At 35.2% G+C, this 72,089-nt stretch overlaps 1 pseudogene; it reads right to left on the reverse strand.

The window, feature by feature from the left end:
• Positions 1-51,461: 51,461 nt before the first annotated feature.
• LOC148947739 (uncharacterized) lies at positions 51,462-53,329 on the reverse strand (annotated as a pseudogene).
• Positions 53,330-72,089: the final 18,760 nt, after the last annotated feature.

Here is a 72,089-nt window from a genome sequence, read left to right on the forward strand (position 1 = left end):
GGAATGCAATTTCAAAAGCAAAGTAACTTAATGTATTCATTTAAAAAAAAAAAAGAAAATAGTGGATAAAAAGAAAACAAAAGCAGGAGAGCTGGCACATAAATTTTTCAACCATTTTTCCAGATATTAAAAACAATATAAATTAATATATAGATAATAAATATCTTATCTATTAAAATTTCCTATAAATATTAGAAGAATTACCTATAATGTTTGCAGGATACACAGCAATTAGTTTGAAGGCAGGAAATGAGGAGGACCTTCAATGGTCCCTTGAAACTATTGCTTTGATGTAAATTCTTGGTTTCATGCTAATCGACTAATACTTAAACTACAGCAGTTGAAATCAAGAATTCTGGAGTCCAAGAGTCCCCTCCTAGATTTTGAAAAATACAGTTTTGAGGGGTATTTTCATTGAAAAAAGAAACATAACTCCCACCCCGCTAAAAAAATTTGTACTGTAACAGAGTACAGAGGAAAAGAAAACAAGAAAGGAAGAAGAAAGAGTAGAAAAAAGATAAGACAAGAGAAATCCTTGACTTGTGGAGATACGGATGGGATTCGCAAAACAAAATATAAAATAAATTAATAATACATTCAACCCCCACTACTTTAGGCAAAAAGGACTATCTCTGTCAATCTCTTTTTATGTGTATAGTGATGATCATTCACTTTCTAAATAAAATAGCTTATATTTGCTGGCAATCTGGGGAAGTTGATATCTTAATCTGTGTCTTGATCTCTTATTTTTAACAAAAAGAAAATAAAAAAAATATTCCTAGCTCTTGATAAATGGCTATGCTTAGTTTCAACCAGAAGTGTCATTCTATGAAAAAAATAATCTATATCTTTGATTTTTTAAAACCATATGCCCAAATTAAGGTGAAAAATGTGTTCCAAATTAAGAATATATACAAATAAAAAAGATGTTTTAGTTTCAGAAAAATTTTCTGTCTTACTAGGGTGTGTTAAAAATGGTCCGGTATTTTATTGATTTATTTTAAACAATTTGGAGCCCTCGTAAATGTGAAGGGAAAATAAATATCCCAAACACTCGGTAAATATTGAAAAAAGCATTCAACTAGGCTAATGGAAAATATAAAGTACTCAAGATTTGGTTTGGAAACAGAAAAATTCCATCTATGCAAATACCCCAGATTCCTATACACTGTTGTCACGTGTTTATTAATATGGGCTTTAAATAACAAAGCTGAATCTATATAAGTACCTAAATATCTAAATACATCAACTCTTTCTGTGGCGAAAACTCCAATAATTAAAGTTCGAAAGAGCACACGCCTCACTGACCTCGAAGCTCTCCCCAAAGCTATAAATTCCACATTAGTTCCTCCTCATTGCCTGCCTTCATACTAATTGCTGTGTATCCTGCCAACAATATAGGTAATTCTTCTAATATATAAAAGAAATTTATATGAGAGATTATATGCCTTGGGGCATATAAGGTTTTTATAGAAAGCGTTGTCGTAGAAACTTCAAAAAGGGTTTATTCCATTGGAAATTGAAATGGCCTTTTTAACAGCCGAAAGAAATTACTACTACTACTACTACTACTACAAACAACTCACCGCAGCACCTAGCTGCCAGAGGCCAACACAGCTACGCACGCTCCTCCTCCATCCCAATCTGTTCAAAGCCTCCCTTTTTACACCCGCCAATGAAGTTCCCATTTCCTTCAAATCTTTCTTTATGACGTCCTTCCACCCCAGATGAGGACGACCTGCTTTCCGTTTAGCCCTAGACGGTTGACCAAAAAGAACAATCTTCGGCAATCTGTCATCCTTCATCCGCACAACGTCCCCAAGCCACCTCAACCTTTCTTTTATTATAGCCCTAAAGAGCTGTATTGAACCACATTTTTGTACAGTCTATTGTTTGAAATAAGGTCAGTCAGCCGGGAACCCAGAACGATCCTTAAGCAATTTCTCTGGAAGACATCTAGTAAATCTTCATCCACTTTTCGGAGCGCCCATGCTTCCGAGCTATATTTGGCCACTGTCATCACTGCGGCTTCTAATATTCTAATCTTGGTTTGCATACTTATCTTCCTATTCTTCCAAACTTTTTTTAACTGTGAAAAAACACCCTGAGCCTTGGCTATTCTACTTTTGACATCTTCAGTGCTCCAACCGTCTTTACTAATAATACAACCAAGATAAGTGAAGCTGTCTAACTGATCAATCTTTTCATTACCCAACTTCACCTTTTCATCTTCACTTATTCCTAGCCTTAGTGACTTAGTAGTAGAAAGCTATCAGGAGGTCCGAACCCAAACCACTGCTGCCATTTACAATTTAGTCTAACGCCGAAGAGACATAATTTATTCAAGGATTATCGATCGAGTCTAATGGGGAAAAGGTCAATTGATTTGTTATTGTTCGTCTAGGTGTATTGTCTCCGGGACAAAGTTTGCACATGCGCATTGACGGGGGGAAGAGATGTATTGATCTAGGACACGAAGGGGAAGTGAATTTCCGAGAACTTGATTTGCATAATCTAGGGGAATGTATTGATCGACTCGAGGGGAATTTATTTGTTGTTTCTAAGGGGAATTATTGATTCTAACGGATGGGGGAATTAGAAATGACATCACTTGTTTACTAAGAATTATGCGGGAATCTAAAGAGATAGAAACATCCTTTTTTAAATACGGCTTCTCTGATCTTTAAGTCAGAGAGAAAAATTGATATTCTATCGAAACCTTAATAGTGTAGCTAGGAACACCTATGATATGAAGAGATTAACGTGGGAAATGGTTTCCTGGGAATTTCAAATGCGCAGGGATGCCAAAACAAAAGGAACACGTAGAAATTACTTTTAGGGGATTATTTGGGCAAAACCGTTTTGAGACATTTTAGAAGATTATTTGAGCGAAACCGTTTGCGACATTTTAGGGGATTATTTGAGCGAAACCGTTTGAGTCATTTTAGAATATGATTTAGGGTGAAACTCTGTGGTCGTTATAATACACAAGTGCCATTTGAACAGTGTTATGAGGTACTCTACCCCAACCCCAAAGGGCCCCTGGGCCCCGAAGGCTCCACGGGCCTCCAAAGGACCCCCTACCCCGGGGCCCCCCGAGTCACCAAAGGGCCCCCAGACCCGCAGGCCCCCCCAGTGCCCCCGCATTTTTTTAATACTTTTGATTTAATTTGTTTGCATGTCTGGGTTGATGTTTGCAAGTCAAATAATTTGTCTTTTTTTGTTTGGATGTCCATAATAACCCTGTTTATCTGTTTGGGTGTATGATTCTATTAGTTTTCAAGTCTAGGATGGTGTTTGCAATTCAAAGAGTCTGTCTTTGTTGGTTTGAATGTCAAAAGTGTCTGTCTTTCTCTGTTTGTGTGTCTGATTCTATTTGTTTGCATGTCTGTTTTGATGTTTGCAAGTCCAAGAATTTGTCTTTGTTGGTTTGAATGTCTAAAGTGTCTGTCTTTCTCTGATTGTGTATTTGATTCTATTTGTTTTCATGTCTTGGTTAGTATTTACAAGTCCAATTATTTGTTATTATTGGTTTGAATTTCTTAAGTGTCTGTTTTTCTCTGTTTGTGTGCCTGATTCTATTTGATTGCATGTCTGGGTTGATGTTTGCAAGTCCAAAAATTTGTCTTTGTTGGTTTGAATGTCTAGTGTTTGTCTTTCTCTGTTTGTGTGTCTGATTCTATTTGTTTGCATGTCTGATTGATGTTTGCAAGTTCAAAAATTTGTCTTTGTTGGTTTGAATGTCTAAAGTGTCTGTCTTTCTCTGCTTGTGTGTTTGATTCTATTTGTTTGCATGTCTGGGTTGATGTTTGCAAGTCCAAGAATTTGTCTTTGTTGGTTTGAATGTCTAAAGTGTCTGTCTTTCTCTGTTTGTGTGTCTGATTCTATTTGTTTTCATGTCTGGGTTGGTGTTTCACTGTCCAAGAATTTGTCTTTGTCGGTTTGAATGTCTAAAGTGTCTGTATTTCTCTGTTTGTGTGTCTGATTCTATTTGTTCGCATGGCTGGGTTGGTGTTTGCAAGTCCAAGTATTTGTCTCTTGATTTGAATGTCTAAAGTGTCTGTCATTCCCTGTTTATGTGTCTAAATCTATTTGTTTGCATGTCTGGGTTGGTGTTTGCAAGTCCAAGTATTTGTCTTTGTTGGTTTGAATGTCTAAAGTGACTGTCTTTCTCTGTTTGCATGTCTTATTCTATTTTTTTGCATGTTTGGGTTGGTCTTTGCAAGTCCAAGTAATTGTGTTTGTTGGTTTGAATGTCTAAAGTTTCTGTCTTTCTCTGTTTGCATGTCTGATTCTATTTGTTTGCATGTCTGGGTTGGTGTTTGCGAGTCCAAAAATTTGTCTTTGTTGGTTTGAATGTCTAAAGTGTCTGTCTTTCTCTGTTTGTGTGTCTGATTGTATTTCTTGGCATGTCTTGGTTGGTGTTTGCAAGCCAAAGAATTTGTATTTGTTTTTTTGAATATCTAAGGGGTCTGTCTTTATCTGTTTGCATGTCTGATTATACTTGTTTGCATGTCTGGGTTGGTGTTTGCAAGTCCAAGTATTTGTCTTTGTTGGTTTGAATATCTAAAGTGTCTGTCTTTCTCTGTTTGTGTCTGATTCTACTTGTTTGCATGTCTGGGTTGGTGTTTGCAAGCCCAAGAATCGGTCTTTGTTGGTTTGAATGTCTAAAGTGTCTGTCTTTCTCTGTATATGTGTTTGATTCTATTTGTTCGCATGTCTGGGTTGGTGTTTGCAAGTCCAAGAATTTGTCTTTGTTTGTGTGAATACCTAAAGTGTCTATCTGTCTCTGTTTGGGTGTCTTATTTTATTTGTTTGCATGTCTGGGTTGCTGTTTGCAAGTCCAACTATTTATCTTTGCTGGTTTGAATGCCTCAAGAGTCTGTCTTTCTCAGTTTATATGGCTGAATCTATTTGTTTGTTTGTCTGGGTTGGTGTTTGCGAGACCAAGTATTTTTATTTGATGACTTGAATTCCTTCATTGTCCGCCTGTGAATGTATTTTTGTCTTATTATATTTGCTTGCATGTCTTAGTTGGTGTTTGCAAGTCCAAGTATTTGTATTTGTTGGTTTGAATGTCTAAAGTGTCTGTCTTTCTCTGTTTGTGTGTCTAATTCTATTTGTTTGCATATCCGGGTTGATGTTTACAAGTCCAAGTATTTGTCTTTTTTGGTTTTAATGTCTAAAGTGCCTGTTTGTTTCTGTTTGTGTGTATGATTCTATTTGTTTGAATGTCTGTGTTGGTGTTTGCAAGTCCAAGTATTTGTCTTTGTTGGTTTGAATGTCTAAAGTGTCTGTCTTTCTCTGTTTGTGTGTCTGATTCTATTTGTTTGCATGTCTGAGTTTGCGTTTGCAAGTCCAAGCATTTGTCTGTGTTGGTTTGAATGTCTAAAGTGTCTGTCTTGCTCTGTGTGTGTCTGATTCTATTTGTTTGCATGTCTGAGTTTGTGTTTGCAAGTCCAAGAATTTGTCTTTGTTGGTTTGAATGTCTAAAGTGTCTTTCTTTCTCTGTCTGTGTGTCTGATTCTATTTGTTCGCATGTCTGAGTTGGTGTTTGCAAGTCCAAGAGTTTGTCTTTGTTAGTTTGAATGTCTAAAGTGTCTGTCTTTCTCTGTTTGCATGTCTGATTCTATCTGTTTCCATGTCTGGGTGGATGTTTGCAATCCCAAGAATTTGTCTTTGTTGGTTTGAATGCCTAAAATGACTGCCTTTCTTTGTTTGTGTGTCTGATTCTATTTGTTGGCACGTCTGGGTTGGTGTTTGCAAGCCTAAGAATCTGTATTTATTTGTTTGAATGTCTAAAGTGTCTGTCTTTCTATGTTTGGGTATTTGATTTTATTTGTTTGCATGTCTGGGTTGGTATTTGCAAGTCAATGAATTTGTCTTTGTTGGGTTGAATGACTAAAGTGTCTGTCTTTCTCTGTTTACGTGTCTGAATTTTTTTGTAGACATATCTGAGTTGGTTTTTGTTTGCTCATTATTCTGTCAGTGTTGGTTGTTTTGCCATTAGTTCGTGTCCTTCTCTGTGTCTATGTCTGATTTTTATTTTTTAATTTACTGGACTAGTTTTGACATATCCATGAATTTTTCTGTTTTGTTTGGAAGATATTTATTGTATATCCTTCTCGGTTTTTATGTCTGAATCTATTTGTATGAATGTCTGGTTTAGTGTTTGCTAGTCCAAGAATGTCTAAAGTTTCTGTCTTTCTCTGTTTGTATGTCTCATTCTATTTGTTTGCATGTCTGGGCTGGTGTTTTACACTTTCAGAGTCAACATTTCTGAGAACACACTTTCAGGCTCAGTATGTCTGAGAACCCTAAAAGGTCAACCCTAAAAGGGTGATTTAACTCTAAAAGGTTAAAGAATCTCCTTGAAAATTACAATTTCAGATTCAGCACGTAGGAGAACCCCATGGTTTTGATGTTCCCGTGTGAGCGTGAACGTAAGACACTTTAGACATTCAAACTGACAAAGACAAATAATTGGACTTGCAAACACCAATCCAGGCATGCAAACAAATAGAATCAGACACACAAACAGAGATAGACAGACACTTTAGACATTCAAATCAACAAAGAAAAATACTTGGACTTGCAAGCACCAACCCAGACATGCAAACAAATAGAATCCGACACATAAACAGAGAAAGACGGACACTTAAGACATTCAAAACAAGAAAGACAAATACTTGGACTTGCAAACACCAACCCAGATATGCAAATAAAAAGAATCAGACACACAATCATAGAAAGATCTACACCTTAGACATTAAAATCAAGGAAGACAAATTCTTGGACTTGCAAACATCCACCCAGACATGCAAACAAATAGAATCAGACACACAAACAGAGACAGACAGACACTGTAAACATTCAAACCAACAAAGACAAATTCTTGGACTTGCAAACACCAACCCAGACACGCAAACAAATAGAATCACACACATAAACAGAGAAAGACATACACGTTAGACATTCAAACCAACAAAGAAAAATTCTTGGACTTTCAAACACCAGCCCAGACATGCAAACAAATAGAATCAGACACACAAACTGAGAAAAACAGACACTTTAGACATTCAAACCAATAAAAACAAATTATTGGACTTGCAAACACCAACTCAGACATGCAAACAAATACAATCAGACACAAAAACAGAGAAAGACAGACACTTTAGATATTCAAACCAACAAAGACAAATTTTTGGACTTGCAAACACCAACCCAGACATGCAAACAAATAGAATCAGACATACAAACAGAGACAGACAGACACTTTAGACATTCAAACCATCAAAGAAAAATTCTTGGACTTGCAAACACCAACCCAGACATGCCAACAAATAGATTCAGACACACAAACAGAGAAAGATAGACACTTTAGACATTCAAACCAACAAAGACAAATTCTTGGACTTGTAAACACCATCGCAGACATGCAAACAAATAGAATCAGACACACAAACAGAGAAAGAAAGAAACTTTAGAAATTCAAACCATCAAAGACAAATTCTTGGACTTGTAAACACCATCGCAGACATGCAAACAAATAGAATCAGACACAAAAACAGAGAAAGAAAGAAACTTTAGACATTCAAACCAACAATGACAAATTCTTGGACTTGCAATCACCAGCCCAGACATGCAAACAAATAGAATCAGACACACAAACAGAGAAAGACAGACACTTTAGACATTCAAACCAACAATGAAAAATTCTTGGACATGGAAACATCAACCCAGACATGCAAACAAATAGAATCAGACACACAAACAGAGAAAGACAGACACTTTAGACAATCCAACCAATAAAGACAAATTCTGGGACTTGCAAACACCAACCCAGCCATGCAAACAAATAGAATCAGACACAAAAAAGAGAAAGACAGAAACTTTAGGCATTCCATCCAATAAAGACAAATAGTTGGACTTGCAAACACCAACCCAGACATGCAAACAAATAGAATCAGACACACAAACAGGGAAACATAGACACTTTAGACATCTAAGCCAACAAAGACAAATTCTTGGACTTGCAAACAACAACCCAGACACGCAAACAAATAGAATCAGACACACAAAAAGAGAAAGACAGACACTTTAGGCATTCAAACTAACAATGACAAATTTTAGGACTTGCAAACACCATCCCAGACGTGTAAACAAATAGAATCAGACACACAGAGAAAGACTGACACTTAGACATTCAAACCAATAAAGACGAATTCTTGGGCTTACAAGCACCAACAAAAACATACAAACAAGTAGAATCAGACACATAAACAGAGACGGACAGACACTTTAGACATTCAAACCAACAAAGACAAATTCTTGGACTTGCAAACACCAACCCAGACATGCAAACAAATAGAATCAGACGCACAAAATGATAAAAACAGACTCTTGAAGCCGCAAAACCACCAATCACATAGACTTTGACGTGTAAACATCAGTCCAAAAGCTCAAAAAATAGTAAAAAAAGTTCGAACAGAGCATTGCCTAATCTAGAGACAACAGTACAGACGCTGACAGTTACATCGTCATGCGAGCGTCCACCCAGGTATATAAAAAAATATAATCAAACAAAATAATAGCGAAGGGCATACTCTTTAGACATACAAAACAACAAACACAAATTCTTGGACCTGCAAACATCAACCCAGACATGCAAACAAATAGAATCAGACATACAAACATAGAAAGACAGAAACTTTAGACATTCAAACCATCAAAGACAAATTCTTGGACTTGCAAACACCATCCCAGACATGCAAACAAATAGATTCAGACACACAAACAGATAAAGACAGACACTTTAGACATTCAAACCAACAAAGACAAATTCTTGGACTTGCGAACACCAACCCAGACATGCAAACAAATAGAATCAGACACAAAAACAGAGAAAGGTATACACTTTAGACATTCAAACCAATAATGACAAATTTTTGGACATGGAAACGCCAACCCAGACATGCAAACAAATAGAATCAGACACACAAACAGATAAAGACAGACACTTTAGACATTCAAACCAACGATGACAAATACTTGGATTTGCAAACACCAACCCAGATATGCAAACAAATAGAATCAGACATACAAACTGAGAAACACAGACACTTAAGACATTCAAATCAACAAAGACAAATACTTGGACTTGAAAACAACAAAACAGACATAAAAGAAAATATAATCAGACACACAAACAGAGAAAGACAGACACTTAAGACATTCAAACCAACAAAGACAAATTCTTGGGATTTTAAACACAAAATAGGACATTCCAACAAGTTTTTTAAGACCCAAAACCCGATACGGGTATTTACGAAATTAAATAGAACCAAAAAAGACAAAATCACTTAAATTCATGAACCCACAAGTAATAGCCTGCAAATACACTCAGACGCACAAACTTTGTCAGTCCGATCCTTTAGACATTCAAAACATCACTGACTCACATAGGGACTTACTAGCATCAACCTAGACTCTCAACCAAATTGAATACAATGAACAAATCGAGACACCTGTTCAATTTGGGCAGTCAAGACAACAAAGAATCTTTCACGAGCTTGTGTACTTCAACACAGACCGAACAAAAAAAAGAATCAGACACACAAACAGAGACAGACAGGTACTTCAGACATTCAAACAAACAAAGACAAATTCTTGGACTGGCAAACATCAACCCAGACATGCAAACAAATAGAATCAAAAGTATTAAAAAAATGTGCCCAGGGGAACTTGGGGGGCCCATTGGTGGCTCGGGGGGCCTTTGGGGGCTCGGGGGCCCCAGGGGGGGAGGGAGCCCTTTGGTGGCCCGTGGAGCCTTTGGGACCTGGGGAGGGTCCTTTGGGGTTGGGGTAGAGGACCTCACAACACTGTTCAAATGGAACTTGTGTATTATAACGACCATAGAGTTTCACCCTAAATCATCTTCTAAAATGACTCAAACGGTTTCGCTCAAATAATCCCCTAAAATGTCTAAAAACGGTTTCGCTCAAATAATCTTCTAAAATGTCTCAAAACGGTTTCACCCAAATAAACCCCTAAAAGTAATTTCTGCGTGTTCCTTTTATTTTTGCATCCCTGCGCTGTCATATTTGAAATTCCTAGGAAACCATTTCCCGCGTTAATCTCTTCATCTCATAGATGTTCCAAGCTACACTATTAAGGTTTCGATAGAATATCAATTTATCTCTCTGACTTAAAGATCAGAGAACCGTATTTAAAAAAGGATGTTTCTATCTCTTTAGACTCCCGCATAATTCTTATTAAACAAGTGATGCCATTTCTAATTCCCCTTCCATTAGAATCAATAATTCCCCTTAGAAACAACAAATAAATTCCCCTCGAGTCGATCAATACATTCCCCTCGATTATGCAAATCAAGTTCTCTGAAATTCACTTCCCCTTCGTGTCCTAGATCAATACATCTCTCCCCGTCAATGCGCATGTGCAAACTTGGTCCCGGAGACAATACACTTGGAAACAACAAATCAATTGACCTTGACCCCATTAGACTCGATCGATAATCCTTGAATAAATTATGTCCTGTTGGTGTTAGACTAAATTGTAGATGGCAGCAGTGGTGTGGGTTCGGACCTCCTGATAGCTTTCTACTCTTAGTCATTAGCCATAGTGACTTAGTCTTGCCCTCCAATTACTCGAAAGTAATTGGAGGGCAAATAATCCCCCTATCTCACGCCCACATACAATCACATACAATCACACATTTCCCCAAACACATACAATCAAACTTTTGAGATAGCCATTTAGTTCAAAGTAGTTGAAAGTTCTGAAAATTACGTCTTTGAGGATAAAAACCCCCCACAGCCCTGATGGCAAGGGTTCTAAGTTATGCCCTTGGGGCATATAAGGTTTTTATAGAAAGCGTTGTCGTAGAAACTTAAAAAAGGGCTTATTCCATCGAAAATTGAAATGGTTAGTGGCATTTTGAATAGTCAAAAATAATTGGAGGGCAACTAACACCCCTCTCACGCCCATCATTTACCCAAACAAATACAATCAAAATTTTGAGATAGGCATTTTTTTCAATGTAGTTGAAAGTTCCAAAAACTATGTCTTTTAGGATGACCACCCCCCAAAGCCCTCAGGCCAAGGGTTGTAAGTTATACCCTGGGGGTATATGAGGTTTCTATAGAATGCGATGTCGTATAACTTCAAAAAGGGCTCATTCGATTGAAAATTGAAAGGGCTAGTGCCCTTTGTAATAGTTGAAAGTAATTGAAGGGCAACTAACTCCCTCTCACGCTCATCATTTCCCCAAACACATCCAATCAAAATTTTGAGATAGTCATATTATTCAACGTAGTTAAAAGTTCTGGAAATTATGTCTTTGAGGATGACAACCCCCCAGAGGCCTCAGGGCAAGGGTTTTAAGTTATACCCAGGGGACATATAAGGTTTTTATAGAATGTTGTCGTAGAAACTTCAAAAAGGGCTCATTTGATTGGAAATTGAAGGGGCTAGTGCCCTTTATAATAGTCGAGAGTGAATGGAGAGCTACTAACCCCCTCTCACTCCTATCATTTCCCCAAACACATACCATAAAAAATTTTTAGATACCCATTTTGTTCAACGTAGTTGAAAGTTCTGGAAATTATGATTTTGAGGATTACTAGCCCCCCAAACCCCTCAGGGCAAGGGTTTTAAGTTGTACCCTGGGGCATATAAGGTTTTTATAGAAAGTGTTGTCGTAGAAACTTAGAAAGGGTTCATTTGACTGAACATTGAAAGGGTTAGTGCCCTTTTTAATAGTCGAAAAAGAATGGAGAGAAACTAACCCCCCTCTCACGCCCACCATCCCCCCAAACACATCCAATCAAAATTTTGAGACATATATTTTGTTCAATGTAGTTGAAAATTCTGGAAAATAGGTCTTTGAGGATGATGACCACCCCCCCCTCATAGCCCTCAGGGTAAGGGTTATAAGTTATACCCTGGGAGCATATAAGGTTTTTATGGAAATAGTTGTCATAGAAACTTTAAAAAGAGCTCATTCGATTGGAAATTGAAAGGGCTAGTGCCCAATTTAATAATCAAAAGTGATTGGAAGGCAACTAACACCCCTTCCAAGCCCTCCATTTCCCAGAACACATAAAATCAAAATTTTCAGATATCCATTTTGTTCAGCATAGTTGATTTCCAGATATAAGTTGTGTTTTTGAGGAGGACATTCCCCCAGAGCCCTCACGGCAAGGGTTGTAAGTTATACCCTGGGGGCATGGAAGATTTTTATAGAAAGCGTTGTTGTTGAAACTTCAAAAAGGGCATATTCGATTGGAAATTGAAAAGGCTAGAGCCCTTTTTAATAGTCGAAAGTGATTTGAGGGCAACTAAGACCCCTTCCATACCCACCATTTCCTCAAACACATCCAGTCAAAATTTTTAGAAAGCCATTTTGTTCAACGCAATTGAAAGGTATGGAAATTATATCCCCCCACAGTCTTCAGGGCAAGAGTTATAAGTTATGCCCAGAGGGCATATAGGATTTTTATTGAAAACTTTGTCGTAGAAACTTGAAAAAGGGCTCATTCAATTGGAAATTCAAAGGGCTGGTGTCCTTTTTAATAGTTGAAAGTAATTGGAGGGCAACTAACCCCCATCTTACGCCAACCATTTCACCACACACATACAATCAAAATTTTGAGATAGCCATTTTGTTCAACGTAGTTGAAACTTCTGGAAATAAGGTCTTTGAGAGTGAAAACTACCCCAAACCCTCAGGGCAAGTGTTGTGAGTTATGCCCTGGGGGCATATAAGGTTTTTTATAGGCAGTGTTTTCATAGAAACTTCAAAAAGGACTAGTGGCCTTTTTAATAGTCGGAATGATTGGAGGGGAACTAACCCGACTCTCACTTGCCATTTCCCAAACACATCCAATCAAAATTTTAAGATAGACATTTTTTTCAACGTAGTTGAAAGGTCAAGAAATTATATTTTTGAGGATGAAACTCCCCCTACTTCCCTTAGGGCAAGGTTTGTAAGTTATGCCCTGGGGGCATAAAAGGTTTTTATAAAAAGCATTGTTGTAAAGCTTCAACAAGGGCTTACCCAACTGGGAATCGAAAGGGCTTGTGCCCTTTTAAATAGTTGAAAGTAATTGGAGGGCAACTGACCTCCCTCTCATGTCCACCATTTCCCCAAACACAAGCAATCAAAATTTTGAGATATTCATTTTGTTCAACGTAGCTAAAAGTTTTGGAAATTATGTATTTTAATATAATAAACCCCTTGGAGCCCTCAGGGAAAGGGTTGTAAGTTACACCCTGGGGGCATATAAGGTTTTTATAGAAAGTGTTGTTTTAGAAACTTCAAGAAAAGCTTATTTGATTGAAAATTAAAAGGGCTAGTGTCCTTTTTACTAGTCGAAAGTGATTGGAGATCAACTGACCCCCCTCTCACGTCCACCATTTTCACAAACACATGCAATCAAAGTTTTGAGATATTCATTTTCTTCAACGTCGTTGAAAGTTCTGGAATTTCTGATTTTGAGGATGACAAACACCCCAAACCCCTAAGGGCAAGGGTTGTAAGTTATGCCCTGGGGGCATAAAAGGGATTTTATAGAAAGTGTTTTTGTAGAAAATTTCCAAAAGGGAAATTGGAAATTGAAAGGGCTACTAACCTTTTTAATAGTCAAAAGTGATTAGAGGGTGATAAGCCCCCCCACTACCCTCGGGGCAAGGATTGTAATTTATGCCCTGGAGGAATATAAAGTTTTTATAGAGAGCATTGTCATAGAAACTTCGAAAACTTCGAAGTGCTAGTGCCCTTTTTAACAGTCAAAAGTGATTAGTGCCCTTTTTAATAGTCAAAAGTGATTGGAAGAAAACTGACACCCCTCACACGCCCACCATTTCCCCAAAATATCCAATACAAATTTTGAGATAGCCAATTTGTTTAATGTAGTTGGAAAGTCCAGAAGTTATGTCTTTAAGGATGACACAGCCCTCAGCACAAGGGTTGTGAGTTATGCCCTAGGGGCATATAAGGTTTTATAGAAGGCGTTGTCGTACACACTTCAAATAGGGCTCTTTTGATTGAAAATTGAAAGCGCTAGTGACCTATTTAATAGTCAAAAGTAATTGGAGGGCAACTAACGCCCCTCTCACGCCCGCCATTTCTCCAAACACATCCAACCAAAATTTTGAGATAGACATTTGGTTCAACGTATTTGAAAGTTCTGGAAATTAGGTCTTCGCCAGCGTTGTTGTACAAACTTCAAAAATGACTCATTCAATTGTAAACTAAGAGGGCTAGTGCCCTTATTAATAGACAAAAGCGATGTGAGGGCAAATGCCCACCCATACCCATCATTTCCCCAAACACTTCCAATCAACATTTTGATACATCAATTTTGTTGAATGGAGTTAAAGGATCTGTAAATTATGTTTTTGAGTATGACAACCCCCCACAGCCCTCAGGGCTAAGGTTGCAAGTTGTGCCCTGGAAGCACATAATGTCATATAGAAAGTTTTCGTTGTAAAAACTTCAAAAAGGTATTTAAGTTATTTCCAAAACCTATAAGCCCCCAGGGCATAAATTATATCCTTTGTCCTGAAGACTGTTGGGGGAGTATCCTGCTCAAAGGTATAATTTCCTTAACTTTAACTGCATGGAACAAAATGGCTATCTCAAAATTTTGATTGGATGTGTTTTGGGAAATGGTGGGCGTAGAACCTCGAAGGGGTGTTAGTTGCCTTTAAAATTACTTTAGACTATTAAAAAGGGCAAAAGCCATTTCAATTTCTAATTTAATTAGCCCTTTTTGAAATTTCTACAACAACACATTCTATAAAAACTTAATATGCCCCTAGGGCATAACTGACAACCCTTGTCCTGAGGGCTGTGAGGGGATTGTTATCCTCAAAGACCTAATTTACAGAACTTAAAACTACGTTGAATAAAATAGCTTTCTCAAAATATTTATTGGATCTGTTTTGGGAAGAGGTGGGCGTGAGAGGGGGGTTAGTTGCCCTCCAATCACTTTCAACTATTAAAAAGGGCACTAGCCCTTTGAATTTCCAATTGAATGAGCCTTTTTTGAAATTTCTACAACAGTGCCTTCTATAAAAACCTTATATGCACCCAGGGCATAACTTACAACCCTTGCCCTGAAGGCTGTGGGGGAGTGTCCTCCTCATAAAAATAACTTCTATCTGGAAATCAACTACGCTGAACAAAATGGCTATCTAAAAATTTTGATTGGATGTGTTTGGGGGAATGATGGGCATGTTGGGGGCTAGTTGCCCACCAGTCACTTTTGACTATTAAAAAGGGCACTAGGCCTTTCAGTTTCCAATTGAATGAGCCTTTTTTGAAGTTTCTAAAACAACGCCTTCTATAAAAATCTTATATGCCCCCAGGGCATAACTTACAACCCTTGCCCTGAAGGCAGTGGGGGAGTGTCCTCCTCAAAAACATAATTTCTATCTGGAAATCAACTATGCTGAACAAAATGGCTACATCAAAATTTTTATTGTATGTTTTTTTGGGAAATGGTGGGTGTGGACAGGGTGTTAATTGCATTACAATCACTTTCAAGTATTAAAAAGGAAACAAGCCACTCTAGTTTCCAATTGAATGGGCCCTTTCCGAAGTTTCTACAACAACTTATTCGATACAAAGTGCTCTGCTCTAACGGAAAAAATAATAAATGATACATTTTGCCAACATTGTTCTTGTATGTCCCCAGGGCATAACTTACAACCCTTGCCCTGAGGGTTGTGGGGGAGTGAACTCCTCAAAAACATATTTTCTATGTGGAAATCAACTATGCTGAACAAAATGGCAATCTCAAAATTTTGATTGGATGTGTTTGGGGGAATGATGGGCGTGGGTGGGGAACTTAAAACCCTTGCCCCAAGGGTTGTAGGGGAGTGTCCTCCTCAAAAACATATTTTCTATCTGGAAATCGACTACACTGAACAATATGACTATCTCAAAATTTTGATTGGATGTGTTTGGGGGAATGATGGGCAGGGGGGGGCTAGTTGCCCTCCAATCACTTTCGACTATTAAAAAAGGGCACTAGTCCTTTGAGTTACCAATTGAATGAGCTTTTTTTGAAGTTTCTACGACAATGCCTTCTATAAGAAACCTTATATGCCCCCAGGGCATAACTTAAAACCCTTGCCCTAAGGGCTGTGGGGAGTGTCCTCCTCAAAAACATATTTTCTATCTCGACATCAACTACGCTGAACAACATGGCTATCTCAATATTTTGATTGGATGTGTTTGGGGGAATGATGGGCGTGGGGGGGTCTAGTGGCCCTCCAATCACTTTCAACTAGTAAAAAGGGCACTAAGTCACTCCAATTTCCAATCAAATGAGCCCTTTTTGAAGTTTCCATGACAACTCCTTCAATACAAAGCGCCCGGGTATGGAGAATAAAAAATAAATAATACATTGTGCCCAAATTGTTCTTTACTTAGGCAGCCCTATTGCGCTGCCTATGATTGATACTATTTCAACCTTAAAAAAGACCCTAAAATACTTATATAAAGCCCATCATTACAAAGTGCTTCATCTTACATAACCCCCTAACTCTTGCTAATGTGCAAATTATAGCCAAACCAAATTATATATTTCTTACAAATCTTGCACTACAGAACTCCTTAATTTCAACCCAATACCCACAAACTTAATCAACATTGACAAATTCAACAAACAGATAATGTATGGGATATAAATATAGTTTGTGCTATATGTTATTGCTTTAAGATTTGGATAAGATTTAAAACTAATTTGAATATTTTCCAGTTTTCAATGTTTTTTTCAGATTTTTATGGTGATTTGATTAATTATGCAAAACACAAAAATAAAAATGGTCTTTCTTTTGCTTCAGCATTTCAACTTCTGAAGCAAAGCTATTCTAGACCTTTACCTATTTTGAAAAATTAGACAGGGAAGGAGCAAAAATGTGAAGTTGAGAGAAGATCATGCTTGGAGTTTGAAATAGGATTTTTGATACATTTCAATCACTGTTTTGTAGTTAGTGTTTTCTTCTAAGTAGACCTATCCTGTACTTACAGGATCCTGTAATTACAGATACAGACCAAGGTCTGCAATTAATTAAAGGGAGTTGCTATAAAATGGAAATAGGATTGTGGATTACACTTTAATAAACAAGGTTAAAAGCTAAAATTTTGTAATTTAAACACTGATTTATGATTATAGCAGTAATATATGATGAAATAAGAGCAAAAATAAGCAGTAATGTGCAATAATCTGCATTTTAAGGAGGGGAAGAAGTTGAGGCATGTTCTTCAAAATACCTTCCTGGGCTATACTTTAGTCTGTAAATATATCCCTGAATATTTTCATTTTGATAAACTAACGCCTTTCCAAGATAGCAAAAAGTAGCAAAGCCAGAATTTTACCCAGGTTTTTTATGTTCTTTTCAGATTGTTATGGTTATTCCTTCTCAAGAGCCCTGATTCTGCTTTGAAATTCTTTATAATTTACTGGATGAAACTTTTTCCTCTAAACTTAAGCAGCATTCACAAGCAAGTCTACCTAAGCCCTAAAGGGCTCAGCACACATAGCTGATTTTGGGAACCAATTTCAGCATCAGTGGATAAACAAAAGTGGTAAGAAAAATTTCTTGTGCAAGATTTTCAAAACATAAAATCATGGACACAAATAGTCAATTGGAGTTTATTAATAGTTGCATGACGGATCTCAGCTCAGTAGTGGGGTCTTTCACCACAGACATTTCTGGCTGACTATTTTTATCCCAATTTTTTTTTGTGATGATCATGATGAAAATGATGATCATGATGGCATTATTTTGTAAATTGGCGCCAAAAACTAAAAAAAAATTTCAAGCTCAAATTGACATCAATTTCTTTTAAAATTGGCGCTGATTTGGAAATCAGTTCCCAAAATCAGCTTCATGTGCCCAGCCCTTAAGGTGCTTTTTTGCATGCACCAGATAGACTGTTTCAGCTCAACCAGATTGAGCTCTACTAAAGTTTTTGCAAGAAACATTGACAAACCCAGTTGTCATGAAAACTATTTTTGCATGAAACAAGCAACTGGTTAAACCTCTGGTTTTCCCAAAACTGACACTGTTTATAAATGTATTGTTGTAACCAGCTTTATAAACTTTTGGCAAAAACTTTCAAGTTGTATAGTGTTTTATGGCTACAATTCAGATTTCTAGGCTCCATAAATTGATAATCTAAACATCCAGTAGGCCTAACAAATTCACTAAAAGTCGAAAAGAATTTACCTCGGCTTTTTTTTGGATATCCTGTATTTAAAATTATCAGAGAACTACTGAGGTTACATCTTTAACCTATAGTTTATACAGAACTCTATATCTTATACTAATCAATCAGATCTTGAAGCTGATAAGAAGAGTTAACTTATAATCACTTTACATAATTTGCTATTCCTTTTAATCGTTCAATTGTCTAGGTTGTAAACCCTTGGAGGTGTCTAGGGTTAATATTTTTTGGTAAATTTGCAGTTTGCAACATAATTAAGCTAGAATCAAAGTGAATAAATTATTTGATACATTCTATATAAAATTCTAGTTTAGCTACTTTTTCCTATCTTGGAAAAGGTTTAGGTTAGGAAAATGAAACTTTCAGGGATGAGTCTACACACTAAGTATGTCACAGGAAGGTATTTCAATGTACCTACCTTGGTATTTGCCTAGAAAACTAACTGGAGAAAAGGAAACATAATAAGAAAATAATTCTTACTTCAAAATAGTCAGCCTTGCTATACTCCCCTCCCTCTTTATGGGCAAATATATAGCTTAATTTATATTCTCAATGGATTCTGCCACCTGTAACTTGTTTTTCTAGTTATTGCTTTGTCACAGTTGATTCAATTTACAGGGACATGGGTTGAAACAACTGACATACATGGCAAAAATTGATAAGAAAATTATAATTTGGGCTATATACTTGCACATCAGGTAAATTAATGTAAAATGTTGTTTTGTTAAAATTTCAATAGATAATAGACCTGAAAAGTAGGCAAATTTCTAAGACTTAGGAATCTGATGAGGGTTAACATGGAAGCTTGGAAATACCTTCCCAGAGTATGTTTTTGGCCCTGTATTCATTACTGAAAGCTTTATTTTCATAACCTAATGCCTTTCAATGATAGCAAAAAGTAATTAAACTAGAATTTATTGCCTTTTGTTATGCTCTTTCAGAATCCAATAATCACTTCTGGGGCAAATTCCTTTTTGAGCACTTAAAGGACTAAAAATGTCCCATAGCCACCATAAGCTTATAAGCTTGTCTTATAAAATGAAACTGGCTAATGAGAAAAAATTGTTGGTACTGGTGTATTATATGGTCACATCCAAACAGTCAAGTTTGGTTAATTCTAATCAATAAAAATAAAATAGGATGAATATATAATAGTTTCAAAACAAATTTGGGCTATATATTTGCCCATTGGGGGGGGGGGGTAAAGCATAGCGTATATTAAATATATAACCTAACCTGGGTACCTCCCCCCCTAAACCTAAAAAACAACACTTTAAATATTGTAAAGGCAATGAAAACTACTCTCTGAATTCCATTTCTTAATAGCAGTCTCTTGAAAATAACCAGTTTGGCAGGTTTTGTCTCTCATTTGTCTTTTTGTCTCTCAAAAATTTAATTTTTTTTATGATTTATGTCATATTCTTCATATTCATATTCTTTCTTCTTCTATTTAACAGCAGGCGGGCTTTTCAGTAAAACTATTTAGCCCTTTTCCTTTTGCTTCACTCTGTGGGCTACAGAGCTACTGGCTTGATTGCCTCATATTTAATAGATATATTCAGATATCTTTCAGCAGATCTTTCGACTCTAGGAGTTCAAATATAAGATGATAGATGTCGATTTCTATGCTCTGTGTGCAGGTATAGTTGGCTAGGCTCTTGGCTGATAGTGGGATTTTGTGGTGTTTGAAGTATTTTAACAGTTTAGAAAGCAAGGTATGTTGTGCAGACGTCATCATATTACATTCAAATAGACAATGGTCAATTGTTTCATTATTCATATTACCATGCCTGCAAAGAGGGGACAGGGGAATTGAGCCACTTGAATTAGAAAGCTTATAAGAGAATGCAAGGAAATTTAGTCCATTTGTTCCAGAGCGAATTCTATGATAAATTTTAGAAAGATGCTTATTGGGAAAGGGGGAAAGGATAGGATTAATCTTATTAAAATTAATATCTGATAGCCTCCATCGGTAAATATCTCTAATTGGGATTGGTCTCCCACTTGGCTGGTCAATATTTATAGCATTTTTTGCTATTTCATCAACCTGATGATTACCACTTATGCCAGAGTGGCTAGGAATGTACTGAAAGTAAGTTTTTATGCCACTTTAAGCAAGATTATCAATAGTACTGAGACAATGATAAGTGTCAATGTCCAACTTATATTGAGGAGCTGAGGTCAGCAACTCAAGGCTTGATAAAGAGTCGGAATAGATGATAATATTATTCGAATTTTCAATCAAAGGTTGGTTTTGCTTAAGGTTTTCTAATGCCATGATTATGGCATTTAGCTCAGCAGACATTATAGATAAATTATTAAATAATCTCTCGCCCATTGCAATTTTCAGGTGAGGAAGGAAAACACCACTTGCAACCTTCTCATCCATTTTTGACCCATCAACAAATATTTGGAAGTGATTTTTATATGTAATTGTGTTAAGTTCTGCAAAATTTTTCTGGACAAAAGCAATGGGGGTTAAATCTTTATTCCATTTTGAAAATTCAGTATTTATTATGGGAAATGACCAATTCCATGGAGGGGATTGGGGGAAAGTAGGTGCAATAGACTTTGCTGGTATGGGGAACTTCTTTTGAATATTGGCATACTCATCTGCAATACCTCTATACATGGCTGGATTTCTTAACCAATTATGTAATGTGTGTGAGCTATTTGATTCAATTTTTGTATGATGTTTTATCAAGAGATAGCTACGTATCTCCCTTATTGTTGTTAATTCACTCTCCATAAGCTGAAACCTGGTGCTTGTGGGTTTCATAAGACAAACTATGAGACGTATTATATCATTTTGGGTTCTTTAATTTTTTTGCATCTGGGCCTTTGCACATGCACCATAGACAAAGAGCCCATAGCCAATTTGTGGTCTTATATATGATTTATAAAACTGGAGTAAGGTTTTCTCCTTACAACCCCAGGGTGTGGAAAGAAGTCTTTTTAGTATATTTACTTTTCTATAACATTTTTTTATTGTGTTTGAAATGTGGAGGTGAAAATTAAGTTTTTGGTCAAGCATGAGACCTAGGTAATTAATATTATTATCTTCTGGAGTAGTTGTTTTATTTAGAGTTAGTTCTGCATTAACATGGTTTCGCTTCCGGTCAAATTGGATTATTTTTGACTTGGTGGGTGCAATGGGTAAATCTGAACGTTGAGAGAATTTTTCAAACTGGAAAAGTGACTTTTGCAGATTTGACTGTGCTATCTGAAAGGTGTTGCCAGATGACCATAGCACCAGATCATCAGCATATTGTAGATTCGTGTGGGGTAGGTTCATGTCCAACAGATATAGGGAAAAAAGGAGGCAACTGAGGACTGCTCCCTGAGGTAGGCCTTTGGATATTGTCTTTTGGGGTGAAGAGGCTTAACCAACACAAACAATGAAACTTCGCACTTCTATGAAGGATTTAATAAAGGATACTAGCTTAGGAGGTACTCCAAGGTTTGCAAGTTTATTTAAAAGGATTTGGTGGTTCACATTGTCATAAGCTCCTTCAAAATCTAGGAAAGCTGCCACTAGGATATTATTTTTTGAGAAAGATTCATTTATTGCATTTGTTAGCAAAATGAAAGCATCTGTTGAGGAGTGGTATTTCCTGAATCCAGTTTGAGTGTGTGGGATCATGTTATTTTTCTCAACAAACCAGAGGAGTCTGTGATAAATCATTTTCTCCTTTATTTTCCCCATCACAGGTGTAATCATTATGGGCCTATAAGACTCATGGTTATCTTTTGGTTTATTTTTCTTTAGGATTGGTAGGAGCGACGAACATTTCCATATATTGGGGAACCTAGAAGATGCCCAAGCGTGATTATAACAATTTAGCAGTTCTTGTTTGTATGAAGGTGTGAGATTCTTTATCCATTTAGGGTGTATATTGTCATAGCTACTGCTAGTTTTGGACCTAATATGATGTATTGCATTATTCAATTCCTGAATTGAAAATGGATTAGTTATGTACTCGGATCCTGGGCGTGGTTGGTAACTAGGGTTCATAGGACTTGTGGACAGCTTGCTTTGATTATTTGATGTTAGCTTATTAACAAAAAGAGTTGCAAATAGGTTAGCCTTTTCATTATCACTGTCATAATGGGTATTATTATGTATAAGCTCATACAGGAGTGGGTTGGGAGAAGTCTTTTTCCCACATATGTGGCTTATGACTTTATGTATAATTGGCTCATTTGTTTCTCTGGAGAGATTATTTGCAAAATTATTCCAGTATTTATATTTAGCATCTATTATTGTCCTTTTTAGATTAGATTCTGCTTGTAATTTTTTTAAATATGTAGTAGGTGATTTTTTTTTTGTGAATTCTGTCCTAGCTGCCTTTTTTATCCTCCAATTCTTTAGGCACTCCTTTGTCCACCATGTTTTAGGAATTTGTTTAGGGAATTTTTTCTTAGGTGTTTTCTTGGGGATAGCATGATTAGCTGCATTTATTAGTAAAAAAGTCAATGCTTCAGCATATGTGTCAACTGTTGTCTTAGAAATGCATGAACTTTGGCTGAAACTTGTAATTTCATCATTTAGCTTATTTTGGAAAATAGACCAATTTGCTTTAGTGTTGATATATTTGGATGTATGAGATAAAGTTTCAGCAGGTTCATTTAGGGAGCAAACTATAGCAAAGTGGTCTGTACATAGACTATCAATTTTATTTATGTAAATTTTGTTCAAAAAATTTAAAGACACAATTTGTAGGTCAATTGTGGAGAAATTGCCACTTTTGGGGTTGAAATAAGTATTCAGGTTTGGAGGGGTAGCAACAACTAATTCATTATTATTTGAAGTCATATGCTCAATAAATTTACCAGCTTTATTTGCTGGTTTATTCCCCCACAAAAGGCTGTGGGCATTGAAATCTCCACAAATAATGATATTTTTTAACATATTAGAATTATTTATATAATTAAAGAAATCCTTGGCATCTGTAGTTTGGCCATTAGGGTTATAAAAGCTTATTATGTAGGTTTTTAAATTATTCAGCCAAACACTTATACCAATTACATCAACATCATTTTCAAAATCTGGAAAATTGATGCCACAAAATTTTATATTATTATTAGCTAATAAAGCTACACCACCTCCTTTTCTCTCTGAAGATCTATCCTTTCTCATGATAGTATATCCCAGAGACTTAATTTGTTGATTTTGGGTTAAATGAGTTTCTTGGAGGCAAGCAATATTAATTGAATTATTATTCATAAATGATATTAGTTCATTTAGCTTATTTTCTGTGAGTGATCTTACATTCCATTGGAGTATTGATAAATGTTGTGTTGTTTATTTATTCTTCATATGAATGTGTATCAATGTTCAGCTTTGTTAAGAGTAAAGCAAGATCTTTTTTTGCTTGAATGAGCATATCATCTGGGATGGAAATTTTTGCCAATTCTGCAATAATTTTGGTTTTCTGTAGTTGATGTATGTTCATGACCTGAACTGCATTACAGTTTAGAATGAATAAGCATATATTTGGGGATTGCATTTTTGGTAGTGCATCCTGTTTGTTGGTTAATGGATTGATTCCTGGTAGTGTTTCTGGTTTGTTTCTTCTTGAGAGGGAGGGCCAGGCTGGCCTCATTTCACCGGGCATGGAGGCTTGTTGGTTGGGTGCTTGCTTCTGATAGGTATTTGCGCTAGGGGGATTAGAAGATTGTGTTTTTTATGGGGTGCTTGATGCTTTGGGGGCATTTGACTTTGGGGTTTCGGTTGGTTTCATTACAGGCTTTATTTGGTATTGTTGGGCAGCATTTGCTTCCATTGCTGCAAAGGGGTATGGGATGGCATTCTCTGCTGATATTTGGAGTGTCAGAGCTCTTTTCTTGTATGCAGAGCATAATGATTTATTTGTAGATTCATGTGGGCCTTTGCAATTGATGCATGTAGGCTGAGTGTTGTTGCAAGTTGTCAGCTCTTTAGGATGGAAAAATTTACAATTACTACACTCTTGTAGAATTTCATTGCATTTGTTTGTTGTGTGTCACAGTTTGAAACACTTCTGACACTGAATAGGCTTAGGTTTGTATTCATTGTGTGGTTTGATTTGACCAAAAAGGAATAATTTTTCTGGGATATCAATTTTATCCTTCAGTGTGAATAAAAAGGATCTACTAGTTTTTAGGCCATTAGAGTTGGGTTTTCCAAGTTGGGTAACATCCTCAACTGGGATTGTGTTTCCAGCCCTATCTGAAAGGCCTTCTTTTAACTCCTGAGTAGATATCTCTGGGGGACCATTATAAACTACTATTTTTGTTGGTGATTGTTTTGGGTTCCAATTAGATGCAATAATTGGGGTATTCAGAAGGGATTTAAGGTTAATTATTGTATCTGCTGATTTCTGATCTTCTACAGCTATTAGCAGAGATCCATCACGGTTAATGTTAAGAGAGAACATTGATTTTAGCAATTTAAAAATTGCAACTCTTATTGCAGTGATCATTTTTATTTCAAAGGGGATAGTGGGAGTAATTTTAAGGTAGATTCCTAAGATTTTGGAGGGAGTATCTTGGGCAGGGAGAGGAGAAATGCTTTTAATTGGGGAGATTTTTTTCCTTTTTTTAGAACTTCTAGAGAGGACCTCTTGAAACCCATTATCATCATTTATGGTTACATTAGCCCCTACACTTATCATTGTCCTATTCTCTGAATTAGAGCTATCATTTGAACTTTGAGAAAGTGTGCTTGACCAGCCATGATGGGTATCTTTCACTATGGCACATTCACTGGAATTTGATTTGGGATCTGGGGGGACATTTTTTTTTGGATGACTTCTAAACATTGCCTATTGGAAAATGCTTTAAACAGAGAAAAACAAAACTAAGGCAAGAAGGGAAAAAGGAATGATATCAAACCGTCTGCACTATACTATGGGGGGGAGAACACCACAGTATAGCCCTGAGGATTAGTTGAGCAGGATTGGTTTGGTATAACTGCTGATTAGAAGCGATAATAATTCACAAGAAAATTTGTTTTAATTTTCTTATAGAGTTGCTGTTGTTGAATATTCTAATTTCATATTCATATTCATATTCTTCTTCTTCTTCTTCAATTATAGGCTTCGGATGAATCCATTTAACCTTTTTCGTATTGTCTGATTATGTCAGGGGTGTCCTGGGAAATCAAATATAGAGATTGGACTATTATTATTCAATAATAGGCTTTATACATCATTGATGAAACCACCTATATTTAGGCAGTTAAAGACAGCTTTGAACAATTCAGCATCATCAGTTGAAGAGTGTCTCCTTTGTGTTAGTTGGTCAATATGAGGGGTTAGCTTGAGGCGCTTGAATATAGCAGATAAAGTTAGCCATTCATTTTTATGGTTGAGACTTGCCACGGGCAACCAAAAAGAACATGGTTGTTGGTCTCATCATAGGTTTGACATAGGCGGCAGAGAGGGCTCATTACTGTTGGAATGGTTGTGTTTTAATAGTGATAAGTTTGGCTTTGAAGACCAGTAGCATTTGATCGTATTCTGTGGTATATCTTTGAGTCTTTCCAGGATGTAAATGAAGAAAGGTATGGTGGGCATTGGTTTGCTAGATAAATTTTTAGGCACCAATGGTTTACATCTCTTACTGGGATAGGTCTTCCAGAAATTATTTCAAACTGAAGGGCAGATTTAGCTATTTCATCTGCCTTGTGGTTCCCTTTTATACCCATGTGACTTGGGATGTACTGGAATTTTGTGGATATACCTTGTTTAAGTAGTTGGTTTAATAGTACAAGAGTGGTGGAGTTATCATTGTCTGGGAAATCTGAATGTTCTGGTGATATTGAGGCAAGGGCTAATTTTGAGTCTGAATAAATTATAAGAGGGGTGTTTCTTGGGGGGTTTGGCGTCTTTATAATGGTTTCCAATGCAATTTTGATGGCAGCTATTTCAGCTGTCATGATACTCACATCATTTTGGAGCCTTTCAGCAGCTGCTATACCTAAAGATGGGAAGTGAACTCCACAAGCAGTCCTGGAATCTGTTTTTGAGCCATCCACAAAGATTGGGAGGTGGTGGATATATCTCTGAGACTCAAATCCATGAAATAATGATTTTACATAGGCAAGGGAAAGGTCTGTTTTAATAGCTGGCGCAAACAAAAGGTTCACTTCTGGGTAGTGGTTAGCCCAGGAAGGTATCCGGGGGTAAATTTGAAATAAAGAAGATGAAGGTATGGGGTAGGTCATTTGGGTGGTTGCAAATTCCCGTGCAAGGCCCCTAAAAGCTCCAGGGTTTCTTAGCCAGTCATGTAATCTATGGGAACTGTTACCTTCAATTTTTGTGAAGTAGCGGGCAAGTAGGATGTCTCTACGCATGTCAATAGAGGTGAGACCACTTTCACTGAGGAGGAAGTTGGTTTTGGTGTGATTCCTGAGGCCAAGTATAGCACGGATCATAGTATTCTGGACAGTCTCCAGACTGCATAGTAGGGTATTTGAGCGTGAGCCTTATACAATTAGTCCATAATCAATCTGAGATCTAATATAAGTCTTACAGACATTTGTTAGAATTTTTTCATGGCAACCCCAAGGCGTATTGAGTAGCCTTTGTAAGATACGCATTTTTCTGAGGCATTTTATTCTCACATTTTCAATGTGGAGCCTGAAGGTTAGTTTTTGGTCTAGAATGAGGCCAAGATATTTGATGTGTTGTTGCTCTTGGATGACAACACCATTTAGGGTTAGTAGGGCAGATTGGGGATTTCTCTTGTGATGAAACTGTACTATAGCTAATTTTGATGGAGCGGTGGGTAGGCATGAATTGTTGGAGAAACATTCAAAGGCATAAAGCAACTTTTGTAACTTGGATTGGGCTAGTTCAAAATCATTTGAGGTAGACCATAGGACTATATCATCTGCAAACTGAATATTTGTTTGGGGTGGGTTGAGATCCCATAAATATAGTGAAAACAGGAGACAGCTGAGGACAGCCCCTTGGGGAAGGCCTTTGGAGACAGACTTTTTAGAAGAGATGAAGGAATTTATTTTGGGGAACAAAAGAGCATTCAGATAGGTAACTTTTAAAGAAATTCACTACAGGTATTGGAAAACCCATTTTTGATAATTTTAGCAGTAGCAGTGGATGTTGGATATTATCACATGCATTTTGAAAGTCCAAGAAGGCTGCAAATAGGATTTGGTTATCTTACAGACACTCAGATATGGCGTTGGTTAGGCAAACAAATGCATCAATGGAAGAATAATATTTCCTAAATGCTGTTTGGGTATGTGGGATGAGGTGGTTGGACTCAGCAAACCAATACAATCGGGAGTGAATTATCTTCTCATATAATTTTCCCAGAGCTGGGGTAATCATAATGAGTTTGAAGGAGTTGGGGTCCTCAGTGGGTTTGTTTTGTTTTAAAACAGGGATGATGAGTGATGTTTTCCAAGCAGATGGGAAGAAGTAATTGCTCCTGGCGTTGTTGAAGAGAGATAAGAGTACTTTTTTAAACTCTATTGGAAGGTGTTGGAGCAAAGATGGATGGATCTGGTCGTGGCTGCAAGATGTTTTGGGTTTGATTGAATTCATTGTTTTATTCAACTCCATCATTGTAAAATTTTAGAGTAGATACTGGGACCCAGAAAAGTCAAAATGGGGTGTTAGGCTAATCTGAGGTGGAGTATGAGGGGTAATCTTGAATTTTTTCTAAAAACAATAAGCTAAAAATTTAGCTTTTTTTTGTTGGTTTACAGCTGCTGACCATTTAGAGTTAGCTGGTAATGGAAGCGGTTCTGTGTGGAGAATTTGCCACACATCTTGTCTAGGAATTTATGAATCTTTGACTCTGGCGTTTTGTGGGACACTGATAAGAGAAAGTTTTTGCAAGCCTCTTCTTTTGCAAGTTTGATTGTTCTCTTAAATTTTGCCTCTGCTTGTAGCTTTGCAATATATTTTCCAGTGGATGGATTTCTCTTGAAGGATCTGATGGCATTCCTTTTATTGTGCCAAGCCTCTTGGCAAGAGGATGTCAACCATGGCTTAGGGGGCTTGCTAATCTTTAGTGTTTTAGGGCGTTGGGACTGGAGTATGGTAAGTTTTGAAGCATCGAGAAGTAATGATGTGAGATTTTTGGAGAGTTGGTTTGGATCAGTGGAGAGTGAAGAGTAGTCATGGTTTGAGAGAATGTGGGAGAAGTTTGGCCAGTCTGCTTTTTGCCGCACATAGTGGGAAATGAAATTGTCAATGATGGCTGGGTCACCAATTTTTGTGCATATGGCAAAATGGTCACTTAGGAGGTTGTCTATTCTGTTGACAGTAGTTTTATTTATTAGACTTGATGAAACTAATTGAAGATCAATAGTTGAATAACTCCCACTTCTTTTGCTGAAGTAGGTATTTAGGTGTCTAGGTCTCACTAGTACTATATCGGTAAAATTGATGAGGAATTCCTCTATTTATTTTAAAGCATTATTTTTATGTGAAAAAACCCAGATAAAACTATGGGCATTGAAGTACCCAACAACCACTAGATTTCAATTTGAGAAATTATTAGAAATAAAATTGAAAAAATCATGTCCATTGTTATTGCCATTTGGATTATATAAATTAATAACAGTGACCTCTATGTATGCCAGCCACAGCTTTACACCAATTGCATCAACTTCATGACTGAAATCAGGGAGGCTTATACCGCAGAATTTGAGTTGAGATTGAACAAGGATGGCAACTCCACCACCAGTTCTATTGGAAGATCTGTCTTTTCTTAGGATGTCATAACCAGGAATTTTTAGATTAACTGATGAGTTTAAATGGGTTTCTTGGAGGCATAGTATGGCTATATTATGTGAAGAAGTATACTTAAGAAGGTCAGTAATTTTATAGTCATTTAATGATCTCACGTTCCATTGCAAAATTGAGGAGGATAGAGGTAACTGAGGGTTAGCTATTGATAGATAGATTTAGTTTATTGAGTATAGTGCTGAAATTTGTGTTGGCTGTGTCCTTAAGATTTTTTGGGAAGTAGGTATTAGCCATCTCTTCTAGAATTGATGATTTTTTGTATTCTGTGATGGATGTTCTGGAGAGTGAGTTGAAGTTGAATATGTAGAGGCATTATTTTGTAAGTAGATTAGGATTTTCTTCTGATGTTTCCTTTGGCGATTTTGATGAGGTTGGTTTTGCAGGTTTACTTATAGAAGATTCAGGGTCTTGGTCTCTGGCTGGAAGGGGGGAAAGTCTAAGGTCTTGATTCCAGGGAATGTTTTTTGTGGTTGGGTCCTTGTAGCTTTTTGCTGTAGAGTTTTTTGATTAGGTTGTGTGTTTGGTTCAGAGAATTCAGGTGTATCTGCATTGTGCACCATGAGTTTAATTTTTGCAAACTGAAATGGGATGTTTTCTTTTTCAGACAACCTGAGAGCCATTGATCTTGCCTTGTATTTTGGGCATACAGATCTGTTGTCAGAAGAATGGGGACCTTTGCAATTAATGCATGATAATTTCTTGTTTGCACAGTTTGCTGTGTTTGGAGGATGGATGTTTTGGCATAGGTTGCACCTCTTCAGGTTTGTTTTGCAGTGTTGTTTTGTGTGACCCATTATCAGACATATTTCACACTGTATTGGCTTAGCCTTGTACTCTTTGTAGGGCTTTATCTGGCCAAATAGGGATATAGGTTCACTGAAGTTCTCTAGGGTGGAGTCCAGGGTGAAAAGGTAGGATTTAGATGTGTATATGCCATTATTGTTGGGTTTTCCAAGTCTGGTGACTTTTGATACTGATATTTTTTGGCCTTTGCAGTTCATGAGGCCATCCTTTAAGTCAGTTTCAGGAATACCGTTATGGGTATTGTATATAACAATTTTTGTTTGGGTGAGGGGAGGGCAAGTCCATTTCTTTGAATGGACCTTGATGCCTCCAAGGGAGTTGAGCGACAACAGATTTGTTTTTGCATCTTCATAGCCTGCTTGAATAGATATTGAGATTGAACCATCTCTGTTGATGTTGAGGTTGAAATTTATTTTCAGGATTTTGAAGAGCTCAAGTCTAATTGTTTGGATGTTTTTTATTTGGAACATGGTTTCAGGATAGGTAGGCAGAATGTGGATGAAGTGCTCTTCTTCCAAAAAAGATGGGGATGGAGTAGAAACCGTTTTTAATGGGGAGAAAACTGGTGTACCGTTTTCTCTTGGGTGTTTTAGGAGTGACAGTTTTGAAGCCATCATCATGGTAATTTGAGTCCTCAGAGTGGACAGTGACCATGGTTTCATTGGAGTCTGAGTCCTCAGAAAGTTCACTTGGTAATTAGGAGATGGGGCCTAGCATTTGGTTATTGGTATTTCCCTTCTCAGGGGGTAATTTCATTGGGATCATGGTTGAGATAAATTCCCCACTTTATATAAATAAAAATAATGAAGAAAACTTCACTTGATAGTCCTGTTTTCACAAAATTTTCGAATTCTCTAACACAATTATTTTTAATATTTTTCTTCTTTTCTTCGTCGAAGAAAACTGAAAATTGAATTCAGTTGAGATCATTGATCAGTCATATTCATATTCATATTCTGTCATATTCTAAATTCTTCTTCTGAATTTGCAGCCATCAATAGTATGCAGTTGCCAAACGTTAAATATTAAAAACGCCACAGGTTATGTTGATATATCCGTTTTTGCGTATTTTTGGTGACAGTTTGTGCAGAAGGGAGCAATATCAAATAAACAAGAGGCCGATTTGGTACCAGCTGGATTTTAACCATTAAACTGCTGGGAACAGTTGATTTGAGTATTTCATCTCCTACATTTTTTGTTTACCTCGGGAATTTTCAAGGCAATAATAGAAAAGATATTGGCTTAAAAAAACATACTTAGAGAAAATATTGGCATATTGGCTTTCACACAAATTGTATACATTGGGGACTTTCCAGGAGGATTTTTAAGTAATAAACTGGTATATAATACCCTGTTTTGTGTATATATTTTTACCAATTGTATTTAACTATACCTTTGTATAGCTTGAGTCCCCCTCAGATAAATAACAAATCATGAATGACAGACAAAAAGGAACAGAAGCCCACTTAACTACTACATTCCATTCATTGGTTACCTCGTCAGGGTGCAAAACAACCAACTCCTTCCAGTGGGGGATCTCGGCAATGTGCAAAAATCCCGACGAGACTATCAAACCTTCCCGTCCCAACTCTGTCTTCAGAAATTCAAGTACTGTACGACTTGATAGCAAAGGTTAACAGTCTTGTGAAGCAAGTATCTTCTGAAATAGTTAATTCAAGTACTGTATGACTTGATAGCAGGGGTTGACAGTTTTGTGAAGAAATATCCTCTGAAATAGCACTCCTAAGATCAGAGCTTGCCCAGATATTAAGTTTTGACTAAATGCACCAATATTTAGACAGTGCATTCTTAGATTTCAATTCAAAGCTTGAAAAAATTCAACAGAATTACTCACCGACAGTTGTTAACACAGACGAAGTGAGAAAAATTGTGAGAGAAGAAGCTTTCTGCTTAAAGAAGACAGAGCGACGGAAAACAAAAATGTCAAAACTGCCAGAGAACAAAATTGTTGATGAGCTGTCCGAGGTTATGGAAATAATAGAAAATTAGCTTGAATTACCGGTTCCCGCTATTGTAAAAGTCACCAGGCTCGGTAACAAGAACAGAAATGAAGTAAACGCTAGGTCTAGAAGACGACCATTATTGATTCAGCTGCCTGAATCAGAAGTACAACTGAAAATGGATATAGTCCATCTATTTCAAAAGAATTTTTTCTTCTATAAAGAAATTTTTCTATTTCAGAGAAAAATTGTGAGAGAAGAAGCTTTTTGCCTCTAGAAGACAGAGCGACGGAAAACAAAAATGTCAAAACTGCCAGAGAACAAAAATGCTGATGACCTTTCCAAGGTTAAGCAAATAATAGAAAATGAGCATGAATTACCGGTGCCCACTATTGTAAAAGCCACCAGGCTCGGGAACAAGAACAGAAATGAAGCAAACGCTAGGTCTAGAGGACGACCATTACTGACGCAGCTGCCTGAAGCAGAAGTAAAATGGATGTAGTCCATCTATTTCAGAAGATTTTTTTCTTCTAGAAAGAAATTTTTCTATTTCAGAGAAAAATTGTGAGAGAAGAAGCTTTCTGCATACAGAAGACAGAGCGACGGAAAACAAAAATGTCAAAACTGCCAGAGAACAAAAATGTTGATGACCTGTCCAAGGTTATGCAAATAATAGAAAATGAGCTTGAATTATCAGTTCCCACTATTGTAAAAGCCACCAGGCTCGGTAACAAGAACAGAAATGAAGCAAACGCTAGGTCTAGAGGACGACCATTACTGATTCAGCTGCCTGAATCAGAAGTACAACTGAAGATGGATATAGTCCAAAATGCTATGAGAAAAGGCAAACTCTTCAGACCTTCTTCCGAAATGACGTACCTCGACGACTGAGAACCTCGGAGAACAGTAATCAGACATCAACTGAAAACCCAAGGAATCCTAAAACTCTCAAAACAGCAGAACAACCAAAAAATGACAGACCTATCACAATGTAACTGACTACATTTTCAATGACAAAGGGTCCAAAGACCCTGCTACCAAAATGCTGACCAATAAGAAATGTGACAACTCTTCTAGAAAGAAGATCTGGAAATGTGACGAAAAGCTCAAGGAGTTATGTATCCTGCATACCAATACTGACCAACTGTTAAACGAAATGGGTAAACCGAAGCTCCTCGTTCACAATTTGAAACCAGACGTGATCTGCATAACCGAAGTCTCTCCAAAGCGAAACATAGTTATCCAGGATTCAGAAATACAGATCCCCTACTATGAAGCTGCAGCATCAAAGCTACAGGAGTGCGACAGAGGGTGCATCACTTATGTAAAAATTGTATGTTAATACCAGCAAATCTCTCCAGGAGCAGATAGCGCCAAGATTGGACTAGAAACACTCTTCATGAAGGTGTCCGATTTAGTTTCTGGCTGTGTCTATAGGTCACCGTCAAAAACAGTTGGAGAAAAAAAAGAATCCCTACACCTCCTTAACACAGTTCTCACTAAGCTCTTAGACATGAAACACCCAATGTACATACTAGGCGACTTCAATTTCCCAGAAATCAAAAGGGGTGAAAACCAAGCACCTAATCATCCCTTTGTCAGTATGCTAAAAGATCGTCAAACTCAGTTGGTAAATGGATTAACCAGATTCTGCAAAAACACAAAAGAAAACACCCTGGACTTAGTGCTCACCTGCAGTCTTGAGACAGTATATCAACTAAGCTCACTCCCACCCCTAAGAAAAAGCGACCACATGACTCTACTTGTCCAGCTGAACCTGAATCAAACAAAACCACAGTACTACAACAGAAAGGAATTCAGAAATCTTAATAAATCAAAGCTTAAAGAAACAGTTAGCCAAGTGGATTGGACATACTTGCAGACGAGAGAGACATGTGACCAGAAATTTGAACTATTCCAAGACATCATGATTCGCAGGGCCGAAAGCTCAACCAAAACAAAGAAAAGCTGTCAACTGTGAACACTACCACATATTAACTCTCAGCTGAAGCGGCTGATGAACATTGAGAGCCAAAAATTTACGAAAATCAGAAAATTGGAATCTCTAAACTTGGATACACAAAGAGCTAAGATGCAGTACAACAGAGGCAGAAGCAAACTCCATGATGCAACAAGATACACTGAAAGAAACCATGAGAAAAGGACAGCAAGAGCAGCAAAAACAGCCCCTAAAAAGTTCTGGAAACATATCAACTCCAGACTCACATCGAGGAGACAAATACCAACCCTGGTCAACAGAGAAGGATTGATGGCCACAACACTGTCAGAAAAGGAAAATGCCTTCAACTCCTTCTTCAGCTCAGTTTTTAAACCAAAACAAGACGATCCAGATGTCACAAAAGAGCGACAAACCCCTGAAATGACACTCACAAAAGAGGAAGTAATAAACCAACTTAAGAAACTTCAAAATGACAAGTCAAAAGGCCCAGATGGAATTGAGGCAGTATGGCTAAAGGATTGCGCTGAGTACATTGTTGAGCCACTGCTAGAGACTTTCCCGACTTCTATAGACGAAGGGGAGCTGCCAAAAATTAAATAGGCTGTGAAGTAACAATTTTTGTCCGTTTTACGTTTCAACTTCGCTCTTTACTTCCCTCGGAAAAATTTTGTTTTTCTAAATCAAACTTTGTTCATTTTCGATTAAAATTTAATGCAGAAACAACGCTTCCATGATCTTTTTATTCATAAGGAATAATGTATGTTCGTTTTAATGTCACTGCTTAGTTTCAGTCGAAAGCTTATTTTTAATATAATTTCCAATTATCACCGATCTAGCGGAGATAAGACAGCTCTAAAAATACTGCATAAAACCTCGACAGCTAAGAAAAACTTTCAGTCTATAACATAAAGTTCATTATCCATTCTTCGCAGAGCAATACATGTTTTACAGGAACGTTTTTTTTTCGATGAGGAAAAAGCTGTTTTTACTCGGCCGACTTCGCCTGCAAAAACAAGAAGGCTACTGTAACAAAAGAAAGCTGTTTAAGGGCTCATTTAAAAGCTTATATTTATTTAAACTTAATCGTTTTTTATAAATTTGACTTGATAGCACATTCCCACAAAGTACACTTTCGGTTGTTTCCCCAGCTTTTTTAAATGAAACAAGTGCCTTTTTCCAATGAAATGACCAAAAAAGATGATATCAAAACCCAGGCAAGAGCAAAAACTAAGGGGACAGGGACGTACCTTCCCCTCAATTACCGCCGTTAGAACTAGCGCAAAGGGCTCATCACAGAGTGAAGTTTGAAGGTTCAATTCAAAACTGTTGATCAATCGAGCTTAATGTTTGGTAGATGTTTAGTTGAAAAGTTTATAGTTTTAGTTAATTTGTTTCCGCAATAATCTTTTACTTTTAATATGACTAGTCGATTTATGAAACTTACTAAGAGGGTCTGGAGGGCGAGTACATGTGAGGGGATCTTATAAGCCTCCAGTTAAGGGCTTTGGACATTAATTATTGCAATGGTACCATTTTATGCTTCCAAACTCTTCCATTTAAGAAGTGTTACCAAAAGTGCAGTTTTTAGTGCTATATGGCACTTTTGGATGGTAAGATTTAATATGCCTTAAAAAATGAGTGCATCACGCTTACAGAATTAGTGGATTATCTGAAAACTAAGCATTAGGACTTTAATTGTGTAGCTTATTAAGGGGGACTGGAGGAGGAAGTTGCAGGAGGTGTTCTTGCAAACTTCCAGTTAACGGTTTTGGACCATAATTATTACAATGATACCGTTTTATGCTTCCAAAATTTTCCACTTAAGAAGTGGCACCAAAAATGTTGTTTTCAGTGTTAAATGTCACTTACGAATAGTAGAGTTGATAAAAAGCACGTAGATATGAGGAGAGATTTTCAAATCAGCCATTAAACATCACTCTAAAAAGTTCTAGTAGCCCACTCGCCCTAGCTTTTCCACTTGAGACATGGCACCGAAAGTAACATTTTAGTGCTATTTGAAACTTGCAGATGGTGGAATTTATGGGAAGAGCGTAAATATTAGCAATATTTTTTATATGAGCTATCAAAAATCTATTTAAGATAGTCTGGTAGCCCGCTAGCCCCACCCCTTGAGAAACGGCATAAAAAGTGTATTTTTCGTGCCATATGGCACTTGCACATGGCAAAATTTATAAACCAAGTACATAGGAAAAATTGCCTTTGAATAAACGCTTAAGTATCTCTCTATGATGTTCTTGTAACCCGCTAGGTCTGGAATAAAGAAGGAAAAATTACCGTTTTAACATTTTTAACTTTTAGTTAATATGAACTGTGGTTCGCTCTTTACTCTGTTGTCGCTAATGTTTCAACCATGACCAACAGTTCATTGTATATTCTCCTCAGAAACTAGTTAAAATTAAAATTTGTGAAATCTAATAGATGGTAGAATTTTTAGAAACCTAGTAAACAGAAGCAATCGCTTATAATTGAGCCATTAAACATTTATCTACGACGGTGTGGTAGCCTGTGTGGTAGCCTGACAATTTATGAAACTTACTAAGGGGGCTTGGAGGGCAGTGTATGGAAGGAGTTCTTGTGAACCTCCAGTTAAGGGTTCTGGAACATAAATATTACAATGATACCTGTTTTGTGCTTCAGAGCTTAACAACTTAAGAAGTGGCAGCATAAGTTTTGTTTTCAGTGCTATTTCGCACTTACGAATGTAAAATTGAAAAAAACACGTATATATGAGCAATAGCTTTCAAATGAGTCATTAAACATCACTTTTATAAGTTCTGCTAGCCCAATAGCCCACACTGTATAGAAATTGTTTGAGATTCAGCAACAATTGTTTGCAATTTTTATAAACAACAAAATTGGAATTTCAGAAACTGAAATTGAATATTGGAGACCATTTTAGAATTCCATGGTCATTATTGAAAAAAAAAATTAGGGAAAAAATACCTAGGTTTGTTTAGGCATTTAATATATGCTATGCTCTATCCCCCCTCTTAATGTGTAAATATATAGCGGAAATTTGTTTGTAAACTACTATATTTTCATCGGATTCTGTTCTACTTCATTAGAATTAACCAAACTTCACTTTTCGCGTGTGTTTCATATAGTACATAAATACCCATACTTTAGCCTGTAGACCCATCCCTGAAAGTTTCATTTTCCTAACCGAACCCCTTTCCAAGATAGTCAAAAATAGCTAAAGTAGAATTGGTGCTGCTTTATTAGCTGTAAGCCATGCAAGATAGATAATAAAAAAACTAGTCAAACAGGTTCTGTCAACGGAGAATTGGATTGCAAACAGTAGTTTCTAACTGAGTTTACAATATTTAAACTTTAGTTTTTTGGGGTTTAGGGGAAAAAAGGTACCTAGGTTAGGTTAAGTATTTAACATATGCTACGCTTTACCCCCCCCCCCCTAATGTGCAAATATATAACCAAATTTTGTTTCTAAACTATTATATTTTTATTCTATTTTCTTTTATTTTATTCGCTTTAAACAAACTTTACTTTTTGCATGGCTTACAGCTAATAGAACAGTACCGTAGAATTTTACGGAACTTTTTTTATTTATAAAAATATTCTATCTTAAACATTTTGGGAAACATAAGACACAAATTATCAATATTAATAAACTAAACTGAATACTTACCATCACAATCAGACTATCTTCTCTCTCTGATCTCTCAGAATAAGAATGTCTTCTCTCTCTGATCTGAATGCCCCCTAGGCAAGATCGTCGCTTCGTCGTTTAAAGGTCTTAACATTAAATCTACTTCTGTATTATACGTTTGTACGTAGTTGAAGGCGAGGATTTTTTTTGTCAAATTGATCTTAAATTAGGTCTTGGGAGGAGATTTAGTTGCCTTCCAATCTTTACGGTTTCTTAAAAAAGGTACTAGAACAAAAAAACAACAAACAGAAACGCATCCGTGATCAGTCTTCTGAAAAAAACATACAATTCCACAATTGTGCAGATAGGAGATCATAACCACCACAGTAACATTATTTGATACGCTGATTCTGATGGTCTGATTTACATTAAGATTTATTGACTTTTTTGGGGGTGTTTCTTCCTTTTCGAAAATCAGGCCCCCTGTTTTCAAAATCCCTTAAACCATCAAAATCACTTTATCTTCTGAGGCTTGGAGCCTTTGGTGGTTATATATTAAATGTACTGAAATTTATATATTTGCAATTTGCACAAAAGCCCAATTCTGATCAATTTTTTTTTTAATTCCATTTTTGAGTTTTGGTTAAAATTGAGTTGAATCACTCCTTAATTACAGTTTAACAATACGAACTGTTTGATAAAATCTATTCGGCAAACGTCCAATTTTTTAATTAATCCTGTAACAAACCGGAGTTTTTGAAGCGCGATTCATGCTATTAAAGTGTAGTATTTCTGAGTCCAGTTGAAATGTGCACTAATTTACGAAATTCTCTTTTTTGGGAACGCTTCTGGTTCCTTTATGTGCACGTAAAGGACTGAGATACCCTTACAGGCTTCTTTTCTTTGATATATTTGCTTACTTGGTCATTCAGTGTAAGCAGCAAATTTATGGCAAATCCAGGGAAGAATTTTTTTTTAACAGTTTTTGGGTCTCATTAAAAAATGACGTTCATCGCAAAACATAAGTTGTTCCCACACAAGGATTTTCGTTATTAATTAGAAAAAATTGAATTCAGAAAGCAATATATTTTCACCGTTAGTACTGTTAAGATTAGGGTAGTATCTTAAGAACTTTTCTACCTACAGAAACTCACAAGAAATGTATTTAAAAAAAGCGATTGTAAAAGTTCAAAGATAACTTTTGTACATGAATTTCTGCGTGTTCATTTTGCAGACAAGAAAGCTCCACGTATTTCAAAGTACAGAATATATTTCCTTATTTTTATAATTATCTTTTTATACTCAAAATTCAATTTGCATTCCCCTTTTACTGCTATAATTCAAATATTTGAATTGAACTTATACTGAATATAATACTTTCAATGGTCCTATAGTCAAATTTAAAATGATATTCAAGAAACTTCAAACTACTGTTGAAGTTCAAACAGTGCAGCTTTTCCACTCGAGATTCGACACCAAAGGGCCGTTTTAAATGCCATTTGAATTTGATGATGGTGGAATTTATATGAAAGACGAAGGTATATGCAATTTCTTTTATATGAGATATAAAAGTTCTGCCAAAGATGTTCTGGTTGACTTCTAGTGCCACCCTTTGAGAAATGGCACAAAAAGTGCCATTTTAGTGCCATATGGCCCGCAGATAGCAGACTTTATAAAAAACACGTAGATAAGAGAAATAGAGTTTGAATGGACAATTAAGAGTCTCTCTTTGATGTAGTGGTAGCCCGCTAGACCTTTTTAAAAAAAAAAAAAAAACGGGGACAGATCCGTGCTACCGATGCAAAAAACTGATTTTCCTTGTTGTTCAGGAAGGGGGACTGTAATTTCCCTGTAAAAGGATTTCGACCATGCTGATTCCAATGATACACTTTTCATTTTGATCTGATGCCATTTCCGAGTGGTTTGAGGCTTTTTTTCGAAATCAACATAAATTTCTTTTTCGCAATAAACTTTTACTTTTAAGACGAACCGAAATAATAGTTAACGTTCCTGAGTCAGTGACAAATGGAAATTTTTTTCACTCGGCAGTTTTTTCTAAAATCGTTTTTTAACTTTTTATTACTATGGTCTTTGGTTTGCTCTCTACTAGATTGCAGCTACCGCTGTAACCATGATACCTTGCCGAGACATGATTTAAAAAATGAGCCTAGAAAATGACTGAAAAAAAACAACGAACATCAATACCGACATTTCCAAAACGATATATAGGATACCAATACACTCGATACCAATACACACGATATCGATACGTTAGATCGACATACAGCCCTTCCCCAGGGACTATGGAGGGCCATATCATCATCAAAACCATATATATTGGACCTTTCAACTATGTTAAGCAAAATGGCTATCTCAAAATTTTTATGGGACTAGTTTGGCGGGTAGGGGCCTGTAGGGAGGGGGGACGATTTGCCCTCCAATCTTTTTGGTCACTTGAAAAGGGCACTTACAAATTTAATTCCCTTTCGAATGAGCTATTACACACCTCTCTATGATGCTCTGGGCACCCCCTAGCCCTGCTAGAAAAAAAAAACGAAAAAAAGGGAGACAGATCAGTGCAACCCTTGCAAAAAAGTCAATATCCTTGGTGTTCAAGGTGTGAGATTGTAATTATCCTACAAAAGGTTTTGGACCATTCTGATTCAAATAGTGCACTTTTTCTTTCCATTTGACATCATTTTCAAGAAACTTCAGGCTCTTTTTTGAAATCACAATAAATTTATTTTCGTACTAAACTTTTACTTCTTAGAATATCCGAAACAATAGTTACCATTCCTGATTCAGTGTTAGATGGCAATTTTTTCTCACTAGACAGTTTTTTTGAAAACATGTTTTTGAACTTATGATTACTATGGGCTGTGGTTGGCTCTTTACTAGGTTGCAGCTGCCGCTGCAACCATGACTACAAATTTAGTTTCAAATTATCATTTCTAGCCAATCAAGAAAGCTTATGTGGGCAAAAATTTCATTATGTAGTCCCTATTTTTACTGTCACAAGTTAATGGATGAGATGAGCAAAACAATTGCCTTAGTGTACTTCACTATTATGTCAGGGGCTGCGTATATGCCTAAAATGAAAAGAAAAACAATTAATGAGAAAACAGAAATTAAATTTCAGTTTACAAATGTAAACATAAATCATGAAAATATTGGAACTTGACACCTTCTGATTGGCTGTAATTAAAAATCCTAGACATTGAGCTTTAGAGTCTAGAACTCAATTTCTAGCCAAGCGCCTTGTCTAGCTCGTATACCTAAGCGCCACATTTAACTTGTGAACATTCATTGCCTAGACATTGAATTCAGACTAGACATATATCTAGAGATGAGATTCTAGCTTGACACTCTTGTGAACACCGCTTTACAACAATTATTTGCTAAGTATATTTCCTTTCTTTCTCCTATTTGATCTTGAATATTATTTAGTCAATTATTGTATAGTTTAATTGAATATCCGGTAAAATTCTATTTTAGCTCCTTTTGGCTATCTTGGAAAGGGGTTTGGTTAGGAAAATGAAACTTTCAGGGATGGGTTTAAAGGCTGAAGTATGTCCAGGGAAGTTATTTTTAAGTACATACCTCCGCTCCTTCTCCCTTTAAAGGGTCCTGAAATTTGCCTACATGACAGGTCCATACCTAGCGTATTGAAATTATGATAAAACAACACTTACCTTAATTTTCAGTTATCATTTTCTGTTTCTCTGTCTTTAGTTCTGAAAATGTAATTCCTGTTGTTTGAGTAGAACTTTAAGCCATAACAATGTTTTTTTTTTCAAAATTTAGGCTAGGAAACATTTTTTTATATCTTTAAAACCTTATAAATTGGACCAACAGTACTTGAAAGCCCAGTGTCAAAATTCATTAATACTTTAGCGCCCAGCGCCCACAACCCAGAGCTCCCAACCTTAAACATAAATACAAGCATACGCAAGTATCAATTCATAAGACTCATTATTAATTTATTAGTTTTTTTTAAAGAATTATTAGTTTACCTTTAGTACAGTATATTTAATATACGTTTCTTCTTTAAATAGTGATTTAGAAAACATTACCTGAGTTTGTAAAACACAGATGGTGCGGCCACAAAAGAATTTTACTAGTAACAATGATATATTCAATTTATGTCAGCAATCCCAATGTATCGGCAAAGGGAATTTGACAAAAGTAGATCATATCAAGTTACTGGAGGGGAGATTTGGGTTTTTTCAGCAAACACATTTCACCAAGAAACGATCAAGTTACAAGGGAGACTAACTTTGGGCTTTCTCTGGGTGTTAACAAATATTCCAAATATGTCATTCAGTTTTGTGTTCTGAATAATTCAAAATACTTGTATTATATACATGCGGCCGTTGACCTTGCTTAGGTTTATTATGCCCTAGAAAATTTTTTTATTAAGTGAAAAACAATAGCCCTTTGATTTATCATAAAATGCAATATATGTCCCATTGTTTGAGGTTTTGGGACTTTTTATTTAACAAAACACTTTTTAGTGCCCTGGTCATAAAATTCTATCATTAAGGTAAAAATTAAGAAAAAGGTTCCTAATCATCTCAAAAAGAGGAGTGCTATCTTCAGATAGATGAAAAATTTCAAATGAGCTGTCACTCGCCACAATTCAGATTACAAGGTCAATCAGCTCAGAGCAGAGGTGATTTTCAGAGGTCACACACTATTTTTGGGGATTAAACCAAATCTACTTGACTAGTAAATCATTTTATGTGCCTTTGTTCTCTGATTCATAATATATACGTCTTACCGAGTTTAAAAGTCTTGAATGAGCCCAGAGCAGAGGACATTTTCAGGGGGTCTCACACTATTTTTGGGGATTTAACCATATCTGCTTGACTAGTAGCTCATTTGAAAGCCTTTTATTCTCTTATTCATAATATATGCGTCTTACCGTGTTTAAAGGTTTTGAAATAGCTCAGAGTAGAGGTAATTTTCAGGGGTCACATACTTTTTTTTAGGGACTAAACCAGAACTGCTTGAATAGTAACTCATTTGAAAGCCCTTTTTTCTCTGATTCATGATATATACGTCTTACGGTTTTTGAAAGTCTAGAAGTCACGTTTAAAAGTTATTAAAAATATATTTTTTAATGAAAGATGGACTTAGGCCTTGCTTTGGCCTATTGGGCCATATACAGTGTTTTTATGAAGTGAAAACAATATCCTTAGGATTTAACATACAATGCAATATGTGCCCTATTGTTACATGACTTTGTGACTTTTTTATTTAACAAAATCAGTTTTTTTTAGTGCCCTGGTCATAAAATTCCATCTTTAAGGCCAAAGAATTTCAACAAGGCTCCTATTCATCTCAAAACGTGAAGTGCTATCATCAGACAAAGGAAGCATAAAGCATGTCATCAGACAAAGGATGGCATCACTCGCCAAAATTCGGAGCACAAACTCAATTAGCTCAGAGCAGAGGCGATTTTCAGGGGTCATATACCTTTTTAGGGACTAAACCGTATCTGCTTGACTAGTAGCTCACTTGAAAGCCCTTTTTTCTCTGATTCATAATATATACATCTTACAATGTTTGAAAGTCTAGAATTCACGTTTAAAAGTAAAAAAATATTTATTTTAATGAAAGGTGGCCTCTGGTCTTTTTTTGGCTTATTGGGCCATATACAGTGCTTTTATTAAGCGAAAAACAATATCCCTAGAGTTTTATCATACCATACAATATGTGCCCCAGTGTTGCAGGACTTTGTGACTTTCTTATTTAGCAAAAACAGTTTTTTAGTGCCCTGGTCATAAAATTCCATCTTTAAGGCGTTTGAAAATCCTGAAAGGCTAAAAGTCAAGTATGAAAATCTTGAAAGTCTAGAAGTAAAAGTAATTAAAAGTATACATTTTTAATGATTGGTGGGCATTGGCCTTGCTATGGCTTATTGGATCATATACAATGTTTTTATTAAGTGAAAAACAATATCCCTAGGATTTATCATAAAATGCAATATTTGCCATATTGTAACAGAACTTTTTGACTTTCTTATTTAACAAAAACAGTTTTTTTAGTGCCCTTGTTATAAAATTGCATCTTCAAGACCAAAAAATCAACCAGATTCCTATTCATCTCAAAATGGGGAATGCTATCATCAGACAGATGAAACCTTTCAAATGAGCTGTAAGCTACCAAAATTTGGAGCACAAACTCAATTAGCTCAGAGCAGAGCTGATTTTCAGGGGTCAAATATTTTTTTTAGGGACTAAATCATATCTTTTTGACTAGTAGCTCATTTGAAAGCCCTTTTTTCTCTGATTCATAATCTATACGTCTTACAGCGTTTGAAAGTCTTAAAAGTCTAGAAGTCACGTTTAAAAGTAATTAAAATATACAATTTTAATGACAGGTGGGTTTTGGCCTTGCTTTGGCTTATTGGGCCATATGCAGAGTCTTTATTAAGTGATCTTGTCCCCTTTAATATATATATATATATATATATATATATATATATATATATATATATATATATATATATATATATTTATGTATTTATATATATATATATATATAAATATATACATATACATATATGTATACATATATATATATATATATATATATATATATATATATATATATACATATATGGTGTAAAAATATTATGTGTATAATTGATATTTCCAGTCTTTTTAAAACATTCTCCACCATGGAGCCTAGCAAAACGCGTAATCCATTCTGTTCTTTTTTTCTAAGGTCAAATATGTGGCTTAGAGACACATGCTGGCCGGGCTCAATTTTACTACTAAAAATACCAACAATACATTGCAGCACCAAGGCGTTTGAGGCCACCACAGTTATTCATGCTCCTTCTTGATCCCAACCCTTTTTCAAGTTCTTCTAGTCAAAGCTATCACCGTTGCTCTAAAATCGTGCATTGATGTATACTATTATTATTATTATTAATCGAGAAAATTAGTCATTTGAAAGACAGCTAAGCAAAATTGTTTAAAATAAACAATTTTCTAAGCAACAGGATCCAGCATGTATATATATATATATATAATTTTATTTATTTAAGACGAGACACAGGCTATTAAGTCCAACTCGGCATCAAGAAGCTGCTGGACCAAATGCTTCCATTGGGTTCTCTCTTCTGTTAGTGGTTGAAGAAACTCCAGTCACACCTAGTCCCACTTGTGACCATGCTTTAAAAATCCCCCAAGCGGTTTGAAATCCTTTCTGACGACGTTATGCCAAGATTTCATCTGACCTTGATCGCCACGTATATATATATATATATATATATATATATATATATATATATATATATATATATATATATATATATATATATATGTATATATACGTATATATATATATATATATATATATATATATATATATATATATATATATATATATATATATATATATATATATATATATATATATATATATATATATATATATATATATATATATATATATATAATTAAACCGATAACCGAAATAATAGTTACCATTAATAACCCAGCTTCAAATGGCTTTTTTTAAACTTTCATTTGCTATTGGATGTTCTCTCATTACTAAGTTAAAGCTAGCCCATTTCTGCAACTCTCCCCAAGACCTTTAACAGACTTTTTATACCTTTTTCATGATGATTCATGTAAATTACCCATTAAAAGTCATTATCAGTTATAATTTGATGCTATTAATTTCTAAAAGCTATTAAGTTCAAAATTTAGTTCACAGTAATTTTTAATTTCAATGTTGTCATAAGTACAAAAGAAAATATTTGCAATGTAATTCATTTGCAGTAAAGACCCAATAATGCAGCGGGCCTCTCAAATTCACAATTAGGTAAGGGGCAGTAGCCAACCTCTTGTTTGTAGGGATTTTTGTTCGATTTAAGTTTTTTTGGCATATTCAATTTAGTATTTACTTGTTTTAAGTTTTATTTATTTATTTTTACTAGTACTTGTTGAATTTTTTTGTTATTATTGTTTATTAAATTTCTGTTCGTTTTGGGTTTAATGTATTCCTTAATTATAATTTCTGGTCGTTTTGAGTTGATTCGGGGTTCAATTTAACGTCCGTAAATACATAAATACATATATATATATATATATATATATATATATATATATATATATATATATATATATATATATATATATATATATATATATATATATATTATATATATATATATATATATATATATATATATATATAAATATATAATTAACCGATTACCGAAATAATAGTTACCATTACTAACCCAGCTTCAAATTGCTTTTTTTAAACTTTCATTTGCTAAGGGGTGTTCTCTCATTACTAAGTTAAAGCTAGCCCATTTCTGTAACCCTCCCCAAGACCTTTAACAGACTTCTTATACCTTTTTCATGTTGATTCATTAAAATTACCCATTAAAAGTCATTATCAGTTATAATTTGTGTGATTATTTTTTTAGAGCTAATAAGTTCAGGATTTTAGTTCACAGTAATTTTTAATTTCATTTTCAATGTTGTCATAAGTACAAAAGAAAAAAACTCGGCTTTTCACATTTTTCAAGGAAAATATCCCCGTGAAAAATGTTTCATGGGGAGGGGGGGATTTTCTGCCAGGGCATAATCCGTGGGGGGTTCAGGGGCGTTTTTTGGCACGGGTTAGTTCCAGAGGGGTTTGATTTAACATCTTTAATACAGAGGAACAGTGCAAGGCATTTCTCTCAAAATCTTTCGGAATATTACCGCCCACTCCCCCACATACCCCTGGATATCATCAAATGTTTATTATAATTAAAAACAAAAGGTTCTATTCACCTTTTTTAGTCTTGAGCCAGCGTTCTCTCCCCGAAAAAATAACTGCGTGGAGAGAATACCTTCGCAAAAAAATTGTCCAAGGGGAAATCTTATGTGGAGTATTTTTCTGGAAGGTTATTTTCTGCAGGGGGCGGGGAATTGCCACGCTGGGGTAACCTCCTTTGTCTCTTGTCCCTCTCCTACTCTAAATTGTCATGATTTTCATTTTCCCCTTATTCTTTGTTTTATTTTATTTGCGTCTATTGGTGGACGCAAAATTTACTTTCATTTTAATTTAACCTTGGATTTAAGCTCAGCTTTCTGTTGTCTGTATTTGAGAATTTTATATTTGTCTTTATTTTGTTTTAATCAAAAATCGTGAATTTAGACAAAAACTTCTTTAAGGCATACGTATTTAAAAATGAGAAAAATGATCAAAATTCAATTAGTAGAAGTTGCTTCTAGCGAATGCACATATAATTGTTTGCATACATAAAATTGTTTGTTGCTTATTAAATATACGGTTTTATTGCAAAGACTACAACAATACTTATGACAGCAACTATCAATTTATATAAATTCATTATTGCTTCCAAACTAATGACGAATTAGATCGAAAAAAGAAATTTTCGCTCCACTAGTAGGGATGCATATTTACATACCAAACTAACAAGATTCAGCCATTCAGAGAGCTGCAATCCCTGTACGAACAAGACCACACCTCTTTCTAGGCCAATCAGAGATGTTTCTGAGCCTAATGGATACAGACGGGAGTTTACAACATTGCCAGATAAGAGCGAGTCTAACGGGAAAGGATCCTTGACACCTATTTCTAGGTCAATCAGGGGACTTAGAAAAACTGAGGGAAAAATGCACATGCGCACTGAATACTAACGGGACAATGTTATTGATCCACTAACGGAACAAGATCGCTGTGAATATAAGGAAGACTTTTTGCTATAGTTGCTATTTCGAGAAAGATGAAAATCTGACACGGAATTCTAATGTATCATGAGGAGAATTAAGAAACAATATGGCTTCTCTACTTTAGTGTCACGGATACATTCTGGAATTAAAGTTCTTTCGAAGCCTTAATAGTGTAACTAGGAACACCTTAGATAATTTTTCAGAAATTCAAACGAGATCAAGACAGATTGAATATATTTAACGCGGGAATGGTTTCCTGAGAATTTTAAATGTGACAGCGCAGGGATGCCAAAACAAAGGAACATTCAGAAATTACGTTTAGGGGATTATTTGGGCGAAACAAATTAATCGGCATTTTAGGGATCATTTGTGTGAAACAAATTAATCGACATTTTGGAGGATGATTTTGGAGGATGACATAAAAAGAAAATTAGTACAGGAAGCAAGAAACAGCAGACTTTCACACAAATAGAATCTTTAACCATCATAAATAAAAATACCAAATCATAAGTTTCCAACAACACACACACGACATGAGAAGAAACTTAGCAAAGGAAGCAAGAGACAACAGAGTCTCAATCAAGTAAAATCATTAACCAGTAAAATTCAAAATACAACATCATAAGTTTCCAACTACACACACACGACAAGAGAAGAAATATAGCACAGTAAGTAAGAAACAAAGACTTTCACGCAAGTAAAATCATGAACCGGCATATTTAAAAATATCAAATCATAAGTTTCCAACAACACACATGCGACTTGAGAAGAAATCTAGCAAAGGAAACAAGAAACAAGAGACTTTTATTCAAGTAAAATCATTAACCAGCATAAGTAAAAATACCAAGTCATAAGTTTCCAACAACACACACACGACATGAGAAGAAATATAACACAGGAAGCAAGAAACAGCAGACTTTCACACAAATAAAATCTTGAACCATCATAAATAAAAATACAAAATCATAAGTTTCCAAAAACACACACACGACATGAGAAGAAACCTAGCACAGGAAGCAAGAAACAAAAGACTTTCACACAAGTAAAATCATGAACATGCATAAGTAAAACTACCAAATCATAAGTTTCCAACAACACACACACACAACATGAGATGAAACCTAGCAAAGGAAGCAAGAAACAACAGACTTTCATACAAGTAAAATCATGAACCAGGACAAGAAAAAATAACAAATCATAAGTTTCCAACAACACACACACGACATGAGAAGAAACCTAGCAAAGGAAGCAAGAAACAACAAACATTCACACAAGTAAAATCATGAACCAGCACAAGTAAAAATACCAAATCATAAGTTTCCAACAACACATACACGACATTAGAAGAAACATCGCACAGGAAGCAATAAACGAAGGCTTTCACACAAGTAAAATCTTGAACCATCATAAGTAAAAATACCAAATCATAAGTTTCTAACAACACACAGACGACATGAGAAGAAACCTACCAGAGGAAGCAAAAAACAGCAAAGTTTCACTCAAGTAGAATCAAGAACCAGTACAAGTCTAAAGACCAAATCATAAAGTTACAACTACACACTCACATAAATAGAAGATATATAGCACAAGAAGTAAGAAAAAAATACTGTCACGTAAATAAAATCATGAACCAGCATATTTAAAAATATCAAATCATAAGTTTCCAACAACACACAGACGACGTGAGAAGAAACATCGCACAGAAAGCAAGAAACGAAGACTTTCACACAAGAAAAATAACAAATCATAAGTTTCCAACAAAACACACAAGACATGAGAAGAAACCTAGCAAAGGAAGCAAGAAACAACAGACATTCACACAAGTAAAATCATGAAACAACAAAAGTAAAAATACCAAATCATAAGTTTCCAACAACACATACACGACATGAGAAGACACATCGCACAGGAAGCAAGAAACGAAGACTTTCACACAAGTAAAATCTTGAACCATCATAAATAAAAATACCAAATCATAAGTTTCTAACAACACACAGACGACATAAAAAGAAACCTAGCAGAGGAAGCAAGAAACAGCAGACTTTCACACAAATAAAATCTTGAACCATCATAAATAAAAATACCAAATCATAAGTTTCCAACAACACACACACGACATGAGAAGAAATCTAGCAAAGGAAGCAAAAAACAACAGACTTTCACACAAGTAAAATCATGAACCAGCACAAGTAAAAAGACCACATCATAAGTTTCAAACAACACACACACGACATGAGAAGAAACATAGCACAAGAAGCAAGAAACGAATACTGTCACACAAGTAAAATCATGAACCGGCATATTTAAAAATATCAAATCATAAGTTTCCAACAACACAAAGACGAAATGAGAAGAAACATCGCACAGGAAGCAAGAAACGAAGACTTTCACACAAGTAAACTCACGAACCTGAATAAGTTAAAATATCAACTCATAAGTTTCTAACAACAGACACACGACATGAGAAAAAACCTAGCAAAGGAAGCAAGAAACAACAGACATTCACACAAGTAAAATCATGAACCAACACAAGTAAAAACACCAAATCATAAGTTTCCAACAACACACACACACGAAATGAGAAGAAACCTAGCAAAGGAAGCAAGAAACAACAGACATTCACACAAGTAAAATCATGAACCAGCATAATTAAAAATACCAAATCATAAGTTTCCAAGAACACACACACACGACATGAAAAGAAACCTAGCAAAGGAAGCAAGAAACAACAAACTTTCACACAAGTAAAATTATGAACCAACATGTAGGTTGAAACCTCTCTAACTTTAAAGCAGTAAGAACACAAACAAAAATCTTTTTTTTTCCTAATTAGAAACTAAAAATTGCACAAGCATACATTACTTGGTAATTTTGAAAAAAGAAAGAACTAATCTTCAATAAAAATACCTCCATTTGCTTTTGTGCAGTTTTGGTAGTCGTGGCTTAATTTGGATGTTTTGTAGTCTTTGGGAATTAACAGATTTTTCATGATAACTAAAAAAGCCAAGCTAGAGAATGTGTATTTGAAAATTGTGAGCCGTATATAGTCTCCAGGGAGACGTCTAAAGGCTCCAACTAGGCCACCTCCAATAAAATTCCTCTGATCTTGGTCTATTGTGGTAACAAAAAAGCGTCATTTCAGAATTTATTGTGATGATCCAAGAAGTCGAAATTAAAATTGGAATCAATAAAGGTAGTAAGTCGTGGGTAACTCGCTAATTTCGTATATAAGGATTCATAAATAAACATTTGACGAAAGGCAGGCTTGCTAAGCATTCTTGAACTGAGGATCTCACTACTATTCTCGTCAAGAGTATTTTATTTCTGTCAAGACATTCCAAGGAAAATTTCCCAAATTATGAAAATGACTAATACCAAAACAATAACTTCGTTGCAAGGAAAAAAAACATAATAACAAATAGTTGTCAGTGGTGTATACTTTATTAGAACTTGGAACGTATGTCTAGATAATTTGTATAAGAAATGCCAAAATATTTTATACGAAGCATTAAATTGCATAAATAATTATTAAGACTATTTAGGATTGATTCATACTCTTGGGAAAAGGTAAGCTAGTAAAACATATTCAATTGGAAACTGAGTACATAGTTTTAAGTTGCAAATTGATAATTTTTTACAAATTTAACTTGCCAAAAATTCAAAATAGATAAATAAAATTAACTAGCCTTATTTTTGATCCAAATCTGTACAAATTTTTTTTAACGACCCAAGTAATCTTAGCAAAACAATTTGAGAACATCCGGCTTTTTGCTTGACCTAAGAAAAATTGCCAATTTTCGGCACTATATCTGAGAGCTACAGGTTTCCAAGGTTGTTTTCAGATTACAGGTTTACTGGGTGCAACAAAGAGTTTCCAAATAAATAAAATAAGATTTTTAAGGAGTTATTGGAGCTTTGGTAATTTTAAGCCTTTCGCCTAATAGAATCATAGTAAATCAAAACAACACTTAATAACAAATTGGAACCTTACTCATAATTAGTAACAGCAGAACCTCCATCCCCCCAGGTGTTTTTTTTTGCGATTGCGTCTCTTGGTCCAAAGACACAGCCTAATTCTGCACAATACAATAAACAAAGTGTTGCACCATTGGTTGAAATTTATCTTACAGTTTTTTTTTCTTTTTATCGAAACCGGAGTGATTCAGTGAGTATCAGAAGAAATAGATAATGAGAAGAAAAATATATAGAAGAAAAGGAAACATAAGCCAAAAATTTATTTTTGTCAATTGCTCCCTGGTTTCTGTTTCATTAGCCTTTTGATTCTTTTCATTTTTTTCTTTTTATGGAACTAGTTGAAAAAAAATTACAAATAATTCTATCTACTCTTCTGGTGTAAAGTTTTTGGGTGTTAAAAAATTCTAACTATTATGAATTCAGTTTTGGACAATGTATACTTCTCTTTCTATTGAGATTATCAATTTCAGAGGAAATTTTTCCAGAAGATAGGGATTTGCCTTCTTCGGTTCGTGTGGTTCCACATTGGATGGATGAAAAAAACCAATCACTTTCAAAAAACAGAATTACCAGAAAATTATATAAATATCCAAAGTGCTAATTTAAATATAAGAAATAACCAGCGTGGAACAGCATTAATTTTTATCAAAAACTTTGTTGTAGACAAGCATTTTTTATATTCATCACATTTGTTACAATCAGGCCAATATTGATCACTACTTTTCACAGGATGATGATGAAATTGCTAAAAAACACTAAACACATAAAAAAAAAATTGAACAAAAAACTAATTCAATGTATTACTAATTGGTTGTGAGAATAATAGCCACAAACAAATGAGGCCACAGCTTGTGTTACAACAATCTTCCTTTACTCCCCTATGTACTTTTTGTGAAAATTGTACTGCCAAACTTTTGAAAATGTACTGCTTGTGAGATTTGAAAAAATCAGAAGCTTTCCTGCACATATGAAAGGTATCTCACCCGATTGCAATCTTTGATAAGTATTGAAACAACTTGCAAAGAACACTTCTCAAATACATCACATACGTACATACATGTAATTGGCTACTCATCCGTATGCAATCTTTTGTGTTTGTTCAAATTTCCTGCTTGAGGAAAGATTTGGTCACATATGCATTCTTTGATGGGTGTTCAAATTTGATGACTGAGAAAAGGTCTTGTCACACACATCACACTTAAACGGTTTTTCACCCGTATGTACTCTTTGGTGCTTGTTAAAATCCTGAAATCAAGAAAACGTCTTGCGACATACATCACACTTAAACGGTTTGTCACCTGTATGAATTCTTATATGGTAGGTCAAATTTTCTACCCGAGAAAAGGTCTTGTCACATACATCACACTTAAACGGTTTCTCACCCGTATGAATTCTTAGATGTTTGTTCAAATACGATGAGTCAGAAAAGGTTTTGTTACAAACAATACACTAAAACGGTTTCTCACCCGTATGTACTCTTTGGTGCTGGTTTAAAGTGTCCACTCATGAAAACGTCTTGTCACATACATCACACTTAAACGGTTTCTCACCTGTATGTACTCTTTGGTGTTTATTCAAATTTGATGACTGAGAAAAGGTCTTGTCACAAACATCACACTTAAACGGTTTCTCACTCGTATGAATTCTTTGATGTATGTTCAAATATGATGCATCAGAAAAGGTTTTGTCACAAACATTACACTTAAACAGTTTCTCACCCGTATGTACTCTTTGGTGCTGGTTTAAAATATCCACTCGTGAAAACGTCTTATCACATACATCACACTTAAACGGTTTCTCACCTGTATGTACTCTTTGGTGTATATTCAAATTTGATGAGTCAGAAAAGGTCTTGTTACATTGATCACACTTAAACGGTTTCTCACCTGTATGCCCTACTTGGTGCCTGTTCAAATGTCCTGCTTGAGAAAAAGTCTTGTCACATACCTCACATTTATATGTCTTTTTCTTTTTATGAGTTTTTTTTATATCTTTTCAAGTTTTCATACTTTTTACTTTGCAGGCAACTTATCAAACCTCTTTTCTGATTTTCTAAGCCTTTTCCTTCTGATTCAGATGCACATCCATTTGAAAAACCGCTTGAAGAGAGATTCTTTGAAACAACTAGTGAGGTATTTCCCTGTAAGTGTAGCCCAGATTCGTGTGGTGAAATGTGACCTAAAATTAAAAAGTCTACATAATTAAAAAAAAACGAATGAAACAATAAATCAGAACTCAAAATACAGAAAAAAAAACAACACATCTTTCAATACGTTTAAAAGTCTACACAGTAAAAAAAAACGAATAAAACCAAATATCTAAACTTAAAAAAACTCAAAACAAAACATAAAACCAAATATCTAAACTCAAAAAAACTCAAAACAAAACATAAATCTTTCAATATTTTTTAAGAACTAAAAGCCTACAGACTTAAAAAAAAAAACAGCATATCTTTCAATAGGTTTAAACAACTAATTTTATTTTCGATCCCTCTTCTCTCCTTCGAGGTGATACTATAACTAGCTTTTAAAATTAGTTTTTCTAATTTAACAAAATAAGTAAAATGAAACCTTAAACGATCAAAAGTATACCCAGGGGTAAACCAAATCATAAGTGAAGGACACGAAATAATACAACGAATATTAGGACTTATTTCAATTAGATGAGGAAGCCATAATAGAACACACAGCATCTGCTAAAGCTAATTTTTTGGGGGGTAGCCGCAAAGCTTTGAATTAAAAAAACAATGAAAGTGACTCTTTCCTCAGGTCTTAAAAATACCAGTTTAAATAGGGATAAATCCTTTTAATAAAAAGTGAAAAGCAATGACAAAAATTCTGGATATTACATATTCCGTGATACCGTCGTCAGAAAATATCCGGTATTTTTTTTCATTGTTTTTCACAGTATATTAAAAGGATTTATCCCTATTTGAACTATTTTTTGTGACCTGTGGAAAACTGAATTTTCGCCAATTTTTTTTTAAATCCAATCAGACTCGCTATTTTCTTCTAGCTAGATAGGCACTTCAATCTAGCTTCTAGACATTTCAGATCAACAAAGCCAATTTTCTGCTTCTTTAAAATTCAACTTGAAATCAAAATAATAGACAGAATTATCTATTAATTTATAAAGAAATATACTATAAATATGAATTGTATAATCTATAGTCATGTAGTTTTAAGGCTTAATGTCAAGCTTATTGAAAAATAATAAAACCTACCAAACCATTTCGAGTGAAAATTTAAGAATGTTCTTGAAAGAATACGAAACCAGTTTGGCAAACATCTTAATATTAGGCCCCATTGTCATATTTTTGTCAAATAAAATATTGTCCAATACATTTCAATCAACAAAAACACAATATTTCAGATGTACCTTCATTGTTAGAATATTTGGATTCCTGGGTGTCGTATTCAAATTTACATGGTCCTGAAATGCTATGTAAATTAAGCAAAGAAACATCTTCCCGTTTTGGTGACAAATGATGGTTTGGAAAATGAAAGGGCTTCTCGCTGTCACCTGGTGAAGCAACTTCAACTTCTAAAATGAAATCTAAATTTAACAGACATGGAAAAATTTAATAGTAAAGCTTAGTATACAAATCTAATAGCTTTTTCTTTTTAGTTACATGAAAAATTTAAATATAACGAAATTACATGCGTACCTTAAATCAGATGTATATTCAGGTTTTTTCATAAATCTTTTTTTAAATCTTCTTTTTATAAATCCCAAGAAAACCAGAAACATTCGACAAAATTCATTAACATGAACGAATTAAAACCTGATATTCTTATCAAAACAAATTCATACCATAGAACGAGTTGCTGGATAACGATAACGTATTGAATAAAAAAAAAAACATTTTAAAGCCAGACAATCAAAAAAAGAAACAATTAAAAGTAAAAGAATACCAATTGATTGAGGTTTTATGTATTAGTTCCGCAAACATAAAATACAAAATATAGCCTCCCAAAGCTTAGCAACTGAATTCAACTAACTATTCCCCTCTTACATGTATTATGATTAGATATTCCCATTTCAACCCCCATAACTACCCCTGCTTTGGTAAAAATATTTTGCTCATCATACCAGCACAGACAAAATATTGACAGAAAGTTTCTCCGCCAAATGATTACTTATCTCACCAAACTTTGAAGTTAAAGCCAATAAATTTAATTAAATGTGTTTTGTATCACAAAGAAGTCGCTTTTATCATCCCTAAGCCCTGAATCGTTAGATCTATGTGCACATACTCGTGCTGCTACTTAAACTCCCCGCAGAACCAAGCTGTAAGAGACCGACAAAGCTTCACAAGCACCTCCTCGATCTCAATCTATTCAATGTTTCTCCCTCAACACCCTCCCCGGAAGTTCCCATTTCCATTAAATATTTTTTATGACTCACTCCCACCCCAACCGCGGACGACCACCTTTCTGTTTATTGCTAGACGATTGGCGAAAAGAACAATCTTCGGTAATCTGTCACCCTTCATCCGCAAAACATCCCCTAGCCATCTCAACCTTTCTCGAATTATAGCCCTAGAAAGCGGAATCACTTTTCGTACAGCCTAGGGTTTGAAATACAGTGAGTCAGCCTGGTACTCAGAACAATCCGTAGGTAATTTCTCTGGACAACATCTAACAAATCTTCATCCACTTTTCGCAGCACCTATGCTTCAGAGCCATATCTGAGCACTGTTGTTACTGTAGCTTTCAAAATTCTAATCTTATTTACAAACTTATCCTCCTCTTCTTCGAAACTTTTTTTTAACTGTGAAAAAAACACCCTTAGCCTTAGCTATTCTATTTTTAACATCTTGACTGCTCTCACCGTCTTTACTAATAATACTACCAAGGTAAGTGAAGCTGTCCAGGAGATCAATCTTTTCGTTACCCAACGTCACTTTTTCATCTCCACTTATTTCAAGCGTTAGTGACATTTTTAACATTAATTTTTGAACCTATTTTTGCTTCCTGAGCTCGCAAAACCTCTAAAAGTTTATTTATTTTGCTCACACATTCATCTAGGATGCTTAAATCGTCAGCATGATCTAAGTCCATGGCTTTTTCCCCTCCCCATTTGAGTCCGTGCTATCCTGTTCTCTTTCTTATGCTTCTTAAGACAAAGTCCATCAGAATGATCCATATGAAGGAGGATAGAACACAACTCTGCTTAACTCGTGATTGAACACAAACCAGCTGCAAACCTCATTTCCTATCTTAACCGCAAACAGTGTTATTTTCGTTCATAGCACTAATCACTTCAGTGTAACCCTTGCTTTAACCCTTTCCTTATCACTAATTGGGGCCAAATTCCTATCTTTAACCGGGACAAGTCCGGATTGACTACTCCCTCTAAATTTATCAACATACCAGTACAATATTTTACTATTACGCCAGCTAGCTGCATCTTATAGATCCTCGGCAATTTTATCCATATCCTTCACTTCACACCACCTTAGTTCATATTCTAACGCTTTCTCCGCTTTCTTTACATTATTTTTTTATATGATCTTTCACTTGGATAATTCATTTACATGCCCCATCTCTGGTCTATTAGACATAAATCTGTAGGTTTTCATTTATTCTGTAACAGAAAATTTAACTGTACAACTTACCGATTTTAATTAAAGAATTCTCAGAAACTGTGATGGGATCGGCCATTTTCGGAATTTGTGGCAAGTCCATGAAAGATCTTGGAACAGAGTTAATGCAAATTATGAGAAATATAATGTTATGATCTAAACTAGGATACAACACAGATTTTACAACACAGAGAGCCCTAAAATAAAAAAGAAATAAGGATTGATGACTAATAATGACTTTTAACCACGGCAGAGTATATTTTATCTTAATACAGTTGAACCGGTTACCCGGTTTGAACCCCCCCCCCCCCAAAAAAAAAAAAAAATTTGACCGAGTCGAAAATAAGTCGAAAATTAGTAAAACCTAGGTAAAAATCAGTAAAATTAGTCGAAAACTGAGTAAAAAATTAGTAAACCCCCCCAAAAAAGTCAAAAATTAGTAAACCCCCCCCCGAAAAAAAAATCCCGGATCCAACCTTGCCTTGGGGCATATAAGGTTTTTATAGAAAGCGTTGTCGTAGAAACTTCAAAAATGGCTCATTCGATTGGAAATTGAAATGTCTAATGCCCTTTTTAATAGTCGAAAGTAATTACTACTACTACTACTACTACTAAGAACTCACCGCGGCACCAAGCCGCCTGAGGCCAACACAGCTACGAACGCTCCTCCTCCATCCCAATCTATTCAAAGCCTCTCTTTTTACGCCCGCCCAGGAAGTTTCCATTTCCTTTAAATCTTTCTTTATGACGTTTTCCCACCCCAGACGAGGATGACCTGCTTTCCGTTTAGCCCTAGACGGTTGGCCGAAAAGGACAATCTTCGACAATCTGTCATACTTCATCCGCACAACGTGCCCAAGTCACCTCAACCTTTCTTTCATTATAGCCCTAAAGAGCGGTATTGAACCAGCCTATTGTTTGAAATACGGCCAGTCAGCCGGGAACCCACAACAATCCTTAAGCAATTTCTCTGGAAAACATCTAGCAAATCGTCATCCACTTTTCGGAGCGCCCATGCTTCCGGGCCATATTTGACCACTGTCATCACAGTAACTTCTAATATTCTAATCTTGGTTTGCAGACTTATCTTCCTATTCTTCCAAACATTTTTTTAACTGTGAAAAAACACCCTGAGCCTAGGCTATTCTACTTTTGACATCTTCACTACTCCAACCATCTTTACTAATAATACAACCAAGATAAGTGAAGCTGTCCACCTGATAAATCTTTTCATGACCCAACTTCACCTTTTCATCTTCACTTATTCCTAGCCTTAGTAACTTAGTCTTTAGCCTTAGTGACTTAGTCTTGCCCTCCAATTGCTCGAAAGTAATTGGAAGGCAAACAATCCCCCTATCTCACGCCCACCATTTCCCCAAACACCTAAAATCAAACTGTTTAGATAGCCATTTAGTACAAAGTAGTTGAAAGTTCTGAGCATTAGGTCTTTGAGGATGACAGCCCCCCACAGCCCTGGTGGCAAGGGTTATAAGTTATGCCCTGGGGGCAAGGGTTTTAAGTTATGGCCGTGGGGCATATAAGGTTTTTATAGAAAACGTTGTCGTAGAAACTTAAAAAAGGGCTTATTCCATCGAAAATTGAAATGGCTAGTGGCCTTTTTAATAGTCGAAAATAATTGGAGGGCAACTAACCCAACTCTCACGCCCACCATTTTCCCAAACACATACAATCAAAATTTTGAGATAGCCTTTATTTTCAACGTAGTTGAAAGTTCCAAAAACTATGTCTTTTAGGATGACAACCCCCCAAAGCCCTCAGGCCAAGGGTTGTAAGATATACCCTGGGGGTATATGAGGTTTCTGTAGAAAGCGTTGTGGTATAACTTCAAAAATTGCTCATTCAATTGAAAATTGAAAGGGCTAGTGCCCTTTGTATAAGTTGAAAGTAATTGAAGGGCAACTAACTCCCTCTTACGCCCTACATTTCCCCAAACAAATCCAATCAAAATTTTGAGATACTCGTTTTATTCAATGTTGTTAAAAGTTCTGGAAATTATGTCTTTGAGGATGATAACCCCCCACAGTCCTCAGGGCAAGGGTTTTAAGTTATACCCTGGGGACATTTAAGGTTTTTATAGAAAGTGTTGTCGTAGAAACTTCAAAAAGGGCTCATTTGATTGAAAATTGAAGGGGCTAGTGCCCATTTTAATAGTCGAAAGTGAATGGAGAGGTACTAACCCCCCTTTCACGCCCACCATTTCCCCAAACACATTCAATTAAAAATTTTGAGATAGCCATTTTGTTCAACGTAGTTGAAAGTTCTGGAAATTATGATTTTGAGGATGACAAACCCCCAAAACCCCTCAGGGCAAGGGTTTTAAGTTGTACCCTGGGGTATATAAGGTTTTTATAGAAAGTGTTGTCGTAGAAACTTAAAAAAGGGTTCATTTGATTGGAAATTGAAAGGGTTTGTGCCCTTTTTAATAGTCAAAAGTGAATGGAGAGCAACTAACCCCCCTCTCACGCCCACCATTTCCCCAAACACATCTAATCAAAATTTTGAGATATCTATTTTGTTCAATGTAGTTGAAAATTCTGGAAAATAGGTCTTTGAGGATGATGACCACCCCCCTCACAGCTCTCAGGGTAAGGGGTGTAAGCTATATCCTGGGAGCATATAAAGTTTTTATGGAAAGAGTTGTCATAGAAACTTCAAAAAGAGCTCATTCAATTGGAAATTGAAAGGGCTAGTGCCCTTTTTAATAGTCGAAAGTGATTTGAGGGCAACTAACCTCCCTCTCACGCCCACCATTTCCCCAGACACATCCAATCAAAACTTTGAGATTGCCATTTTGTTCAACGTAGTTGAAAGTTCTGGAAATTATGTCTTTGAGAATGACCAACCCCCCATAACCCTCAGGGCAAGGGTTGTAAGTTATTCCCTGGGGTCATATAAGGTTTTCATAGATAGCGTTATCGAAGAAACTTCAAAAAGGGCTGAATCAATTGGAAATTGAAAGGGCTAGTGCCCTCTTTAATATTAGAAAGTGATTGGAGGGTTAACTAACCCCCTTTCACACCCACCATTTCCCAAAACACATCCACTCAAAACTTAAAGATAACCATTTTTTTCAACGTAGTTGAAAGTTGGAAATTAGGCTTTTGAGGATGACACCCCCCCTCACCAAAGCCCACAAGGTAAGGGTTGTAAGTTATGCCTTAGGGGCATATAAGGTTTTTTATAAAAAGCTTTGTTGTAGAAACTTCAAAAAGGGCTCCTTCGATTGGAAACTGAAAGGGTTAGTACCCTTTTTAAAAGTCAAAAATGATTGAAGGGCAACTATTCCCCCTCTCATACCCACCATTTTCCCAAACACATTCAATCAAAATTTTGAGATGGCCGTTTTGTTTAACGTAGTATAAAGTTCTGGAAATTAGGCCTTTGAGGATGACAACCGCCCCCCCCCCACCACCCTCAGGGCAAGGGTTGCAAGTTATGCCCTGGGGGCATATAAGGTTTTTATTATAAGGTATAATATCTGTATCTTACCACTACTATTACAATTACCACTAGTCCCCGGCGTCACACCTATTAGATAATACTAATGCAATCAATGTTGACCAGAAACACTTACTTTTTTTTTTATCAATCTTCCTCAAATCCCATTTTTATTTACAAGATATTCTACCTAGTCATGAGGTAGAAACTTTACGAGTCACTGGCTGGACGCTGGTCTTCTTCGTTATTCATCAAGAGAAGCAGAGATCTGGTAAAAACGAAATGGCTGTAGCATTTAAGAACCCTTGCAGAATAGTTGAAATATCTAAGAGTATTCCTAACAGAATTAATTATCAAAATTAGTAGTATTTTTATTCGTTGAAAATTACTGTATACAAAACTTCGAATACCGGATCACAAAATTCATCATTTATCTTGGATTATTAGTGCAAGTCGAAAAAAAAACTCCTTCAGACAAACTTCAGAAGTATATTAGAACTGCAGGATGTGGCTATAGTTATCGTGAATAAGAATCAACTTATCCACTCTGTGTGGACTGAGGCCATTTCTCTTCTCAGTCGATATCATAGTCACTATCAGACCTACCACCAAAAATAGTCTTTCTGCAGTAATACTAATCGCAAGAATAAACAATAACTTTCTGGCAAGTCCGGTGACATACAAAATTTAATCACGATTGTGTCTCCAGAACTGAAGAACGTTGCCGTTACCGTCATCTTCGGTTTCTTCCTATGTCTTTAAAAGGGAAAATATAGTGCAAATTGATTCCTGATTGTTTCCAGCTCTTCCAGACTCTCTTCTCTTTATTAGACAACCTCTTTGTCCTCTCTTTTAGCCTTTTTTTTGGCAAAGTTCTTCAACCTTGAAAAATGTCAAAGAAAATAATTTTTCACACGACCTCTTTTCCACGCCACTGAAGAGGTAGAGGTCAAGGCGCGTTTTTTAAATAGAGGTATTGCCAGCAGCTACTAATTTGCTTAATTTTCAATTATTGTTTTTAATGATTTTCATTAAAAACAATTATTCAAAAATTAAGTATTTAATTTTTACTATTTTTAAGTAAAACAAGCTCTTACTAAGCCAAATTTAATGAATGTAAATTTTTTTAATATATTAGGTATGGTCCACAAAGCCTCCTTTAGAGCCTCTGGTTTATATTTATAAAATTCACATATATTATATAATATTTTAAAAAAAAACCTCTTTTCCATACCATCAAAGAGGTAGAGATCTAGATACCTTTTTTTTAGAGGTTTTGGCAGTTTCTTTTACTTGTTAAGATTAGTCAAATATTAATTGTAAATAGTGCAAGCAAGTGAGAAACTAGTAGCCAACTTACTAGTTGTCTACTATAGCCACTAATCCTTGCTTTGATTTTTATCAATTACATTTACTCAAGTTTAATATATATATATATATATATATATATATATATATATATATATATATATATATATATATATATATATATATATATATATATATATATATATATATATATATATATATATATATATATATATATATATATATATATATATATATATATATATATATATATATATATATATATATATATATATATATATATATATATATATATATATGTATATATATATGGCGCCGATAAGCTGAATTTTAGGGGGGGGCTTAGCTGGTCTAATCGGTCCTTCCAATGCTGTATAATAGAAATCTCAAAACAAAAATATAAGGCAGCATCATTCAGCCAGGGGGGGAGGGGGGCTGGAGCCCCCCTTGCCCCCACCCCTATATGGGCACCCATGCATTGGGTATCATCCACTAAGCATACATCAAAAATTCAAAACCCCATGAGGCAGTAATGAAAATTATCATTGTTAGCAGCAATTCTTATTAATATTTGTATCTTAAATGTTGTAGTTAATTTACCTTGAACAGTATACAGAGAATTTTGTCATACCTATAATACTGATTACTTGATCTTCATTGTTGATTGATGGGAATGCATGGTTGTGCTCTTACAAAATACAACATAATTCTTGAAAAACAAGAGAGGCTTTTAAAAAATACAAAATACTTCTTAAAAAACACAAATATGTTTTTACAAAAGTGTTGAAACAAACTATAAAATAAGTCTTATAAAAATACATCCACTAAGGCAACATCTTCTTTTCTAAGAAAATGAAAATGGAATCTTAAACAGGGTTCTTTTAGCTACCAAATACACTTTTCACATTCAGAATATATTTTATAAAATACACATTTCAACATTCACATACAAATCAAGATATAATGCATAATTGGATTAGCTTGTGGAAAGTTCATGCACTTGAAATGCCTGTTCCCTACTCTTTAAGGTCTAAGAGCCGGTTGGTACCGTTACGGCTGTTCCTGCTGGCTCAAGCTCTCTTCTACACAAATTTAAAATAAACGTAATAAACACAAAGTAAATCTCTCAAAGCCCGATTTTTCCTATTTGAAGTAGCTTCAATTTTGTTACACATAGTGCCAACCACCTGATTTCTTATATGACTGGTGGGAATACATGGTTTTGTTCTTACAAGATCCAAAATAGTTCTCAAATAGTTCTATTTGGTACAAAATACAAAACAATTCTTACAAGTACAAAAAAGTTTTTACAAAGTACAAAATACTTCTTACAAAATAGGTTTTACAAATATTCTTTAAAAAGCAATCTATACAAAATAGTCTTAACAAAATACAAATATTCTTTCCAAATTAGTTCTTACAAATAAAAATAGTTCTCACAAAATACAAAATAGTTCTTACAAAATACAGAATAATTCTGACTAAAACCAAAATAATGGGTAGTACAATAGCACTGCTTAAATACAGAGCAATGTGAGCTCGAATTTTGCATTATTTTTTCATCTCTTTCTTCATTTTTTTGTCTTTTTTTCATTGTTTTTTTTGAGTTTTTTGTGCTCTTTTTTGCATTATTGTTTCTTCATTTTTCTCTCTTCTTTCTTTGTTTGCTCTTCTTTCATTTTTTTTTCTTTTTTAATATTTTTTTTCATCTTTTTTTATTTTTTCCATTATTTTTTTACAATTTTTTGTCATCACAAAACATTTGTTACTAATTAAGTTTTACAAAATACAAAATAGTTCTTACATAATACAAAATATTTCTCATGGTTTTCATAAAATACAAATATTTATTACAACAAAGAAAAAAGATTTTACAAAATAAGAAACAATTCCCACAAAATACAAAATAGTTTTTACAAAACAAACAATAATTCATACAAAATGCAAATAGTACTTACAAAAGTAGATTTACCTCTTACAGAATATATTAAAGATCTGACAACATCCAAAATAGTTCTTACAAAACAGAAATAATTATTATAAAATACAAAATAGTTCTTAAAATTACAAAATATTTCATTCAAAATCCCAATAATGCTCTAATTGAACATAAATACTTCTTAGAAAATACAAAATAGTTATAAAAAATGCAAAGTAATTTTTAGAAAATATGAAATATTTCTTACAAAATGCAAAATGGTTCTTACAAAACACAATAATTCTTACAAAATACAAAACACATGCATCAAAATTCAATATTATTTTTACAAAATATAAAAATTTCTCACAAAATCCAAAATAGTTCATACAAAATATTTCACATGAAATAGTTTAAAAATAATTGTTATAAAATACAAAATAGTTCTTACAATTAAAAAATATCTCATTCAAAATCCAAATAATACTCTTATTGAACAATTACAATTACAACCAAATATATCATTCAGACTCCAAATAATGCTCTTATTGAACAATTACTGTTGCAACAAAATTCAATCTAATTCTTACAACATATAAAAAGTTCTCACAAAATTATTCTCACAATAATTACTATAAAATACAAAACATTCTTACAATTACAAAATATCTCATGCAAAATCCAAATAATGCTCTTATTGAACAATTACTGTTGCAACAAAATTCAATCTAATTCTTACATAATATAAAAAGTTCTCACAATAATTACTAGTGCCCTTTTTAAGGGATAGTGGCTAGTGCTCTTTTTAAAGGGTTAGTGCCCTTTTTAATAGTCAAAAGTGATTAGAGGGTAATAAAATCCCCACAACCCTTGGGGCAAGGATTGTAAGTTATGCCCTGGAGGCATATAAAGTTTTATAGAGAGCATTGTCATAGAAACTTCGAAAACTTTGAAACTTCGAAGAGCTAGTGCCCTTTTTAATAGTCGAAAGTGATTGGAAGAAAACTGACACCCCTCAAACGCCCACCATTTCCCCAAAAACATCCAATAAAAATTTTACAATAGTCATTTTGGGGCAAGGATTGTAAGTTATGCCCTGGAGGCATATAAAGTTTTTATAGAGAGCATTGTCATAGAAACTTCGAAAACTTCAAAGAGCTAGTGCCCTTTTTAATAGTCAATAGTGATTGGAAGAAAACTGACACCCTTCAAACGCCCACCATTTCCCCAAAACATCCAATAAAAATTTTCAGATAGCCATTTTGTTCAAAGTGGTTGAAAATTCCAGAAATTATGTCTTTGAGGATGACACAGCCCTCAGCACAAGGGTAGTGAGTTATGCCCTAAGGACATATAAGGTTTTATAGAAGGTGTTGTCGTTGACACTTCAAAAAGGGCTCTTTTGATTGGAAATTGAAAGCGCTAGTGACCTATTTAATAGCCAAAGCGATTGGAGGGCAACTAACGCCCCTCTCACGCCCCCCATTTCCCCAAACACATCCAATCAAAATTTTGAGATAGACATTTGGTTCAGCGTATTTGAAAGTTCTGGAAATTAGGTCTTTACCAGCGTTGTTGTAAAAACTTCAAAAATGACTCATTCAATTGTAAACTAAGAGGGCTAGTGCCCTTATTAATAGTCAAAAGCAATCAGAGGGCAAATGCCCACTCATACCCATCATTTCCCAAAACAATTCCAATCAACATTTTGATACATCAATTTTGTTACTTGGGTCCAGAAATTATGTTTTTGAGTATGACAACCCCCCAGAGCTCTCAGGGCTATGGTTACAAGTTATTCCCTGGGGGCACATAATGTCATATAAAAAGTCTTGTTGTAAAAACTTGAAAAAGGTATTTAAGTTATTTCCAAAACTTATAAGCCCCCAGGGCATAACTCATAACGACAAGCTTGTGCGACAAGCTTGTTAAAGCTTACCGTATCTTGGTATTAATAAATAAATAAATAAATAACCTTTGTCCTGAAGACTGTTGGGGGAGTATCCTGCTCAAAGGTATAATTTCCTAACCTTTAACTTCATGGAACAAAATTGCTATCTCAAAATTTTGATTGGATGTGTTTGGGAAAATGGGCGAGGAAGGGGTGTTAGTTGCCTTTCAAATTACTTTTGACTATTAAAAAGGGCACGAGCCATTTCAATTTCTAATTGAATGATCCCTTTTTGAAATTTCTACAACAACACATTCTATAAAAACTTTATATGCCCCTAGGGCATAACTTACAACCCTTGCTGAGGGCTGTGAGGGGGTTGTCATCCTCAAAGACCTAATTTACAGAACTTTAAAACTACGTTGATTAAAATAGCTTTCTCAAAATATTTATTGGATGTGTTTTGGGAAGAGATCGGCGTCAGAAGAGGGTTAGTTGCCCTCCAATCACTTTTGACTATTAAAAAGGGCACTAGCCCTTTGAATTTCCAATCGAATGAGCCTTTTTTTAAATTTCTACAACAGTACCCTCAATAAAAACCTTATATGCACCCAGGGCATAACTTACAACCCTCACCCTGAAGGCTGTGGGGGAGTGTCCTCCTCAAAAAAATAACTTCTATCTGGAAATCAACTATGCTGAACAAAATGGCTATCTCAAAATTTTTATTGGATGTGTTTGGGGTAATGATAGACATGTGGGAGGCTAGTTACCCACCAATCACTTTTGACTATTAAAAAGGGCACTAGGCCTTTGAATTTCCAATGGAATGAGCCTTTTTGAAGTTTCTACAACAACGCCTTCTATAAAAACCTTATATAAACCCAGGGCATAACTTACAACCCTTGCCCTGAAGGCTGTGGGGGAGTGTCCTCCTCAACAACATAATTTCTATCTGGAAATCAACTACACTGAACAAAATGGCTATCACAAAATTTTTATTCTATGTTTTTCGGGAAATGGTGGGTGTGGAAGGGGTGTTAGTTGCCTTCCAATCACTTTCAAGTATTAAAAAGGGCACAAGCCACTCCAATTTCCAATTGAATGAGCCCTTTTCAAAGTTTCGACGACAACTTTTTCGATACAAAGAGCCCTGCTCTAAAGGAAAAAAATAATAGATGATAAATTGTACCAATATTGTCCTTATATGCCCCCAAGGCATAACTCACATTCCTTGCCCCAAGGGTTGTGGGGGAATGTTCTCCTTAAAAACTCATTTTCTGTCTGGAAATCAACTATGCTGAACAAAATGGCTATCTCAAAACTTTGATTGGATGTGTTTGGGGGAATGATGGGCGCGGGGGGGGGGAGCTAGGTGCTCTCCAATAACTTTCGACTATTAAAAAGGGCACTAGCCCTTTGAATTTCCCATCAAATGAGCGTTTTTGAAGTTTCTACCACAACGACTTCTATAAAAACCTTATATGCCCCCAGGGCATAACTTACAACCCTTGCCCCAATGGTTGTAGGGGAGTGTCCTCCTCAAAAAATATTTTCTATCTGGAAATCAACTACACTGAAAAATAAGGCTATCTCAAAATTTTGATTGGATGTGTTTGGGGGAATGATGGGCATGGGGGGGCTATTTGCCCTCCAGTCACTTTCAACTAATAAAAAGGGCACTCACCCTTTGAATTACCAATTGAATTAGCTTTTTTTGAAGTTTCTACAACAATGCCTTCTATAAAAACCTTATATGCCCCCAGAACATAACTTAAAACCCTTGCCCCAAGGGTTGTGGGGGATTGTCCTCCTCAAAAAGATATTTTCTATCTGGAAATCAACTATGCTGAACAAAATGGCTATCTCAAAATTTTGATTGGATGTGTTTGGGGGAATGATGGGCATGGGGGGAGGGGTCTAGTTGCCCTCTGATCACTTTTGACTATTAAAAAGGGCACTAGTCACTCCAATTTCCAATCAAATGAGCCCTTTTTGAAGTCTCTAAAACAACTCCTTTGATACAAAGCACCGGGTATGGAGATTAAAAAATAAATAATACATTGTGCCCACATTGTTCTTTACTTAGACAGCCCTATTGCGCTGCCTATGATTGATACTATTTCAACCTTAAACAAGACCCTAAAATACTTATATAAAGCCTATCATTACTAAGTGCTTCATCTTACTTAACCCCCTAACTCTTGCTACTGTGCAAATATATAGCCAAACCCATATATACTTCTTACATATCTTGCACTACAGAACTCTTTAATTTCAACCCAATACCCATAAACTTAATTAAAATTGACAAATTCAACAAACAGATAATGTATGGGATATATATAATTTGTGGTATGTTTTATTGCTTTAAGATTTGGATAAGATTTAAAACTTATTTAAATATTTTCCAGTTTTCAATGTTCTTTTCAGATTTTTATGGTGATTTGATTAATTATGCAAAACACAAAAATAAAAATGGTCTTTCTTTTGTTTCAGCATTTCACCTTCTGAAGCAAAGCTATTCTAGACCTTTACATATTTTGAGAATTAGATAGGGAAGGAGCAAAAAATGGGTAGTTGAGAGAAGATCATATTTGCATTTTGAAATAGGATTTTCAATACATTTCAATCACTGTTTTGTAGCTAGTGTTTTCTTCTAAGTAGACTAATCCTGTACTTACAGAATCCTGTAATGACAGATACAGACCAAGGTCTGCAATTAATTAAAGGGAATTGCTATAAAATGGAAATATGATTGTGGATTACACTTTAATAAACAAGGTTAAAAGCTAAAATTTTGTAATTTAAACACTGATTTATGATTATAACAGTAATATATGATGAAATAAGAGCAAAAATAAGCAGTAATGTGCAATAATCTGCATTTTAAGGAGGGGAAGATGTTGAGGCATGTTCTTCAAAATAACTTCCTGGGCTTTACTTTAGTCTGTAAATATATCCCTGAATATTTTCATTTTGATAAACTAACCCCTTTCCAAGATAGCAAAAAGTAGCAAAACCAGAATTTTACCCAGGTTTTTTATGTTCTTTTCAGATTTTTATGGTTATTCCTTCTCAAGAGCCCTGATTCTGCTTTGAAATTCTTTATAATTTACTGGATGAAACTTTTTCCTCAAAACTTAAGCAGCATTCACAAGCTTGTCTAGCTATGCCCTAAAGGGCTCAGCACACATAGCTGATTTCTGGAACCAATTTCAGCATCAGTGGACAAACAATAGTGGTAAGAAAAATTTCTTGTGCAATATTTTCAAAACATAAAATCATGGACACAAATAGTCCGTTGGAGTTTATTATTAGTTGCATGATTGATCTCAGCTCAGTAGTGGGGTCTTTCACCATAGACATCTCTGGCTGACTATTTTTATCCCTATTTTTTGTGATGATCATGATGAAAATGATGATCATGATGGCACTTATTTTGTAAATTGGCGGCAAAAACTAAAAAAAATTTCAAGCTCAAATTGACATAAATTTCTTTTAAAATCGGCGCTGATTTGGAAACCAGTTCCCAAAATCAGTTTCATGTGCCCAGCCCTTAAGGTGCTTTTTGCATGCACCATATAGACTGTTTCAGCTCAACCAGTCAACCAGATTGAGCTCTACTGTTGTTTTTGCTAGAAACATTGACAAACCCAGTTGTCAACTGTTTTTGCATGAAACAAGCAACTGGTTAAACCTCTGGTTAAACCAAAACTGACACTGTTTATAAATGTATTGTTGTAAACAGCTTTATAAACTTTTGGCAAATACTTTCAAACTGTATAGTGTTTGATGGCTACAATTAAGATTTCTAGGCTCCATAAATTGATGATCTAAACATCCAGTAGGCCTAACAAATTCACCAAAAGTCGAAAAATATTTACCTAGGATTTTTTTTGGATATCATATGTTTAAAATTATCAGAGCACTACTGAGGTTACATCTTTAGCCTATAGTTTATACAAAACTCTATATCTTATACTAATCAATCAGAGCTTGAAGCTGATAAGAAGAGTTAACTTATAATCACTTTACATAATTTGTTATTCCTTTTAATCGTTCAATTGTCTAGGTTGTAGACCCTCGGGGGTGTCTAGGGTTAATACTTTTTGGTAAATTTGCAGTTTGCAACATAATTAAACTTGAATCAAAGTGAATAAATTATTTAATACATTCTAGATAAAATTCTAGTTTAGCTACTTTTTCCTATCTTGGAAAAGGGTTATGTTAGGAAAATGAAACTTTCAGGGATGAGTCTACACACTAAGTATGTACCAGGAAGGTATTTCAAAGTACCTACCTTGGTATTTTCCTAGAAAACTAACTGGAGAAAAGGAAACATAATAAGAAAATAATTCTTACTTCAAAATAGTCAGCCTTGCTATACTCCCCCCCCCCTTTATGTGCAAATATATAGCTTAATTTATATTCTCAATGCATTTTGCCACCTGTAACTTGTTTTTCTAGTTATTGCTTTGTCACAGTTGATTCAATTTACAGGGACATGGGTTAAAACAACTAACACACATGGAAAAAAATGATAAGAAATCTATAATTTGGGCTATATACTTGCACATCAGGTAAATTAATATAAAATGTTGTTTTGTTAACATATCAATAGGTAATAGACCTGAAAAGTAGGAAAAATTTCTAAGACTTAGAAATCAGATGAGGGTTAACATGGAAGCTTGGAAATACCTTCCCAGAGTATATTTTTAGCCTTCAATTCATTATTGAAAGGTTCATTTTTCTAACCTAACCCCTTTTCAAGATAGCAAAAAGTAATTAAACTACAATTTACTGCCTTTTCTTATGCTCCTTCAGATTTCAATAATCATTTATGGGGCAAATTCCTTTTTGAGCACTTAAAGGACTAAAAATGTCCCATAGTCACCAGAAGCTTATAAGCTTGTTTTATAAAATGAAACTGGCTAATGAGAAAAAATTGCTGGTACTGGTGTATTATATGGTCACATCCAAACAGTCAAGTTTGGTTAATGCTAATGAATAAAAATAAAATAGAATGAATATATAATAGTTTCAAAACAAATTTGGGCAATTTTTTTCCACATTAGGGGGGTGGGGGTAAAGCATAGCATATATTAAATATATAACCTACCCTGGGTACCTCCCCCCTAGACCTAAAAAAACAACAGTTTCAATATTGTAAAGGCAATGAAAACTACTCTTTGCATTCCATTTCTTAATAGCAGTCTCTTGAAAATAACCAATTTGGTAGGTATTGTCTCTCATTTGTCTTTTTGTCTCTTACAAATTTAATTTTTTTTTTTTTATGATAGCCTAAAACCCCTCAAAATGACATCCCAACAAAATTGACATTATTTTTTGGGGGTTTCTAGCTCTTTTTAAAAATTTATATAAATTTGTTTTCAAAATAACATTTTACTATTAGCCTAAGTGTAAAAAAAAAAAAATCTTGAATCAGCTACAAATGGCAATTTTGTCTAACTAGCCAGTTTTCCTTTAGAAACATGCTGATAAAGTTTTGGTAACTAATGGGCTGTTTTGAGCATGCAAACACAAATTTGCCCCGGAAGCAGTTATTTAATTATGAAAAAGCATAAAAAAGACATCAAGTGATATATTCACTTTCATTGTAGCTAAATTATTGTGTTCCATTACTTGTCAAGACAAGTGGGATTACTAATCTAAGCTTTTCATGAGGGTGGACATGACATCAGAGGTTAGTGCAATAAGTAATAGAATGCTCAGGAGTACTTGAGGATAAGTGATGTCAGTCTTGTATATTTTTTAAATGGAAAAACATGTCAAATCATTTAGACTACAGAGAAGACTAGGAAATGGTAAATCGTGAAAATAAGCTTAGTGCTTCAGAGACCTGTAAGTAACCTTATGCATATTCTTCAGAATTTAAGTTTTTTGGTGGGCTAGGTCCATCTTACAAAGGCTATTAAGCTAAGCTTTATAAGGAATCAAGAGAAAAGTTTTCTGGTAATTAGAAAGGGTAGCTCTTAGGCATCTTGAATTAAAATCAAGTATTTGGAGGAATCAAGACATGAATAGTTGTAGAAAAAGCCAAGACAGATAGTCAAAGTGAGAGAGAGACAAATCTGGGATAACCACCATATAATTTTTATTAAAAAAAAAAACAGAATGATTATGCCTATACCTTTTATTATATAGGCCTAGTCTAGATTTGTTGAGAATACTGGTTACATTTAGCCTAAGGTAAAGTAGGAAATGATGGTGACAGAATATGAATATCCCTACGCCCCAGACTTGAATCTTATCTCTGGGACAGCAACTAAGTAGATCCATATCTGTCATTTTCTGCTTATATTTATACCCAATTGTCATTCTAAGTGGCTTCCCTTGGTGTGTCACCTGACTTACTTGGATTTTGAAGCTGGTGAATTCTTATTCTATATTGCCAAGGGAATTGTCCTTTGGCTGCTTCGAGTTTAAATTGTTGTGCAGTTTACAACTGCTTAAACTGCTTCGAGTTTAAAAACAGCTGTGCAGTTTCCGAATTTACCCTCAGGTAAATTCGGAAGAGGCTAACTGCTTCTTCCGAATTTGCAGCCATCAATATTGCGCAGTTGCCAAACATTAAACATTCAAAACGCCACAGATTATGTTGATACATCCGTTTTTGTGTATTTTTGGTGACAGTTTGTGCAGAAGGGAGCAATATCAAATGAACAAGAGGCCGATTTGGTACCAGCTGGATTTTAAAGAAGATTGCATTCGGGTAAAAAACAGTTTAAGTGTGTAGTTTTTGACAAAAGCTTTTCTCAAGCAGCACATTTGAGCATTCATCAAAGAACGTATACGGCTGAGAAACCGTTTAAGTG

The sequence above is a fragment of the Artemia sp. Qi Xiang Cuo genome, chromosome 10, assembly GCF_049724085.1.
Source record: "Artemia sp. Qi Xiang Cuo chromosome 10, ASM4972408v1, whole genome shotgun sequence".
NCBI lineage: Eukaryota > Metazoa > Arthropoda > Branchiopoda > Anostraca > Artemiidae > Artemia > Artemia sp. Qi Xiang Cuo.